The sequence below is a fragment of the Monodelphis domestica genome, chromosome 4, assembly GCF_027887165.1.
Source record: "Monodelphis domestica isolate mMonDom1 chromosome 4, mMonDom1.pri, whole genome shotgun sequence".
Lineage (NCBI taxonomy): Eukaryota > Metazoa > Chordata > Mammalia > Didelphimorphia > Didelphidae > Monodelphis > Monodelphis domestica.
In genome coordinates this window covers 384,156,460-384,207,422 of record NC_077230.1, presented here as the reverse complement: position 1 = coordinate 384,207,422, position 50,963 = coordinate 384,156,460, and the positions used below count along the sequence as shown (strand labels likewise).

Sequence of the window (50,963 nt, the reverse complement as noted above, 5' to 3'; positions counted from 1 at the left end):
TCAACTTTGCGGTAACTCCAAGTGCCCTGGACAAGTCACATCTATAAGCCTCAGTTTCCTCACCTGTACAATGTACAATCCTATCCAGGATTGCTGAGAAATGAGACTATTTGTAAAATGTTTCACAAGCTTTAAAGTGTTACAGGTGTTAGCTATTAGCATCCTTTTTTTTTTTCCTGATTGCAAGCTTAAAAAATAGGTCTCTCTACTACTTCCAAGTCATTGCTTCTAATCTGCCTTCTGGGACCAAAGGAAAAAAATTAATCTCTCATATGACGACTCATTCTAACAAGTTAAATAGCTTCAAAGACAAATACACACCTTGCCCCAGGGCCCTATCATACACCACCATGTACCATCACCATCATTCTCTTGTCCAGGATAAACATCTTCAGCTCCTTCTACCAAATTCCACATGATTGCCACCAATTCCCTTCTGGTACTGGGCTTTTCTGTGAACTGATCAATTCATTAATGAATGGCCTTTGTAAAATGGAGTTAATAAGGACTGTATCTAACATTTCAACTATGGTATGACCAAGGAAAAGGGCAGTGAGATGATCACCAGCACATTACTACTCCATTCTTATCCAAGTAAGGCTAGGTACACATGCCAATGCTATTAGAATCAAGAGATAATATGGGGGAAGTAGTTTGAGTGGAATCATGACTTGACAGAGGCCTCCTCGGAGCCAAAAATATGTGGGATCCTGTTCTGCCTCTGAAGCACACTGGGCTGGGGGGACACTGGCCATTTATTTAACTTCCTGCTTGGGTTCCTTAGCAGGTCTAAGCTACAAATCATGGAGGTTTCAACCTGCCTTGCTATACAAGTTTCTCATCTGGGAAGTCATATCAGATTGCTTACCACCTCAGGGAAGAGGGAGGGGTGGGAAGAAGGGAGATAATTTGGAACTCAAAATTTAAAAAAAGGAAAAAAATGCTAAAAAATTTTAAACATGTAATTGGAGAAAAATATTATTTTAAAAAAACAGATTATTTGGGAAGATTGCTCTACCATTAAATCACAGGTCCAATCCTTATCTCTATCCCTATTTTTTTCAGCATGAAACACCTCGTAAAGTTAAGCTGCTTCATTATGAAATATGAGGGCTTCTCTCCTTTCTTTCAGAAAAAGCTATCAATTACCTTTCCAGTTGGGAGATTTTAGAACTAAGACTACTGATAGTTATTTCTACACCTTATCTCACAAATAGAAGTTTATGTTGAAGAATATTAAATCATGCCAAGAACATTACCCTCAAGAACAATAAAATGTGAATTTGTGATTAAAATGAGACCGAATATAATTTGCTCTTATGGACAAGATGTCTCACAACTCATGCTGTGTAAAGTGGATATTTTAACTAGAAAAGGATGTTCTCTGGATTTGAATGACAATCAACAAGATTACTCTAAGAGTTTATGCTGGGAATGGATTTAGCTTTAAACCTCAAATCCCTTCCAGATCTACTGGTTCCTGGAAGGTGCTCAGCTATTGCAGTCTAAAGATGGAGAGAACTTCCATCTTCTCCTGAGGCTGTAGTCCCCCAAGTATCTGTCCAGAGATGAAGGGAATGCAAACACAACTTAAGGGAGAAAATGAGAGGCTGTCATTTTTATTCCTTGATCTCAGAAAATCTGACTTTCCTACTTGTTCTGTTCTCCAAAAAGGGAGCAAATGACACATACCAACTAAACCAAAGCAGTTCTCTTAGACCTTCTAAGGTCTAAGAAGTCATCACAACTACTCTGTGACAAATAAAGCCACGGGTGTTTAGAAAGCCTATGCTGGTTTTTCCAAGGACTACCTACCATTTCAGTTCTGGAAGCCAAAAGATCTTGTTCTTGATGAGCCCAAGGAATCCTTGATGTCCTCCTGAATAATCCCTCATAATCTCCATGGAAACTCACTCCACTTCTAACTTTGGGAATGAATAATAAATCAATGATGATGGAAATTCCTAACACTCTTTATGTAAAATCTTCAATCATTTTAAGGACTGAACTTGAGGGTTTTCAAAAGGAGGAAACAAGCATTTATTAAGCACCTCCTACATGCCAAGCATCATTCTAAGAGCTTTACAAATATCATCTCATTTAATCTACACAGTTGATGGAGAAATAATATACAGACCACCCTCTTAACAAAGAGGCCTTCAGCTCTGAAAAAGCAATAATGTCATTGATGTGGGTGCTAACTGGTACAGACTTCTCCAAAACTTAGTTATTAAAAGTTGCTAAGGCAAAATAACTAACAACCTGGTGACTGACCATTTCTGATAAGCCTCTCCACATGGAGCAAAGCCTAGTACAGAGATGATAGCGCAATGGACAGAGAGTCTACTGCTAGGCCAGAAATGAGCAAGTTTTCCATATTGTCCAAGTCAATTTGACCAATACCAGTTAAGCACTAAGCTAGGTGCCTGGGATGCACAGATGGGCTTCCCAGTGGGCATGACACAGAAACATCTAAGTAACACACAGAATAGTGTGTGCTGAGGGAAAGGAGAGATCCAGACGACACACTGAGGAACCCTAAAGGAAAGGTCAGTGTCCAGTGTGCAAAAGAATTGCAGTTAACATTTTGTGAAAAAGAAAGTAGCTTAGCTAGGCTCACTCCATATACAATGGATAGCCGAAGATAGAAAGAGTGCCAGGAGGAATTTAGGAGGCAGTCTGGGAAGAATCTTAAGTATGTGATGAGAGGCATAAATAAGGCTGGAAAAGCTTCTTCTTCAAACTATGGTGAGTCTTAGATGTGAAGCTAGGGAATTTGTATTTTATCCTACAGACAAGAGAGTCAGCTAATGTTTGTGAAAACAGCCATGGTAAGACTTAAGGACATTAAAAGAATAATTTGGGTATTTATGTTAGGAAGGAGCCTATCACTAAATATGCTCATTGGTATAATATCTGTGGCTCCACGTCACCTCTATAGTGCATTTATACCATGTGAGTTGGACTTGAGCATAAGCCTAAAAACTAATAAAAACTAGAAGTTACAAATGCATTTGTCTCTGTATCAGATCAACATGGCTATGCCACATACCATTAAAACTAATTTCAATGGGGCACAAGAGAATACTTCACAAAGGCTAAATTCAAACAAAGCAGTCTCTTTTCTGTCTTAGGCAAGATACTAGTCCTGATTCTCTTGGAGCCGACTTCTGAGTAAGGAGCCCCAAGCTAAAAAGGATCCATGTTCTCCCCACAGACTGTCTATAGGGTATATCCCGGGGGTCAACTCCCTGCTGTAAATATGGAATTTTAAAACTCAGTGGAGTGAAGTTAAGAGACATTTTTCCAAGTCCACTTCTGACACTAGTCAGGTGATGGGGAGCAATTCCCTCCAAGTCTATTTCCTCACCTAATTCACAAGTGTTCCTGCAATCTAAGTGCTTTTACTGTTGGCAAATACTACTAGCAGTAAGAATATAGTAAGTTTCCAAAGTGAATCCAGTCCAATATTATAGTACTGAATTATGCAAATTAACAATAGTATCCAGGAATATATATTTACAAGGTTATCTGAATACTGACCAAAATATTCTATTAGGTATCATGTTGGGGTCAACTATTTTCTGAGGCATCTATCTGGAAAATTAAACTTTAGGATTTTTTTTTCCCTACCTAGAAGATAGAACAGGCTTTTTTTTTGGACCCAAAATTCTTGCAAACGAATCAGGGAAGCCAAACATTTATTACTGAAAGCTATGCTTTCAAAGTGGCTGAAAAATCAAAGCACTAAATGGTAACAATTTAGTAAGAACCAAAGATCCCTGGACCAAGTGTTGAGAATACTTAAACTAAGATAGAAAGAAAAGAATATTTTTTTCTTCCAGGTAAAAAGCAATTGTATGGATTAAGAAAAATTCTCAAGGGCCCCGAAAGGCTCAAAATATCAATACTGGTTCAAAATCTCATTCATCTTGAGTTTTGTCCATGGAATAAAAATGAGTGTCAGTTGTAATGGCAAACATTTGCTGTATTTTTGGACATCTAGTGACCCAGAAAAATGAGTGAAGAGAAATCAATTCCTCAGTTTCTTCAGTAAAAGCTCATTACTACATATCTTATTACCAGTCAGACTGGATTATACCTAAGACAAAATTGTTTCCATTAAACATAACTAAAGATATTAAACACCTGATGTAACACACTGATAAAAACCTGTAAGCTGGCTGCAGGTTATATCCTAAAATGCATTAAGAGGGATCCACTATATTTATAAATTCCATTCTTGGCAAACTAATAATCATAGAATTTATAACGTTCCAAAAAATAGTTTCTCTGCCATTAAAATGTTTGCTGAAAGCAAAAGACATAATCCTTCTCCCTACATATGATACTAGAAATATGTATGAAAGGAACCAAAGACAGAACTGCATGTAAGCCTGTGATTCAAGTCAGAACAATGGATTTAAACTGCACCCTTACTATTTTCCTTATTCTTAACTTCTGTCTACCTTATTTTATGGAGCAAAATGAGCTAAGACCAGATCTGACCAACATCCTCTGATAGAAATGAAAGCTTAAATTGCACTGGTTCAAGATTTTATGAGATTCTTTATTAAGTTTATCTAAAATCAAGACTGACTCCTCATGCCACCAAGGCTTCAAGAAAGACAGCATACTATGGGGATTATTGGCAATTCTCTATTATGCCTGGATCAGGGACAAGATGATTAGAGACTCTAATGAGGTTACCTAGAGATAGAGGGTAAAGATTTAAGTTTTAAGTATTGTATTAGAGGGGGAACATCTGCCTTATCAGAAGGTGATATCTGTCAGGGCCCTGGATGTCTATCTGGAGAAGTTAAAAAAGGAAAAAACATCAGCTGCTCAAATCTCAGAGCATTGTACCTGGTAAGGGCCTTGAAGGACTCTCTGTCCTAATGTTCTCAGTTTACCCTGGAAACTGAGGTCTACGTAGTTGAATTAGATAATGTGTAAGGTCTCTTCTTTTCCAGCTCTGGATCAGTAAATCTGTGATCCAAGCTGACTTGCCCAGCTGTCATAAAAACAAATAGTTAACAAAGTTGGGGCAGAACCACGATATTCTCCACACCATGCTTTGAGAAGGAGTGTAAAGTTTATTAACTAACAAGGGTTAAGAGCACAGGCTTAGTTTGAGGACAGACCCCTATCTTCTGTGAGTTGGAGTAGAATGAAGATTTCCCTCATTCCCCTCTGAAGAATATTATTTTCTAATACAGGAGCATATTTACATTCCCCTGCTCTACTCCCTTCCTTCCCACTACCACCCTAACTCCAGGCTGTGTTCATATGCCCACACGTCCAGGAATTCCAAGAATTCTGTAAAAAAAAAAGACAAGTTAAAACATTCTCTGGGCATGCTTCAGAAACAGTTTTGTCATTGGTATAGTGTAAAAGACTAGAAAAATGTTAGTAAATATTCAGGTTAGGACAGAGATGTGGTTAATAACAGTTATCATCAGAATTAGGCAAAACTCAAATAGAAAAGCAAGAAGTTCAAGAGATAGTCCACATACATGGCAGTTTTCTATCACATTTTAGGTTTCATGTTCTTCTGTGGGGACTGCCTCCCTGGTGCCACCTCCAAGTTTCATGATGGCAACCTAGTCCTACAAAGCCAACACTCCTAGTCCCAGGCCCAACACCATTTACTAGAACTCAGATAATCGTATTTGTAATCTTGCACTCAATCTGGGAATTTTGTCTCATTCCGACTTTGCCATTATTGCCTTGATCTGAGTACGGTTTCCATCGGGGTTTATTTTTTCATTCTGTAACTTGACCTTGTTTGACAATTTCTTCCCTCAAACCATCTATCATCAAGGGCTTTTTAAATACTTAAGTATACATGATGTATTAGCTTGTATGCCACTTCCCCAATTTCCAAACATCTTCACACAGGTTAGTTACTGAATAAGAATAGTGGGACAACCCTCCCTCCACAAAAAAATAAAGGAAAAAAGGTAACACCAGTTAGCACAAGGGTAAAAAAGCAGCATTGTTCTCCATAATGAGCATCCCTGCTTCCTCATCCTTTCCCATCCACCCTACCCTACACTGACCACTCTGCCCTGATCAGCACCCTAGCCTCTACCCCTTCCACTCACACTACAGTAACATGATCAGCAGCAGGGTACAGCAGAAAAAGCTTTGGGCCTACCATGAGCAGTTCAAGCCAGACCTGTCTCCTTACCCACATTAAAGAGCTTTTCATTCCAAAAATGTGGAAGATATATTTACCTAGTTCACAGTGTTACCAGCAAAATGTGTGGTAAAACACATAATGCTATGTGGAATGGTGAGCTAGGGTTCTTAAGATCCCCTCCTTAAGTCTATTGCCCCATCCCAAAAGAAACAAGAGAAATACTGAGATCAGATACTAAGGGTGGAAACTCCCACCAAAGCTACCAGCCTGGGTACTACAAGTTAAGAAGCAGCCTTTACAAAGACAACAACAAAATAGCCCTCTGTCCCACCCCAAAACACCAGCACAAACACTTTGAACATGTAATGTTTTATTAAGAAAATTAAACATTGTACAGTTATTCCAATACAGTTTGTACAGATATATAAACTATAAAATTTTATTAAATTCCCTACCAAGTAGATAGAAACTAATGAATGGGAAGCCTACTCTATAGGCTTTCCAAAACATGGAAATGAATATGCATGCCAGCCTAGCTATGTTAGTACAAGCTTTGGGCCAGGGCCTAGCAGTGGTCTTATTAAGGAGAACTAGACAGTGCCACTAGATTCAAATATGATTCACTTCTTTTACTGTACAACTGCTTAACTGAGCAACGTTGTCCATTATAAGGCACTAAAAACATTGGTTTAAGAAAGATAATTTTCCTAGGGCAGTTTACACACAGTAAAAACCAGTACTATATCAACTAACTTAATCCCTTCTACAAAAACTCAAGAAAATATTATTAGTTAGGGCAGTTACCTCCATAGAACAGTTGTAATTTTCATCTCAGGCAAAATAGGCAAGCAGACTGCCTTAGGTTACCACAAAGTTTATTTATCCTGAATAAATGACTTTATTGCACAATGCCAATGGTGGAAGCCATATATCTGACTGTGCAAACATTTCCCCATGACCCACTCTTTCTGACTAATCACATTATCTTGGGTCAAACCCTTCCCCTCTCTAAGAGCATGTGTCTTCATCAGTAAGACAGAGCTACTTCCTGCACTGTGTACCTCAAGGAATCTCTTTAAAGAAGTCCTATGGAAGCTATCCAAGACAAATGTAGGTCATTTTTTCCTGCTTCCTGAACTGTGCAATGCTCCCTTCTGACATTATTATAAGTTCTATGCATTTCAACATGGCTTTCTAAGTTATTTCGACCGTCTGCTAAAAAACTATCCCCAATGGGCAAAAGACTCCTTATAAATTGCCTAGCATCTCACAATCTTTCCTAACATGACATACAGAGTTGTAAAGTGGACCAAGAAAAGAAGAGGATAGGTGCACAGCCAAAAGTCCCAAGAATGCACAGGAGAGTATCACAACACTGCCAAGACTCTCTCAGAACCATCTCAAGGGTTCCTATGCAAGGACTTTCCAAGACCTATTGAAATATGCCCTTGGAACTAATGCCCAGATTAGTAAAGAGGAAATGAAAGTCATCTCAGAGCTTTAAGGAAGCTAGGTAGGATAAGGAAATACATTATGGTTGCCTTACTTCAGTACTGAAAATATGGTTTTATTATTAGTTATCAATATCAAAATCACCTCCATTGAAGTCTTCCTTTGAAGCGACATAGTAGTGTGGAAGTGACCTGGGTTCTTGAAGGCAATGCCAGGCCAAGTGCAAGCTCCGGAAGGTCCTGCCGAGCTGCAAAGACTGAGCAGGGCTCAGTGGCGGACCTAGCTAAGTTCAGAGAGCCTCATTACCAGGTTAGCCGCAGGGTGGTGGTGAATACGCCAATTCATGAAGACCATCTACTGAAGCATAAACAAGGTGCAATGTGCATTGGTGGAGACAGTACCCATAGCTATAAAACCAGGGATCCTCCAAACAGAGTAGGTCCCACCCAGCCCCAATCATGCTTGAATCCAGCCCCCATTCCCACCTTCCACCCCACTCGGGATTTTCCTCCTTTTTCTGCAACACTACACTACCAAGGTTGTCCCCATGAGTGCAAAACAAAGGCTTTACTATCCAAGACCCCCACCTGAAGACATGGACAGGTTCCCCAAATCATAACAGGATCAAGGGCTGTCAGAATCACAACATAAAGGAGATGATAAGTAAAACCTTAGGAGTTACCCTGAAGGAACTGGCCAAACATGTGGCAGCAGAATATGACATTACAGTAAAATGTACTATCTATGTTATTGCTAATGACCTAAGTTGTAAGCCTGTTTACATTTTCAAATCTATTCAAAAACTGCACCCCTTCATCTTTACTTCTAATGCACTCCCCATAGTTATCCTGTCCTGGGAGTGTCCTAGAAAAGACAGGTTATATCATTTGTGATGCTGTAAAATTCCTTACAAATGCCAAGGCATTGTATGTCAGTTGTTATTAATATTAGCAATTATAATCCCACTAATTTACCACCCTGAATTCAACACTGTCTTCAGATATGGTATCAAATGTATATAGATGATTCCCACTACTTTCTCTAAATCCTAAATTTTAAGGGTCCTATCATTTCTGCTTCCAAACTTAAATGAAAAATCAATTTCTTTTTCCAGTTTTAAAATCAATAAAGAAATCTCCATACCAATGCTTCAGAATATCACTAACATAACTTGCTGATGTCCTATTTGTATGAAAGAGCAAGAAATGCAATGAAAAATAAAGAGGAGTCACAAGAAAAATGCTAATTTATAGTACCATTCCCATAGATCATTTGAGTAGGCAGATCATCTAGCCCAAACTATCACTCCCACCCACCCACCCATTCTCATTTTAGGGATGAAAGCACTGAGGCCCAACAAGTTGAAAAGGCTTGCCAATGTCAGTGGAAGAGCTGGGATTAGAACCCATTAGCTCCAGGCTTGAATTCCTATATCATGCTATCCCTCAGTTAAGCGGCTTAGATTGTAAATTCCCTAAAGCCTGAGCACCCTACTTGTTATTTTGCACAAGCTGGCAAATATTTCATTCACCATTATGCAAAGTGTGAATCCTCACTAAATTTTTGCAGACTGTTGACTGCAAACAGAAAAGTGAGTGTTAAAAGTCTTCTGTTCCTTTAAATTAATAGGATTACTTAAGATAATAGTACAGAAGTCTCTCTCTTTTTTTTTTTTACAAGACCCATGTAAATTACCCAATGTAAAGGGTTTGGGTATTCCCCCACCCTTTGTGTCCCTTTACTGATCAAAAAATTAGAAAGAAAGTGCTCTTACCAACAACTCCATTGGTATCGTCCCCAGCGAACCCCACCTAGCAAGTCGACATCATGACATGTCAGGTCAGGGCAGCCTCAACCACGCTTCCCTGATAGTCAGGTAATAAAAGGAAGGAGTTAAAACAGGAAAAGTACACTTGCAGATTTCTGGATAACATGTGAAAACGATTTTTTAAAATTACAAACAAAAACCACTTAGAGCTTCTGGTAACCTCCAAAATAAGAAAACCTTCTTTTAAAAAAATTAAAAGCTGTAACCTTTTCAAGTTAAATCCATTCCTTATCAGATGTTCAGCTATTGGCCAACACCAAACTCATTTTTTGCATTATTTTGAAAGTTTAGTGTTTTCATTTCTAAAATAAGAAAGGCAATCAACTTCAAGAGTCAAAGTAAATAAATATGTGCCTCATTTCATTCACACCTATGATTCTGGAAAGCTATAATCCAATTCACTAGGGCACATTAAAAATGACTTAAATTCCTAAGTTAACAGAAGCTCCCCCTTTTAGAGAACATGGAAACACTTCTAAAGCCAACTTCCTATAAGGCTTTTAGCTACTAACAAAAGAAGTTCTATTATTCAAGAACATCACATTCTTTCTACATTAACTGTTGGCATTTTTAAAGAATATTTAAAATACTTTCATCAAAGTTTCAAAAGGTCCTTTTTTATAGCCTTTTTAATAGCCTTATAGGAAGTATTTCTTAAAATGAGTTAAAAATATAATAAATGGACTTAGGCAGGTCATCCCAATGAGGAGGCAAAAGATGTAATGCACTTTGAGGAATACAATTATAAGACCACCATATGGCTATAGACTAAGAATGGAATTTTAGGACTCTATTCTTTTGGATCTAAATGTGGAATTTATTTTGAAATGTACTTTCTTAAACCCATTCAACTTTAAAAAGATGAGGGTTCATCTTTGAGGTCAATTTGTCTATTAAAGATTTCAACATTACATTAGATAAAAGTTGAATACAAACTACTGAAAGCAATGGGCTTTCATAATGCAGATTAACCCCAACAAATTAAGAAAACTAAAAACAATTATGCTGAAATACCTGCATAGCAATTTCATTAATAGGAAACTAACTCCAGTAACATGCTAAAATTCATCTTTTGATTGAGACAACTTTTAGGATTAACTAGAAATCTGACAGTCTAATGAATATTTTCTGCTTTTTAAAAAAAATCAGAATACCTTCATATAAATACATACATTGAAACAACTGCTATAAATGAGTGATCAAATAAAAATTAGCATCCTATTACTAGAGGGAGTCTATAGATCAATTTCAGGCTATACAACAAATCTGCCTCAGTATAAAGTAAAACCATTTACCAGATACACACTTTTTTCCCCTTGCAGTGGATTCATGGCTAAAACTTAATTGAGTTGAGGGAGAAAAAGGAAAAGGCAGCAAGGGACCAGGAAATTAAATTTTTTAGGATTCATCATACAATTTTGCAATTTAAAAAATATGCTAGTAATGAAAAGCTGAAATGACATCTTTCCTTCCAGTGTTCTATGATTACATTTTGATAAGATACTGTGGTATCTTTGTGAAAAGAAAGTAAATTTTCAAACTTTTAGATTTGTTATCTTATATATGGAATACTATTGCAGCATTAAGTGATAGAAACTTCCCAAAAAAGGGATGTCTCTAAGCAAAATAATAAATCTCCACATGATTACATTTTCCATTAAAGAAATACCCACATGAATTACAAAAACAATTATGTCAGACAGGCACCCCGACTTTAACCCAGGGAGGTAGTCAGAGTGGAAGAAAGATGGCTGCCTTTTAGTCTAACCACTGAAATAAGTTGCATTTTACAAGAGAATTTGAGAAACCACTTTTTTAGTTTTCTTCGCTTACCAAAAACAACTTTTTTTCTGAATTCTGAATTCTATTTCAAAATTTCCTTAGAGCATATTTAACTGATGTCTAATTCTAATTTGAGAACACAAACAAGACTGCACTTTATACAAGTTTTAAACCAAGCAATTTTGGAGGTCTCATCTCCCAAGGAGAAGCAGCAGGGCTTAATCAAACTCCAATTTAGAAGATTCATATTTCAACCATAAGTCTGTGTATATTCCAATTTTGAAATTAATATCTGAAGAGTAGTTTAGTGTCTTTTCACATATCAAAAACAGGTACATCTTAAAAAATTATCTACTAGAAGAAAACAGGTAAAGTTTAATGAGATACTCATATTAATCCAAAACTCTTACAAAATAAAAGTCAGGCCAGATAATGATTTTAAAATATTCAGTATTGCAAACATAAAAGGATATTAATATTAGGCCTGATAAAAGACTGATATTATCATTATAATCTTTTGAGAAGGAAATGAGAAATGCATTTTCAGCAACAAATATTAATTTTATTACTCCAAATCAAATTACAAGCCATGAAACCCAAAATATGATCTACCAAACTGACAAGAAAACAGTTTGGTTTTTATTTTGTTTCTGAAAGATTTGGTTTCCTATTATAATATTATTTTTAAAAGACACCAAACAGCAACAAAGAGCAAAAGGAAGGTGTATGTAGTCATTTAAATTATTTTCACACTTTGTCCACGTTTATAAACAAGTTTTAGAAACCTCTCATGTTTTAAGAGGGGTAAAGGCAGTAATTGTAATTTGAATAGAGGTCCAAATAACATTTTGTCTGTCGGGTTCTTGCAGTTTTAAAGCTTAGATCCTTCTGCTCCTCTCATGGTAAGCAAAATATTCTTCTGAAGACTAAAAGTCAATGGCTAAACAGGGAAAGAAGTGTCATGATAATAGTGGCCAAAATATTTTTTAAAAATAAAAGGCTGTCAATCAAAAGTTAAAAGTATGTCTAAGAGAGAGGTCCATAAGTTGGGGTTTTTTAAAAGCCTTTCTTAAAAGGCATTAAAATTCTGAGGCAATTTTACATATTGAAAGGAAATTTTATTTTCTCCCCCAAACAAATCTGATGGCTAAATTAAATGTTAAATAATCAATCACATTCATGAAAGCTGAAGTAGAACTTTGGTCAACAATTGACCCCATGGCACTTTTAGCAACTGTCATTTCTGTCATCCAGTAAATGAGCATTTCAACCACAAATTTATCTTTCAGAGCAAGAATGTGGGTCAGAAGGAATTGTAGGTCACTTCTCCAACTCCTTAATACTTGTTAGAACTGCAAATTAATCCATGCCTGTGAAAAATGTTCAAAAGCTACTTGAACCTGGTTTTTAAAACAAAAGATAAAATTTCAAAAGAAGTGATTGTGAGAATACCAATTAATTGAGTTCCATGTGGAATAATTCGTAATTTGATCTAATCCTCAGGCTAATGTCCACAATGCTACTGTGTTGCAATAGACAAGAAATTTTGCAAGAATTTGATCACTCACATAGGCAGTTATACTTTGAAAACAATATTCCTTGCAAGAATTACGAATGAAATAATGTTTTAGGACACAATTGAATTTGAAATAGGTAATGTTTTGAATAGATTTTTGAGTTTTATTGAAATCTTACATGAACAAGAAATTGGAAATACAATCACATCAAGGAACAAATTGCCACGGCTTTGACGTTGAAGCCAAACAAATTTTGTAGGGCAGATTTCAAAAAGGTGTGAAGTTATAACAATTTAAAAACACAGTTAACCTACTTCTAGGAATGCAAAACATACAATCATAGGTTATTTTCAATACAAGAAAACTGAAATTTGTTTGTTTTAATTTCTTAAAACTACTAAGACAAAGCACTAGCTTGTACTTTTATTTACAGCATACTCATACTCCTATGTAGTCTATCTCAAATCCAAAAAAGAAAAAGAAAAAAGAAAAAAAAGAAAAAAGGACTGTCCAAAAACAAGAGGTTCTGCAAAAATCATGATTTAACAGTAATGCTCAGACTGCTTTGAAACTGCTAAAATGAAGCCTAAAACGATAAAAGCATTGTAATCCCCAGAATAAGGGAACTCTGCAAGCCCAATAATGTCCAAGAGCATTTATGAAAAGAGAAAAAAACAAAAATAAAAAGACTTGAGTATATACAATAGTGATTCTTCAGCCCAATACAAATGGCAGCAAATTGCTACTGAAAGATGAAACAGTTAAGCCAAATTTTTTTTGAAGAATGTAGATCTATAGCCAATCAAATCTCGCCAATATCATTTTCAAGCCCTCACTGGTCTACTTCATTTCCACTGTTGCCCATAAGTATCCTGATAAAATTCCTGGTTGTCATTATTGTAGCCATAGTTACCAGAATAGTCGCCACCTTGCTGAAGCGGCTGCTGGGCGATGGGCTGGGAGCCCCAGTTCTGCTGGCTGTTGGTCTGACGGCGCTTGGAGTCGGGCTGGTTGTACCCATCGGCTTTTCTCTTGCCTCCTACGTTGCCCCCACGGTTACCCCGAGCTCCACGCGAACCACGGCCTCTCTGTGGCTGTGCAGGGCCCCCTCTCCCGCCCCGAGCTCCTCTTGGCGGTCCCAAAGGTGCCCCCCTCTGTGAATAGCCAGCTCTACCTCGTGGAGGTGGTGCTCCACGCCCCCGTGGTGGTGGCGGAGCACCGCGCCCACCCCTTCCTCCTCCTCTTCCTCTTACTGCATAGCCATCATCATAGCCATAGTATGGGTCTTCATAGCCTCCACGATAATCATGATAATCATAGCCATAGTAGTCATCATAATAATCTTCATAGCCATAGTAATCTGGAGGGTAACCATAGCCGCCTCTCCCCCCACCACGTCCTCGGCCTCTCAAAGGAGGTGGCATACGAGGTGGGGGATGGTAGTAATAATCTTCATACCTAATGAGAAGAGAGCACTCATTAATTTGTTGTGGAAAGACTTTTTGGGACTTTTTGTTCTACTAAATCACTATCCAAGGGCAAAAGAACAAGGTTCTAAAACATTAATTGGCAAAACCTGACCACAGGACATAGTAGGGCAGACTCACGCAGTGCTTCTGGAGGCCTGTCTTGCAGCCTGGCGTTCTTTCCTTTTCTTGTCAGGAGGCTTGGCTAAGACTATCTCAATTTCTTCCCCCTCTATTTCTTTCCCATTCATCTCATCCATGGCCTGCACAAAAATGGAAAAATACTGGTCAAATTTACTTTTAAAGAAATTTAAATACTAAAACTCAGCCAATCAAATGCTCAAGGATAAATATGATGTCTGTTTTACATGAGGTTAACCATTTTTTGTTTTCACATTAAAAAAAAAATCTTTTTCATTACAGATGAGTAGAAATAGAAAACAAACCTAGCTATCTTTGGTGATAAGTTCTCAAGAATGTAACTGCCTTCTGATCCCCCCTTTCTTTACACAAGTTTCCATTCAAATTCTTCTATACTTAAATGGATATACTCAACAGTTTTTCCTATAAAATTCATTCTATATACTAAAGCAAATGTTAAAAATGTTCAGAGTTTATTAAAGCCATTCCCTAAAGGTCTAACATTATGGTCTTCAAAGTATTTATTTCCTTTGTCTATATTACAGTCATGTCTACAATGTAATCTTAAAACCTAAACCACTTCCAAGTTATTTAATGACTTCTGTTAAAATTTAAAAGGTACTCATCTCACAATCACTGCCCCATGCAATAGGTAGTACAAGCATTTCTCTTCATTCCATTTTACAAATGAGAAATTCAGAAAGGGCTAAAGACCTGTCCAACAGTCACCATTCAAATATCACAAATGAAATTTGGGCCTAGATTTTCTGATCCAAGGCCCAAGGCTTTCTATTTACTTACCCTGCTTCTTGCTAACTGTTTAATAAAACAGAATCAAGGAATATCAAGAGCTTGGTGGAGTCATACAAAGATGTATGTTTCTAGTTCACTTTCATTTTTTAATACAAATGAATTAAAGTTACATCATTGTAATTCAATGGCCTACTGGCTCAAAGGTTCTTGATGAAATATAAGTATAAAATCTTCTCTTAATATAAACCTGGGATACATAGTCTGCTAGGGAACCTAAAAAACCATCTAAATAAATGTCCAGATTAATAAAAAGTGCCCAGAAAATGGAGTTGCTAATCACAGTAGCCCATTTGGTGCATTTTAAATGGGGTTTCTGTCTATAGTAAAGACACTCCCTTTTGGTGGCCAGAGCAAGGATTTTATGAAGATTCTTCTCACAGACAATCTATCAAATTTCTTTCACGACCTCACTTCTGGGAATGCTTAGGACTCAAGTCTAAATGAGTTTATAAAATTCACTCACAAATGTTCTGGGGATCGTGTTAACAAACTAACAGTGATCAGGAGGTAGATGAAGAGGCAAATCTTTGCTCAAGCTCCGCTTCTTCTAAAGACCCTCCCCCATCAGTTCTCATAGATGTCAATCTAAAAATAAAGCCAGTCTACTCAGTGCTGAATTAAACGTATGCAAATTACAAATTTGTGTGTGATGCACACACATGCACTTGCACATACACACACAAGTAAGTAGAACATGGCAATTTGGAAATTATAGTCTTCTTATTAGTTAGACCACAACCTCCAAGTAGCCCTTTTTTAATATAACAAATATCACAAGGATATAGTCTACAAATTAATAACTACAAATCTTACAGGGATGTAGGCTAGAAATAAAAAATTCCCAAAATTAAAGTTTGAAATACCCAACTGCTAGGTTCCCCTGGCAACAGGAAAAGCTAACTAGCTATCAGGAATAAAATGACAATAGATAGATAGATAGATAGATAGATAGATAGATAGATAGATAGATAGATAGATAGATAGACAGACAGACAGACAGACAGACACCCAGCATCTTAATCATACAAAGAATGATATCTTTGATACTGGCCTTATATGTGAGTATTCAAAGGAGAAGGATATGAAGTTAGCGATTCATGTTCATAAAGAAAGCTACAAACAGCTCAATTCTGCAATTAAAACAATTTCTGGGAATACTGCTTCTTTTTCTTATGTTATTAGTCATAGTCAAATTCCTTTCTTCTACCTATCACTGAGAAGTCTAATCTAGCTAAGTTACTCCCTAAGAATCAAGTAAACCCTACTTCTATATTACTTAACATCTGTGATAAAGGAGATTTAAAAAGAAAAAGAAAATCATCAGAGTAAAAAACAAGATGAAATGCTTTGAAGAACAATGAAAAGATAAACAGAGAATATTGACTGTGTTCACTGACAATATAACACAAATTATATAAACTGAAAATTCTACATTTCCATATAAAGTGAAGAACAAGGCACACCTACCTTAATTAACACCATTAAATGGTTCCATGAAAACATGATCTTACCATATTATAGGCTCTAGTCAGTTCCATAGGAATGATGTCAAAGCACATGCAATAGGTAGTATGGCAACATTAAAAAGCTGACATTTAGGGCAATTAATTCTATTGGGGCTCAAGCCCTAGTGTTTTCTGGTCATCAGCTGAATCATTAAGGCAGGTTTCCCAATGTTACAAAGGGAATGTTACAAATTATGATGTATTATAACCATAATATAAAATATCAGTCCAAGAAATAACATGTAGGGCATATAGCCAATAGAGTGCTTGCTTGCCTTTTTAGCCACAAAATGCTGACAGCACCAAACCACATGCTATTTGATACACTTAAAAGCAGTTGCTTAATTAGTACTCTTTATAGTACTCTGGGACCAATTTTAGAGATAGTGAAACAAGATTCCAAAAAGTGGCTTGTGTAAGATCACATAGCAAGTTACTAAGAGTTAAAGGGTGGAGCTTCCATAAGTTCTTTGACTTACATTTTGCAAAACACCAAGAAACTGAACATTCAAAGTTCAACAAGTAAACTGAAATGCCACTAATGCAATGGGGAAATGTCATTCCTTTAAAATGAAATTCCTCAACTTCAAATATCTTTTTCAAAACACATTAGGACACTAAAGCTCGCACTTCTACCTTAACTGCTGCTCCTCTGTCTTCAAAGTGAACAAATGCATAATCTTTTAGCTTCTTCACTCTTTCTAGCTTTCCAAATTCAGAAAAGGATTTCTCCAATATTTCCTCTGTCACTGTAGTGGCCAAGTTTCTCACAAACAGAACTTTCACCTATTGAAAGAAAAGTGTGCATTATTAGATACATGACACAAATATTTCACAAAACCTACTCTGAAAATGTTTAGGAATACAAAGGATGCTTTTTTCTTTGAAACACAAAGTTTAAAATTTTTGCAACATAATTATGGAAAGCCACAAAGAAAAGGGCAATGGCTCCACGTTCTGTTTTCTAGTATATAACTGACTTGTTCTCTTCTCCCTAGCTCCAATTCCTTATCCTTTATTTCAAGTATATGTTACAAATAAAGGCCAACAAGACAGTAGCCCAGCAGAAAAAATGCAAAAAGCAAGCTAGATTTTCCCTTTCCATAATGGAAAATGTCCAAGATTATCAGAGTGAAGGAAGATACCTGGGAAAGCATGGCTTATGGGTAAAAAATAAAAATAACTCTTCTTCACAACTAACCACAATCTATATTTGCTTCTTTTCATTTTAGTAATTATTTCTAATGTATAGGACTTGACTTTTTAATAGGCCAACAGTCACTGGAGGTCTGGTAAACTAACTAAAAAACTAAACAAAAAAAAGAGATTACAATTATTTTGTAAGTGCAGCTACGTAGTTCAGTAGGTAGTGCACCAGGAATAGAGTTGGGAGACCTAGGTTCCAATCTGACTTCAGAGATATCCTAGTTGTGTAACCCTGGGCAAGTCTAGCCTCACCACTCTTTTGTCTTGGAATCAATATTTACTACAGACTTTTTTTACTTTTTTTAAACAAATGATTCTTTAGTCCAAGGGGCAAGCATAGCATGGTGACTAGAAGGGATTCAAGAAATCTTCCTAAATCTGAATCCTACCTCAGTCTTTTGCTAGCTCTGCAACCCTGGACAAAATTGCCTAGTTTTCAAGTTTCTTTATCTGCAAAATGAAAGGTCTGGATTCAATGTTATTTCTAATTCTGTATCTTATGGTTGGCCCTCCTCCTCTTCCACTCAGTTTACAGAGGAAGAAACTGAGCCCCTCAGCCCCTAAGCAGTTCCATGACTTGCATATGACCACAGAGTAAAACCAGGGAAGTCTGCTTCCCCAATTCAGCACTCTTTAAGGAATTTTGTCCTTATACAAAGCCAAAATCCGCTTCAACTTGTACATGAATGTTTTTTAAATTATCATTAAGTTTCATAAAAGCTAATTCAAGGGGGCAGCTGGGTAGCTCAGTGGATTGAGAGCTAGGCCTAGAGACGGGAGGTCCTAGATTCAAATCTGGCCTCAGACACTTCCCAGCTGTGTGACCCTGGGCAAGTCACTTGACCCCCATTGCCTAGCCCTTACCACTCTTCTGCCTTGGAGCCAATACACAGTATTGACTCCAAGATGGAAGGTAAGGGTTTAATTAAAAAAAAAAAAAGCTAATTCAAAGCATACCTCTCTCCCTTTGTTTGAATAAAGTGGAGTAGAAACTCCCTTTTATGCTCAATGTGTGTTTAAAAAGCATCAGTCTTTCAAAGAAGGATTGATTCTTTGACTAGAAGTTTCAACAAGAAATCAAAGTTAGAAAAGGAATACCAGAAACTTGTACCAGGTAAGCTCTCTGGACAACCATGAGGAGGGAACATCTAGGGTTTATTAAGTCACAAGTTTAGTGTATGTGAAAAGAACTAGAGTTCCTTAGCAGAAGAAATCTGAATATACAAGCTGGGTTCAGAAAAGGGATTAACCAATGATAAATAATAGCTAAAGTTGACTAAAGAAGGAGCCAATAGTATATATAGATTTTTATATTTCTTTGAATCTTGCTCTTCCTAATACTACAGTCAAGTTAGCATATACCTTTACTTTTAAAAGGAAAAAGCAATGTGGCTCAAGTGCTCACTCACAATCTTCTCTTATGTTTGCTTAGCCTTAATGAATGTTCCAGGGCTTATTAATACCTCTCAACAAAGATGGGTACAGAAACATTCAATGATTTGCCTTGGAGGTACACAAAGTGAACTGGTGCCTAAGAATGAAGGTCTCCCGGCTCCTGGTTCAGAGTTCTTTCCCAGATACCAAGCCACCCCAGTAGAGCAAAGGAAAGGTCAGACCTGGCTGGTCATTGTTCCCAGGAACTCTCCCAGGTCTATGCTACATACCCAATGCACTCCTACCTCGGTCTCTACCCCATGTGCCCCTGGAGTAGAATTACTTGACTCAAGCAATTCCTCTGGAGAAGAAGCCAGCCAGCCCCACCAAATGCCACCCACAGGGCACGCAAGTCAGCCTAGCTGAAGCAGCAAGGCACTCTGAGGAAGAGATGGGAAGCAACATGTGTCAGGTAAGTCAAACCACCACCCCCTTGACTGTCATTTCCCCTTACACCCCAATGGAGACAACTCAGGACCCAGAAGCCTTGGAGATAGCAGTGTTTCCTGCTAGTGGTCAAAGCCACCATCCTAGGAAGCAAGCCCCATAGAGATGCAACTAGAGAGCTACTGAAGACCCAGAAAAGAAAGCTTTCGTGGCCACAATCCTTGGCACTGTCAGAGGAATCACCATAAGAAACTGAGAGTATTTTATCAGTGGAAATAACATTAAACAAAAGGCATTCCAACCTGCTTTGCTGCTGTACCATAGAATCTTCTGCAGCTAAAACTTTCTATGTGTTGTCTCCCACATTAGAACATGAGTTCTAGGAGAGCAGGGATTATCTTATTGGTTTATCTGTATCCCTGATGTTTTGTACTTAATAATTTTTTTTCATTCATTCAAAAAGAATTGTCCTTCAGGACCCAGGAGAGTGAGGCCAGAGACAAGGTTTCCAAAAAATACCAAGGGAGGACTCCTGCCTCTGGTAACTCAGAAGGAACTTATTCCCTGAGGAGATGAAGGCTCCCAAAGAGAAAAGGACCACCATCTCTTAAACCCTCAATAGTCTATTAAAATCATTCTTGTCCTGGCCTTAGTATATTCAAAGACTCACACTTGGAATGGCTTAATGCCAAGGCCTAGGGCACCACATGCGAGAATGCAATCATTTGCCTTGGTAAAAGCTGGTAGGGCTGCATGCATGGGAATTAGGAGAAAACAAGCAGCTTCTAGAGAGGTCTTGACTGGCAAATCCAACCTTACTGAATGGTACTGCTCTCCATCTTCGTCTTTTCTCAAGGTAGGTCACTGTCCTACAGAGCACAGGAATCAGAACTGGAAGAGACTTTAGAAGTCTTCTCAGGCCTCTCTTTTACAGATAAGGGGAGCTGATGTTAAAAATACTCAGGTGGGAAAGGCCTAATCTGAGGCCTGGGGAAGCATTCCCTCCCCTGATCCTTGATGACCCAGACCAACAGAACATGAGCTATAGCACACACTGCCAACTTGGTTCCTTCTTGGCTTCTTCAACCTTTCTGGGCAAGGTAGGCCCAGTCTCAGCTCTCCCTCTGCCAAGAGTCATTGGGATAGCCAAGCATGTGGCCTCCCAGGAAGTTCATTTAGAAATAAGACATTATTGTGGTGAGTAAGAACTAAACCCTCACTGGTATTCCTGGTACAACAATTTGGGCATTCTATGGTCTGTAGAATTCAATCAAATTAAGATAAATTTTTACGTTTACCTTGGCCATAACCTCCGGGTCTGGTTCTTCCACAGGGTCGGCCCACTCCACGGTCACAACATTGCCCCAGACTTTGACTTTCCCGCTCATAAGCCTGCGCCGGGCTTGTGCTGCCGACTTGTGGTCTTCATACTCAAGGAAGCAGAACCCCCGATTCTTCTTTTTATCATCGGGTTGATGATAGAGAATAACGTCCACCAAACCCTCTGTTAAACCAACATCCAGAGAGATGAGCCAAAAGCATCCACCACACAACTAGGGAGCAGACCTATGCTCTAAATCCACTTGCCTGTGACCAAAATAGAAGTCAGCCTGAAGTGTTCTGCTTATGACTGATTAAAGAAAGAAAGAGGAGGGAGAAAGGCATAATCCAAATGGTATTTCTCTTAACTCAAGGGATCCTGAAGTCATAGCCAATAGGTTCCACCAAAGGTAGGTCTGATTCTGTATCCAAAACATCATTTTACATTGTGATAGCTTCACACTTTGAAACAAAGTCACTTCTTGACATTCCAAACTAGAAATCTAGAAATAACACAGCTCTTCTCTGTTCTTTATTTTCTACACCATGGAATCAGCTAAATTCAACTTCTTCTTTCTACAGAAGTCTCCTTAGTCTGCACCTTTCTCTTTGCCTGCCAGTTCTCATTCTCTTTTTACCTCAGCTGTTTGCTAAACTAAACTCTGACTCCAGACCTGTACTCTCTTCCACCTACGCATACCACTACTGAACAAGCTGTTGTCTCTGCTATTTGTTGCTGCTCTTCAAAATCCTTTTTGGGGTCCCTTTTCCCCAGGAAATAATCCCCAGGTCACACCTAACCAACTAACAAAGAGAAATATGAGGAATCTCATAATGCAGCAATTCACTAAAGAATCTCAACAACACAAATACTGCTGCTAAAAACTGACAACACTTCATTGCCTCCACAATCATCTGTATACTAGTTATTAAAATCCCAAATTGTTCATTATAATATTTTAGGGCACAAACCTAAATCTTTAAAACTATTTAAAAATAAAAGTTCATTAACAGACAGTTTCCAACATAATTCATTCTGACCAATGACCAAAGGTCACAATAGAAACTTTTTAACACCACAAAATTGACATCATTATTTGGGTCAAATTTGCCTGTGCACCTAGAAAAGAAAAAGCTGTCAAAGCACAGGACACATCCCCACTCAAGAGAATCTCAAATAGCCCATTTACCTAATAAATCTTAGCACCTAAAAGTATCCAAGCATAAGCACCAAAGAAGCATAACCACTGGACCTCCCAGCACCAGTTACATTACCCTGAAGGGGCCCTTAGCCTTCTTTAGAGGGGAAAACTATGTCCTAGCTGACATTCAACAACTCTAAACCAAATTAAAGACTACAAGATAGAGCAAATCTGATTAACACAATGACCAACCACAATTCCAAAAAACTTATGAGGAAACGTGTTATCCATTTCTAGAAAGGTGATGGCATCAACATGCAGATGGAAGCATCTTTTTTCTTTCTTTTCAAAGAGGATGGGGTGGGGGGGAAGAGAGAAACATGATTAACAAAGGAATTTGGCTTTCTTGACTATCCATATTCTTAACAGGTTTTGTTTTCCTTGCCTTCTCACTAGATGGAAAGAAAGTAAGAATTTGGAACTAAAAATAAAACTGAATTTAAAAACAACCTTCTAAGCCACCTTTCCACACCAAGACCTAGAAAACTGAAAGGAAAAATGAAGTAACGGTGGTGATGTGGGCCTAAAAATGTATTGTTTCTAATGTGTTTAAAGTGCTGCTAATTTACCTAGAATAGTTATCAGAGCTCTCCAAAGTGTAGCTAGCTAGCTAGCTAGCTCTCCAAATTTCTACCACCAAATTCCTCTATAAGAACTCTAATACTTCCTATGAGATAAGAGAACACGCAGTAAAAATGATCCAAGCTCCAGAAAGATGCAGGCTATTTGCATGGACAAAGTACTAAGCAAACAACATCAATTTATTTGGTTAGGAAATGTTATTAAAGCAAGGGTGAGGTTCAAACAAACATTGCTCTAGATCTTGAAAACAAAAAAGCCAAATTACAATGATCAAGGTAGTTAATTTTGTGCATTTTCTAAAATTAAAAGGGGAAAAATAATTCACTCTTCTGTTGTCATTCCTTGAGAGTAAGGCCTGTTTCATTGTTGTCTTTAAATCCCCAGTGCAGCATCTGGCACACAATAGATACTTAATAAAAAAAACTTGTGGATAGAGTAAAAAGGGCTCCAAAAACGAAAAGAAAAATAAAATGAGAGTATCTAGGTTGTTTGTTCTTCTGAATGTATATAAAACACTTATTAGAGGTACCGTAGTGGCCTAAATGACCTTAACAATATTCAAATATATATAGTAACCCTCAGATGATAAATAGCTATTCTAATTCTGACTAAAAAACAAAAATGATTCATGTTCTTTCCTTCCCCTCCCCCCACTCCCCTCTTGTAGCTGACATGCAATTCCATTGGGTTTTACATGTGTCATTGATCAAGACCCATTTCCATATTATTGCTATTTGCACGGTGGTGAACGTTTAGAGTCTACGTCTCTAATCATAGGCTGAGTTTCTTTATCAGTAATATAGGGGAACCACTGAGAAAAATCTTCCAGCCTGGCCTATTACTAACAGGTTACCAAAGAAGAATATGCAATTTCCCTTCCTTAAAGATCCTTAATAATGGACTTCTCCATTAGAGACAATGCAATGTCCCTGAACAATCTGCAGGGATCTAGGAGAAAAACACTATCCACAAGCAGAGGACAAACTGTGAGAGTAAAAACACCGAAGAAAAGCAACTGCTTGACTACAGCAGTTGAGGGGCTATGACTGAGGAGAGACTCTAATGAACACTCTAATGCAAATACCAACAACACGGAAATGGGTTTGAGTCAAGAACATATGTGATACCCAGTGGAATCATGCACTGGCTATGGGAGAGGTGGGGGGGGGGGGGGGGGAGGAAAAGAAAATGATTTTTGTTTCCAATGAATAATGTTTGGAAATGACCAAATAAAGTAATGTTTAAAAAAAAAAAAAAGATCCTTAACCCTTAAAAGCCTGCCCTTTGACCCAGCCATACCACTGTTAGGTTTGTACCCCCAAAGAGATAATAAGGAAAAAGACTTGTACAAGAATATTCATAGCTGCACTCTTTGTGGTGGCAAAAAATTGGAAAATGAGGGGATGCCCTTCAATTGGGGAATGGCTGAACAAATTGTGGTATCTGTGGTGATGAAATATTATTGTGCTGAAAGGAATAATGAACTGGAGGAATTCCATGGGAACTGGAACAACCTCCAAGAATTGATGCAAAACAAAAGGAGCAAAACCAGGAGAACATTGTATACAGAGACTGACATACACTGTTGTACAATCAAATGGACTTCTCTACTAGCAGCAATGCAATGATCCAGGACAATTCTGAGGGACTTATGAGAAAGATGCTGTCCACATCCAGAGAAAGAACTGTGGGAGCAGAAACACAGAGGAAAAACAACTGCTTGATCACATGCTTCGATGGGGATATGATTAGGGATGTAGACTCTAAACGTTCACCGTAGTGCAAATATCAATAATATGGAAATGGGTCTTGATCAATGACACATGTAAAACCCAATGAAATTGTGCATCAGCTATGAGTGGGGGGAGGGAAAGAACATGAATCATGTAACCATGGAAAAACATTCTAAATTAATTAATTAAAATTTTCCAGATTAAAAAAAAAAGATCCTTAATATCTGCTAGAAATGATGATAGTAATCATCTTGGTAAGATGTAAGACATGGACCAGGTCACTTATTCATGTGTTTCTACAACTGAAAAATACAGCAAAGGCACATGGAATTTTGTGTTCATTGTACTTAAAATAGAAGTGGGGCAGGAAGGGCAGGGAGCTCTGACCTGGAAATCAGTACAATACTAACTACAATCTAGCTCCCTTGGCATAAGGTTCCATGCTCTACCCCACTCAGGGAAGAGGTCATCTCCTATCAGGTCAAAGAATACCTAACCACCAAGAACCTAATAGAAATTTGGCTTCTCCAGAGTCCGGTGTAACTTTAGTCCTTCTGAACTGAACTGTGGTAAACCCATCAGAGTACCAAAGCTGAGTTTACTAAATACTGTCTTCTCATCAGTGACTCACTAATGTGAACAAATTAGTACTACCAATGTTCATTAATATCAAACTGAACCTAAGTCTGTAGAAAGCTGAGCAGAAACAAAGGAATACTTTAAAAAGCAGAGGAAAGAGAAAGAAAACAAGATCACTTTAATAGAAACCTAACTTCAAAGACTAAGGCAAAGTCAAACTTCCAATGGCCTGAAACAGATTAAAATGCAATTGGCAAATGTTTAGCAAAATAAATAAAAATACAACAAAGATATTGTTAATTTGTGGTTTTCTAAGTCAACAAGCATTGCCTAAGTCTGACACCACTGGGAGTCAAAGATGTCCCTTTACACTAAGATAGTAATAACTCTGATTCCCTCAAACTCATTGATAAACACTGCTTTTTTTTACCTGTGACTTTGCTGAATTCTTCCAATATGTTTTCCTTGGTTTTGTTCTTTGGAATTGATCCAACAAACAGCCTGTTGTTTGCCACTGAGATGCAGACTCCAAGGTGTTTACCCGGACGGATTTCATAGCTGTCACACTGCAAAGAAGAAAAAACCCAAATACACCCCACAAGCACCCCACACTCAGGAGACTAGACCTTAATTTTAAAGTATTTAATAGCTATAAAAATCAGGCATTTCCTTACATCAGCAGTTCTCAAACTTTTTGGTCTCAGGATCCCTTTACACTCCTTAAATAGAGACCTCCCCAGAGCTTTTGTTTATATGGATTCATTTACCATGTTGGGAATTAAAACATCTTATTATTTTTATGAAAAGAGTTCTACCTCTCAGACTTCTGATAAGCCCAACCTAGACCACACTTGGAGAACTGCTGACTTCAGTTGTTAGAGCCAAGTTATTCCTTATATCCTGTAAATGCTTGTCATGCTATTATTACTTTTTTAAAAACTCAATGCTTTCAACCCCCAATTCCATTTGGTTTTGTGACTTCCCTCTTGTCTCCCAAATCAACTTACTCAAAATTGGGAGGGGAAGGCATGTTCCTCATCACTTTAGACAAGTCAACCAAGATGAAGTTTTCAAGATACTTAGGATAAAGCTAAGCACAGTTTGCCCCCAAATAAATTCAAAAATATTAAAGTATGCTGACAATATATAAGTTGGGAAAAAACTTCCTTAAAAATAATTCAATATTTCTACATCATTTTAATACTGCACCAAACACACTACAATTACTAACACAGTGGCATGATATACAATACTTGCACACCAATTTATGAAACTGAGTTTAACAAATCACAATACTAATAATTTTTTAAAATATGGAATGCTTCACAAATTTGCCTGTTGACCTTGTGCAGGAGCCATGCTAATTGTTCCAATTTTAATTTATATGCTTCCAAAGTGAGCACAATACTGATCATTTTTACAGGTTTTTAATGTCCAGATTTCAGTAAGATTACTTATCTATAACTAAATTTCTTGAAGTTATGGACAGCAGGGGGTGAAAGCGTGTAAGAGAGAGGGAAGCAGGAATGGGAAGAAAAGGGAATGACTCTGAGCTACCAACCTCTGGGAAGAAAGGGAGGCATTAACACTAAAGAAGGAAACTGGAGCCCTTCAATGAATCAGTTAACTGTAAGGGAGAAAAGGAGGAAAGTGGTGAAGACATCTATCTACAACTAATCCTGGAAGCCTGAGGCCTCTGACTCCATGTAGCATCATGATAAGAAAGTAGCAAGACATCATTTCCCAATTTTAGGATACAATAAACTCAAATGATTTTGCCACTGACAGGGTTACTGTTGTCTTTTAGAGAGAAGGTACCTAGTAGACAGACCAGAAATAGGATAAAACAAGAATGGCAGAGTACTTGAGACCCAAGACAAAAGATAACATGAAGAAACAAACAAGAATAGTCCTAAGGAAAGAGGAGTCAGTGAAGAAGTTGAAGTTATCTCCTGTTATAGGAACAGAACATGATAGATACAAGATTAGACATTCTTTAAAACAAAGAAAAGGCCTCATTTCCAAGAACACAGAAGAGCCAAGGACGACTTCTTGTTCAGTGCAAACAGGCAAAAAAAGCCAAAATGGAGATGAAAATCCTGAAACCATATGGTCAAGTATATTCCCTAACCCTAAAAAAGGTCACCCACTAGTTTTTGATCCAAAGCTAATAGGAATGAGAATTAAAAGGAAAATTATCTGATAATTAGAAGTGGAACATTTGAATTGTTTTCAAAGGATCTTTATATGTGAAGCTTAGTCACAACAGCTCCTTTACATACCAGCTTGACAGCTTCCTGTGCGGCATCCTTTCCACAGAAGGTGATGAATGCATACCCTCTGTTCTGACCAGACAGAGGATCCATCATAAGGCGTAAGTCCCAAATGGGACCAGCCTTTTCAAACAGTGGTACCAGCTCATCTTCATATAAATCTCTTGGTATCTTACCTACAAAAACCTGGAGGAATTTTTTTAATAGTTAATTAAAATCCAATTTAAATATTTGAATCCACAGCTATATTGTAAACAAAATCTTTTCTTTTGCTTAACTAAAACACAAACTTTTGTTTCAACTCTTAAGTAAAAATCTTTCTAAAGTTTATTAGTATATTACATATTTTTTTAAAGTAGTGTGCTAAATGTATTTTCTCCCCTTAATGATTACCTCAGGGAAGTAATAACTCAATCATAAACTATTTTGAAGGCCATAAATTGGTTCTGTGCAAGCATTAGTACCTCATCTTACAGATGAGAAAAAAAAAAGGCAAGTGACCTGCATACAATCAAATAGCTAATAAATGTCAGAACCAGAGCTCCAACCTAGGTCTTCTGATTCCAAGGATTTTTGGATTATGCCATCTTATCTTTATTATGCCACAATGAACTTCAGTTACTGTGTAGCACCCCAAAGTATAGGCAGTTCAGAAGACTGTCTTGAATTTATATTGACACAAGATCACCCCTAAAACTATTTTTAAATAAATCTAATAATTTTTTTCATTCACCTCTAAATAACTGCATCACTAGTTATGAAAATAAGACAGTCCTATGCAAAGTTAGATTTCTCTATTCAAAGGTTGCTTCATCCTTTAATGAGCACATTTTCAATATTACCTGTGCTCAGAATTCTGCTTAAAGAGAAACACAAAAGATATGAAAGAAAATTAATCTGACAATAATTTCATCTACTGTGATAAAATTTCATATTCTTAAAAATATACTGGCATAATATAATTTCCTTAAGTTTGATTCTACAATTCTAGAGCAACAGAATAGTGATGCTACCTACCATTAGGGAAACCTTTTAATCAACCTTCCTAAACTTGGTCTTTACAGCAAACCAGAAAAACTCAAATGGCTCAATTGTTGACCCTGGTCCCTTTGTTCCTAGACTATCCCAGAGTCTCATTCTTAGTAGATCTCATCTCCACCTTTACTAAAGTTGAAGTTACTGGTCCTTCTCTTTTTCTCATTACTTTAGCCCCACCAATATTCATTCTAGTTTCCTTCTCTCTCAATCTAGAGAGATTTCCTTTCAGAGGCTAAACCCTAAGCAAGAGGTAAAATTGGAAGCCTTCAGAAAACATTACTGACTTGACCATCTCTGAGATCTTCCTCAGAAAAAGTCTTACAAATAATTTTCCCCAGGTACCAGCTTCCCTTCTAATTTTTAACTATATTGATTTTGTTTGTGCAAAACTTTTTTTTAATTTTATATAATCAAAATTGTCTATTATCTTTTGTGATCCTCTCTATCCCTTATGCATGAACTCTTTTTTCCATGGATCTAAAAGGTAATTTCTCTCTTGCTTCACTAATTGGCTCATACTGTCACCCTTTATATCCAAGCCATATATCCATTTGGAGCTTCTCTTGGAATATATGGAATGAATATTTGTTCCACAGTTAATTTTGCTTAGTTTTCTCAGCAGCTAAAGTCTTTTGAGTTGTTTATTAAAGACCAGAATACTAGATTGATTTGTTCCTACATATTGAAAACTTAATATGTTCCAATGACTGACCTATTTTTTTTTTTAATCCTTACCTTTCGGCTTGGAATCAATACTGTGTATTGGTTCCAAGGCAGAAGAATGGTAAGGGCTAGGCAATGGGGGTTAAGTGACTTGCCCAGGGTCACACAGCTGGGAAGTATCTGAGGTCAGATTTGAACCTAAGACCTGTCTCTAGGCCTGGCTCTCAATCCACTGAGTTACCCAGCTGCCCCCAACTGACCTATTTTTAAGAGGCAAATAAATCATTTTGATGATGACATTAAGTTCAAGATAAAAATTTAAATTAATCTTAACAAAAGAAAATGTTGCTGACTGAGAGCTTTCAATAAAAAATTTTGATTCATTTACTATAAAGACCAGCTTTATAAATTATTTGTGGGTTGACAAATCAGGATAAGAGAACTTTTTCTGGGATTACAGGAGGGTCAAACTGACAGACATGCAGAATCCTCTTGCTGATCAGTGACAAAGTTTAATGATTAGGGACTTAAGCTAACGGATTAGGTAAGCTTCTCACAGAGACAATGATTAGTAATGATTTACAAGACAGAGACAATGGATTTTAGATTACCTCAGTGGTTCTAAACAGTTTTCTATAGGTGATAATTCAATATGTCAATGTGTAATTACCTGGCTAAGTTTCTAATAGAATTCCTGAACCAGTGATTTCTTAGAAGAACATATAGTATTTGTGAAGGGGGAAAGTTTGCTTTTCTCATGCTGAGGAGCCAACTACAAGTTTGGCAATCCCTATGCTATGGCTGTGATTTTACTGGGGTCTACTCTCACTACTGGGGGCTACAATTTACTCATTTGGTCAACAAACATTGAAGCTCCATTGTGTTGGACACTGAGGGACCTTCAAGGATAAAATGTAGTCCCAAACCTGCGGTAGCTCACATCCCTAATAATGAGTGATAAGATGTGTGGATAGAGTAAATAACTCAAATGAGATTTTTGGTGCCTAGAAAGACTATCAAGTGGTTATAACGCCACTAAAATGAGAAAAATCACTTAAGGGAAGCCTTTCAGGGTCTTTGAACTCAATATGTGACTCTAACTTCATCAGTTTTAAGTCAAAATCTTTCCATAACGGACCTGAGCAGTCTGTTCCATTCATCCTCCCCTCAACCCACCCTACAGGGATGCATTACTCCAAACTCAAACGTCCATGCTAGTTAGTCTCAGACCCAGATCTGCCTATCAGGTCCATACTTCCAACCATCCCAACTCAGAACCAGTTGCTCCATACAGCTATGGCTGGCCCAGTAAGATACAAAGGAAGGTGTTGATGGAGGGGGACCCATCTGTGATCAATGTGCTTAGACATCAAAGGGCCTTACTCACTCATGACTACCTGACTGGATAGGCAGGTAGGACAAAAGAATCTGGCCATTTATTTTAACTAAATTTGTGATTTCACTAGTATAGGTAACTCCTGATAAGTAAACTCCCTTTCCCAATGCTGGTCAGCACCTTTTCTGCTGCTCACATTCATTCCCAAAGAAACCAAATAACATGCCCAAGCATTAGTGGCTCCAAGGCTATCTTTCTATCTACAACACCAAGCTGCCTCTCAGAATTTGGCAATAAGATCAGTCATTGGCAGAATTACTAGATTTCACTGCTGATGGTAGTCTATTGCTTAGTTCACAAAACCCTTCTTCAGTATAAAGTCAATTGTTTTTCATCAGATTATAACCATCTTAATGTTCGGTTTAAGTTTATAATGAAAAAGAGATACAAATTGAGAACCACTTGTGAAAAGATGCCTTTAGTGAGCTCAATTGAGGATGTAAAGAGTAAAGAACCATTCAACAAACCTATCTTGGATTAATAAAGAATACTGGAGGTTTGGATACAGGGTCTTTTCCTCTACTTCTTCCAAAGTAATGATTTTCTCTTTTAGGATTTACACAATTCCTATGCTTCTCTTCCTTATATTCTCTAAGCTCAGAGGATATGAAGTTGAAAAAGACTGTGGAGATAATTCTGTCCACAGCTTTCTGCCTCCTCCCACTTAATATTTCAGATAAGCAAACCAACTCCTGTCTTATGATGTGCCTATTGTCACACAGCCAATCAACAGAAATAGGCATGACACCCAGGTTCTCGACTCCAAATCCAGTGTTCCTACTATAATGCATTGCCTCCCCTACTTTCCAAGAGCAAGTTTATAAACGCTGGCACAGATTACAAAGCAATTTTTCCATTTGCTTAATTCTGCAGCTTGCACAGTATATTTATGTTCGATGTCAATTCTTCTTCTTCACTTATTTTGCTAAATTCAGCACCTAAATCCTGACTTATTGGAACTAGAAGAGGAGATCATTTGATCCAACACTCTCACTAAATATGGGAAACTGGGGCACCAGAAGTAAAGTGATTTACCCAAGACTTACATAACCACTAATCCCAACAGACCCTGCCTCCAAAGCCCACATCATCTTCCATGGACCATACTGCTTCCCTAAGGAGCCATATACAATGACTGGGAAGCAGAGAAAGGCTACTCCTACATTCAGCCTCAGCAATGCATTGTTAGTGTCCTTCCAGGTATAAGGACATACTACAATCTAGACCTTAGTTTATAGCATGGGCTCTTGGGTCATAAGGCTTTTTGATTTATTCTAGTCCTACATACTTATATAATTCCAAAGAGCAAAATAAAAATTAATTTAAAAAATAAACTCAAAGTGATCTTTGCCAAAATATGAAACTAACTTCTCTTTATTACACAGCAGTTAAAAAAAGGTCTCAAACAGAAAGATTCCAAACAGAAAGGCAGCCAGCTCACCTCTGTCCCAATGCCAGGTTGCACACCAGAATATACACTGTCTGGAGGAGGTCCGCCATATTTCCTCTGTCCTGTGGTTACATCTAGTGTGTAACCAGTCCTCTCGAGCAAAGCCTAGAAAGATTGTACAGTTGAAAATTGAACGGTAATTACATAAAAAAAACTAATCATTCAGCATGTTGGTGTTCACCATTTCATGCCCTAGAACAGTTTTAAACAGACTTTTAAAGGGTCATATGAAATCTGGTTCCAACTAATCATGAAGCAGAGGCTAAAGGACTATCATTCAGGGATGGAACAAAGGAGATTTTCTGCTTAAGATGGAAGGTTGATCTAAATGCCTGCTAGGATACTATTTTTTCATTTTATTCTCTTATGGTTTTTTAAATGTGTCTTCTTCCACAACATGACCAATATATCAAATTGCTTATCAACCAGGGGTGGGGGAAAGAGAATTTGAAACTCATATTTTAGAAAACTAATGTTAACAGTTGTTTTTATATGTAACTCAGAAAAATAAAAAATACTGAAAGATAATAAGTTTTTTAATAAGTTCTAATGTTTGTTCTATGATACCAATAGCAGTCCCAATTTTTTACTATTCTTGAACAGGAAATCTCTTTTCCAAATGGACCTTAGTATCCCTTAGGCTTTCTTAGTATCTCCAAGGCTTTCTTCATTCCTACCTTTGTTCCTGCCCTTTCTAAAATGGTTCCTTTCCACCCTACCCTTCCAAAGATCCATTTCCTCCAAGAAGCTTTTTCCACCTTTAGTCTTCACTGATCTCATCCTTCATCTCCTCCTGCACTGCTGGTTAATACTACAATTGAGCCCTTAGCTATCTGGTATCATGGTCTATTTTTGCCTGACTTAAGCCAGGAATTCTGTAAGGGTAGGCACTAGACTTCCTTCATAGCCTTAAAAAAAAAAAAATCAACTGACCCTTCTGAGTTGACAGGAATTTGGGTCTGAGCATAGTCAGTCAGTCAGTCAGTCAGTCCTTTACTTCTACACAAAACTGAATGTCTCACAGTGGACTGTATTGAATCCAAAAACAAACCACTGACTCAGGAAATAGGAACACAGGCCTGTTCCCAGTTATTTAATCCCTGTGTCAACCTCTGTCTATGTTTCTTTATCTATAGTGATTCATTTCACTAGCTGTACCTCACAATGTTATCAACACTACCGTATCATTTTAAAACACTATCCAAAAACAAGTTTTTATTATTTTTTTTTTAAAACCCTTACCTTCCATTTTGGAATTAATGCCATATATTGGTTCTAAGGCAGAAGAGCAGTAAAAAGCCAGGCAATGGAAGTTAAGTGACTTGCCCAGGGTCACACAGCTAGGAAGTGTCTGAGGCCACATTTGAACCCAGGAACTCCCTCTGGGCCTGGCTCTCAATCTATTGAGCCACCCAGCTTCCCCTAAAACAAATTATTACTATTAAGATATACTTCCTGGCCTCATTCTAGTGTGTGAAACATTCTCATGTGAAACAATTACAAAATAATAGTAGCCAATGTATATAACATGCCATCAATATGAAATAAAATTAATTAGGAAAGGCTTCCTAGAAAATGGGAGCCTTAGAGTTATGCATAGTTTATACAATTCATTAAACAGATTCCGTTTTAGGTTCACAATATCCTCCAAACAGAAGGGACCGTGGAAAGCATCTACTACAACCCTTTGATTTTAAAGTGAAACCAAAGTCAGATATGGCTAAGACCACAGAGCTTGTGAGGCCTGGTCTTTTTCATCTAGCTGTTAGTAGTAAAGGCATCAATTCTAAATATATTCCTAAAATATGTTCTTTTGAGAGATACATGCAAAATAAAAACTCCAATCAGGTTGGAATTATGGCTTTTATTTAATGGGAGCTAAGAAAAGATGGTATGCTTTTAGCACAGGACCTGGTACAGAGGAAGTACTTTATATTGCGTGTAGACACAACATTGCTTATTGACTCACTTTTAGTTTTCAAATTCCTGACTGATCACCTAAGTCCTCTGCCTGACTTCTATCCTAACCACTCCCCCACTACCAACGCAGTTTAAAAAAAATAGGCCAGTGTCAAGTGTTCTTAATGAGGAAACAAATCTCTTGCTTAGGACAAATAATATAGGCCTGCCCACTGAAAGAGGCTAAAGAATTTGCTTTTATATATTTTTCATGATTTCACATTTTAATTGATATCATATTGCTTGCTGCCTTTTCAGTGGATAAGGGGAAGGAAATAGGGAGAAAAGTAAGAACTCAAATTAAAATAATTAACTTTGAAGATCATCAAGTCCAAAACCCTTCTTTCATAGGGTAGAACATTATGGTTCAGAAGTTAAATGACTTGTCCAAGACCAAAAGACAAATCTCAGAACCATGATTCCAGCCTGTCTTGAGTCTAAATTCTGTACTATTTTCACTACATTATACTTTAACCTAATAATCCTATAAAGAAAGGAAATGCATGATATTCTATTTCCCAGTGACAAGACTAAGGCACTGAGAAAAATTCTAAGACTTAAAAAAAGTTACTGATAATAAATTAAAACCCAAACTTCATAATTACTAAATCCAATGCTGTTCCTATTACACTACCAAATTCAATCTTCATAAACAAAGTATAATATGAGACATGCTTTTTTTCCAGGGCCTCTTTAAAATCTAGTCAATTCCATCAAGTCTTGCCCTCTGTTCCCTGTTTAAATTATAAGCTAAGTGGTCAATTAATAAAATTGGACTAATTTAAAAGCTAACTAGTAGCTAGGTCTACTCGCGCCATCAGTCCTCATCTCAACTTTCCCTTTCAGGATTTCTTTTTAACCATAAAAATACATGGAAAGTCAAAAGGATGAAGAACAACTAGAGAACTTCCTTAAAGAAGAAAACTACATAGAGAAAGTCCAAAGAAACAGAAATAAAAATTCTAAAAGCACTATACAAATTCAGGATAATGATAATGATGATGACATCTGACATTTGCAGAATGCAATCCAATTCCTGAGCATGTACACAGAAACTCATTTGTGCTCCATAACTCCCAGGAGGCCAACAGAGCAGACCTAATAGCAGCAATACAGCAAAGTGAATATAATGCTGGACTTGAACTCAAGACATTTCCTAGCTGTGTGACTCTGGGAAAAGTCACTCTAAATCTCAGTTTTCTTTCTTTGTCAAATGGGGATGATAACAACAGCAGTGTTATTTATCTCACAAGACTACTGGAAGAATGAAGTACTACTTGACTATGTAAATATCAGATTATCATTTATTAACTCTAACATTCTTCCTAATTTGCAGATGAGGACACAGTGGAGTTTAAGCCTAGGAACTTGTGTAGTGGGCTTTCCATCACACTATGCTAAAATACACCTGATCCATTATCTCATCTGTTCCTCACCATCCTGTAAAGTAGGTACCAGAAGCAATTTTGAAAATGAGCTAACTGAAGCTCAGAGACCACAACCTACAAAAATTATAAAGCAGGATCTATCCCTCTTGACTCCAAATCTAGGGCCCTTGTCAGCAATGAGGAGAGAAAGAATGGTTAAGCAGAAATCCTTACCTTTTATGAAAAATTTCCTTCATTTTAAAAAATGTTGCTAGGGGCATAAAAATGAGTATGAAAAACATGAAACTAATTAATCTCATTAAATCTAACAAGCTGAAGTTTGCTTTACCTTAATCTTTGCTTCATCAGGTCCCTTTGTTGATTCTTGTACCTTGCTCCCTTGTTTCTCCCTTTGCCTGTAGGTCTTCATAACTCCACATAAAAATGCACTTTTGTTCTACAAAAGAAAAATCATTTGGAGTTGCCAGAAGCACTTGTACTAACAAATGAATAAATGATTCCACATCCCCAGATAACTAAATACCAGGGAAAACAAAACAACAACAACAACATTAATTTCTTGGCCTTTAGCTTTTTTTTTGGACATTTTTATCATCTGCAGTTCTTAACCTGTCCCTCCTACCTTAACATTTTCCCTGAAAGTGATGCAGTCGACACCCCAATGTTACGGGCAGCCTATTTCCTGTATCACTGGTAGTATGTCCTGAGGTCATCAGGCAAGGAAAATGAATGGACCAACAAGCTTCTATTTTCAGAGTGGATTTGAGACTTCCTTTTAGTAGTATACCAAGTTCAGGCTCACAAAAGCCATGGAGTCCAGCATCTCACTGTTCCCAAAGGCCACCATCACAGAGCTCAGTCAGTAGAGCCCACTTCCATCCACTCAGTACCTCTTGTGATTCCCAGCCTTACCTGCACATGAGACAGGTCGCTTTCTTTAAATTGTTGAAGCACAGAGAGGGCGCCTTCTTCATTAAATTCTCTGAGAGCATCAATTGCTCTTTCATCAAGATCGACATAAGCTACCAGCCCTAAAAATTCAAATTGAAAAGGTGATGTTATTGTTCAAAAAGCAAGAGACACAACTTGATGAACCTGCCTAGTGATTTCCAATCACAGTTACATTCAATTCTATCACTAATAAATCACCTTCATCTTAACTACAAACAGCTATGCAAACACTGTATGAAAAACCATGAATACACAAACATTTAAAAATAAAATACTTTCATTATGAAATTGAATTTTTTTCTCCAAAGCTCCCTTAAAACCCACATAAACACAAACCCTAAACTCCAACCCACCCCCAAAAATAAATACTGGAGTTTCCAAAGACCTGAATAGGAGTTAAACCTGTGATACACACCGGTATAAGAGATTGAGGCTTGAAATCATCCATTCTGATGCTTAGTTCTAAGTAGTGTGTGAGCATGGCTATCTTCTCCAAGGATCTATCTGCTCCAAAATATGGACTGAGGGAGTTTTGCAATCTTCATTCAAGTGTAAAGAGTCACCGGACCAAGAGGGAGGAGAAAGGCCACCTATTACTGAGCAACTCCAACCCCAAAGAGTAGCAAAGGCTTGCCTTCTTAGGGTCAAAGAGAGACTGAAACCCATTTGTTGTTTGAGTGCATAGACTGTGCTACAGTCAGAACATAGAAAGATTATAAAATTCTTCTGTAATTCTTATAAAATTAACATTATGGGTGCAGCTTGGGAAAAAGTTCAGAAAGCCATATTTTAGCAGCTTTCTAATTTCTTCTTGAATGTGAGAAATGTTAAGATTTAAGGATGCTGTGGCAATCAGAACACTAAATGTCAACAGTGACATTTTCCAAAGGAACTAAAATTAAATATATGACAATGGAGCTAGTGGAAACTGAATTTAAAAATCTTCCCAATATTCTAAGCATAAACAGTATATAGAGCATCTACTAAGGAATAAAATACAGCTCTTTTAACTTAATCTGAATTTATTATAACAATTATTACATATGAGCCTGTAAAGTCAACTGTTAGGAAATAGAAACAGCATATTTTTTTAAAAGTGACTCCATGTTAGCAAAGTCCACCAAACAGAATTTCATTTTATATTGAAATAAAAAATTTAATATAGTGCCACTTGTAGTTACTGATATAAGAAAATTAAATGCAGTCATAATTTATTTAAAATGTCCTTAAAAATGAGCATGCCTAATAAGTTTGGAGTTCCTTCCATGAAAAATTCCACAGCAGCACCCAAACACCAGTCCCGGAGGTCCATCAGGCCTTTCCCTGGTCCAACCGTGCCTATGCCCAAACCATGAGCTTCACCGTCCTCACTAACCAAGACTCTCCAAGAGAGCATCTTTAAGCAGATCACTGCCTGTTCCCAATGGTATAAATGCACAAAAAGCTCCTTAGGACTGATTTCCAAATGGATACCTTACTCAGGAGACATTTAAGGAAATCATTCTGAATGTCTAACATATTTATCTCCTGTTTTCGGAAAGGACAAAAAGTTATTTTACAACTTACAGTACTTAAGAAAGATTTATAATACAATTCAGTCTCTCTCTCAGAAGCTGACTGCAGATCACCAAAAGCTATAAAGAGGAAGGTTTCCATCCATTTGTGTCATCAAAGGGGGAGGATATATTTATTTATGAACAAGATTCCCTAAGGGTAAACATTTCTCTCCCAGTTTAAAACCTAAAACCACTTACAACCAAAACCTTATTTAAGATATTCAGATTTTCCTAAGCACTTAACCCTGGGACTTCTGGATAAAAAACAGCTAACTATTGCAAACCAAACACTTCCATGATGCTGAGAGATGTGGATTACTGTCCAATGAAAACTAGACAGGCCACAAAACTCAAGTAATATGACATTTATTATAGTTTCAGGCAATTATACATCCTATTCTTCTCATTATGCCACCTAGTGCAGAGCTAGACTGATTTTAAGAGTCACATTAAGAAGCTAAAAAGTAGAAAAGTAAAAGCAAAATGATGGTTGATTTGGATTGAGAAAAAAATGTAAAATTTAGTATGCTGGAACATACATTTTTCTTTGATAATCTAAGACAAATTGATGTACTGGTCTGAAGCAACTAAGACCACATTCAACACTAAGAAGGCTTCAAAATCATGAAATAAGAATCAGTGTCAAGTCAAACCCAATTTGCCTTCAGTGACAGGAAAGTCACACCCATTCAGCTCTACACAGACAGATCAGAAACAGTAGTATTATTTAACCTTAAAAAGCTATACAATTCAAAGTGGTTCGCCCTCACTTTCATAACCGGTCAGAAACAAGAAATGCATATTATACCTGTCTGAAATATTTCATCAAGTCTCTCTGCCACCTTCTGTGGGAGGCCTGCCTCTATCAGTGTCTTGTAGTGCTCTGTGTGAGTTACACTGGAAGTGTCCATTGGTTCTTCCTCTTCTTTTAACTGTACCGCATTACCATTCACCTGATTAGCCATTTTATTATGCTGCTGGAAAAAATTCAGGAGCTATATTACATTAAGCCAGAAATAACTAGTTTGCAGGACAATGAATGACTTATCTAAACTAACTTGTAAACATGCTGCTAATACTCTATCAAAATAATATTTAATGCCTTTTTGTGAGGTAGCTGACCTAAATTTGTAATAAAACCATCCTGGAATATGATGGACAAATGTACATGGAAGCAATAAGGTGTTAAGATACTTCATGTACATCCTGGTGGTCAAAGATCTCAAACTTTCTGGGAAGGAAAGTATCTGATTAGCAAAGCAGCTGTTAGGTCCTGGTGATCATGTCATCAAAAACAAACATTTTGTTTGATGAACAAGTCACCACTCTAAAGGCCTAAAAAGCTCTGTAGCTCCCATTCTTACACAAATTTGATTATCTTATTTTTAAACAAACCCAAAAATCAAGGTTTGAGAATTTTCAAAGTTCCCTGGCTCTCTGCTATGTCATGCTTCCATTCCAAAACAGGTGTGACAGAAGTGTAGCCCTGTTCAACATGCTGGTGGTGTTTAGGGGTGGTTTTCCATCCTGCACTCACTAAGATCACATTAAGGTCACTAGCAAAAATTAATTTAGTTCTTCCCATCTTTAAATTTATGAGAAAAAAATTAATCCATATTTGAAATGAGCTATTTGTGGAAGTTACTTTTTAAAAGAGAAACCCAAGTCTACAATATATTGAATTTTCCATATCAATCAATTTGGCATGGCTGCAAAAATACATATTCAAGCTAGCTTCTTTCCAAGAGTTCCAATCAATGGTGCCTAGTTAAGGGTGAACTTAGGTCAGATGTCTCAATTAACCAGCCAATCATTCTGTATCTGAAGCACTGCTGAAATGGACCAACTACCTAGGGAAGAGAGATTAAATGGAGAGCTCTACAAGACCAGCATAGATGAAAAGGTACCTGCCTCACAAAGGCAGTAAAAGAGTTGAAGGTGCATTTGTTGGTAGTGAAATGACAACTTGATGAAGATAATATGCAGCAGAAGAAAGACATTGCAACATATACTGAAATAAAGGGTATGAAGGTGGTTTTCAAGAATAAGCCCAGTTTTTGATGAAAACTCAAGATAACTCAGCTATCAAGAAAATACAAGTCTCCCAAAAAGCTCTTAAAGTAGCCACACTACTAGAGATCCTACCAGACATTATGGGAAAGCACCAGGAGCAATTGTCCCACTTGAAACAACTTAATTTCTTCCAAAGACCACTGAAATTCAGTTGAAGATAATGTGAGAAGACAAAACAGACAGAAGTTGGGAGTTGGGGGAAAATGGGGAGAAAGGAGGAAATGAGGAAATTCAGCATAGATGGATTATTCTCAAAGAGCTAAAGCTGTCAGGATAGGTTATGGTCAAAGAACACTATTAAAGATTTGATTGTCTGGTGATATGTACAGGTTGTGTACAGACAGACGCAAACTTTGCTGTTGAACTCTTATTTACTTGGGTAAATGCTTCTCAAGTGCAGGCCTCAAAACACTATCTGATGAACTAAGTTAAAAGCTAACACACTCAAGTCTACACAGTACTGTGCTCAAACTTTTATCACAAAAAATGGGCATATGCACATTATTAAATCAAACCATAGTCCTACACAATGCTGCATCTTATAGCGTGACTACCCATTCTCCTGAATTTTCGTGCTTCCACCCACCCCCAAATCCAGCTATAGGAAATCCTCAAAATTCCAAAGTTATACACCACATTACAAGACCTTCGCAGCAAAGCAACATTTTGCAGTCACAGAATGGAAGCAAACTCTTAACAGATGTGAACATTTCTGTTAAGAAATATCGTTATCAAAGTATGGGTAAAGCATAAGACAGGTTGCCTATTAAGCACAAGATGGAAAAAAAAGTCATGAATACTATTAGTACCAGATGTACTCAGCATGCCTCAAATAAGCAGATACTGAAGGGGGGAGGGGAGGAAAGGGAGATAGGGTGTCTTACTTCAAAAAAGTTAAATAAAACTTCACAAAAATGCAGCTTTATAGAATAGATCTCGGGGAATCCAAAAGAAAAACTCCCTCTCCTTCAGCCCAAGGCTTGAGAAGTTTAAGTCTATTATGTCAATTGACAAACTACCCCTCCAGCCAAACCAAACTTCTGGATAGAGTAAACACACTAAAGTGGGGTTTTTGTTGGGGGGGGTGGGAATCTTGGAGGGTGTGTTTCCTTGGGGGAAGGAAGACCATTTAAATTTGGAAGATTATTAGTGGGGGGGCGGGATAAATTAGGGACCCCTTTTCCCCCGATAGTTCTTCAAGTTCACGTTAACGATGCAGGGCTGCAGCCGAGGGCCAGCAGAAGGAGGGGATCTGACCTGGGCACCACGTGGGGGGGAGCGTACTTACTCTCACTCCCCGGGCCACCACCAGCTCTCAGCCCACAGGGAATGGAGGGAGAGAGGGAAGGATGGCACCAGTCTCACAGGGCAAGGGGTGGGGGTGGGGGTTGGTCCCTTCTCCCTGAGGCCCAAGCGGCGAGGCCCGGCCCGGCCTCCGCCCCCCGCCTGCCGGCGCGCATGGTGAGGCCTGCCTCGGAGGCGGGAAAGGCGCGGCCCGCGGGCCCGAGCGCAGCACGCTGCGGGGGAGGGAGGCGCCCAGGCCGGGCGACCTAGGCCCAAAGCCGCGCGCCGGGCGCCGGCCCAGAACGCCACCCCACTCCCCCTTTGCCTCCTTCCCTCCCCCGCTCCTGCCCGCCCTCCCGCTCGCACCGGCCCGCCCGGCGGCCCCCGCCGGAACAGGGACGTGGCGCGGGGCCCGGGCCGAGCCGGATCGGGGCGGCCGGCCCCTCCCCCTACGGGCGGGCGCGAGACTCACCAGGGTAAAGCGGGCGCCGGCGATGGGGGCCCGAGAGAACGAGCGCGAGGCTCTTTGAAAACGACTAGAAATGGCGCGCGCGCCACCCCCTCTCTGTCTCCCCCCGCCCTTCCCCCCCCCAGGGCCGCCGCCTCCTCCGCCTCCTCCGCCTCCTCCTCCTCATGGAACGAGCGGCGAGATCCCGACAGCACGCGGGGTTTCCCGGAACTGCTTCCAGGGACTCGGCTCTCCAACACGGCCAATCAGCGTGAGGGGAGGCCCGAGCGGCGGTTGCGGAGACCTATAGTAAATATGGTTCTGTGCTGAGGCAGTGAGCCGGGACGAACGAAGAGCCAATTAACAGAGGCCTCCGCTAAACCAATGGGGAAGCTCAGCGGCTCCGGACTAGGAGACGGGGGCGGAGGGAGGCACACAAAGGGTGCACTGAGGCCGGCTTTGACTGTGTCTTTGGTCCCTGCTGGGGAGATCCTCTAGAGGGCCGCGATTACGCGGCCGCTCTCTCGCGAGCGAGCTAGAGCAATATGAACAGCAGTTCCAGGCCTGGCTTCACAGCAAGCTTGCCCCACACCTTCGTGACGCGTTCAACGCCCGGCACCGCCCCCTCCCCGGATGGTCCGACCTCTGGACAACTGGCCCCAGGACGGGCCCCGGGCGGAACCTGTGTCGGGGCTGCACCTACCTGGGACCCGGATCCGGACCCGGAACGCGAACTTGCAGTAGTCGTGACCGCCTCAACAAATGTTGACGAAAAGGGGGAGGGAAAGCCCATTCCTGGTCTCCTATCCAGAGTTTCCAATGGGAAAATGGGAACCCTTGGTCCTTGTGTACCTAAGTGGTGGAGGTGCAGAGATAGAACAGTCATATAGGCCTTCCCCTGGCACTTAGGAGAGTCACAAAGGAACCACAAGTATGCAATCAGTCAATAAGCATACATTGGGCACCTACTGTGTGCTAGGCACTTCTAAGCACTAAAATACAAGGCAAAATCATTTTTTCATGTTTTCTACTCTAGTATGAGCTCCTTGAGAGTGTTTTCAAGCTGGAAAAAACTTCATAAACAAGCTAGAGATGTGTAAATTGGAGATACTCAAGAAAGGGAAGGCCCTAGCATTAATTAAAGAGGATCAGATAAAAAAAAGTACAATCAGTGATTTAATAAGAACTGAGCATTAGATGAAAACGTAACACAGCCTCTACCCTTTAAGGACCTTGAAGTCTATTTTGAGGACACAATATACATCCTGGTGGAAATCAGTGTTTATCAATTGCCTACTATGTGTTGGGCCTTGTTCACTAGGCACTGGTTATGTAAAAGGTGAAAACACCTAGTATCTGGCTTCTTGGAAAAAAATGTGATGTGCAAAGAATAAGTCCCTATTGAAAGAACAATTATATACCAGGCCCTGGAGCTGGCCACAGGGTATCCAAAAATAGAAGATGAAAACTAGTAATGCCTTCAAGATGTGTATCAAAAATATGAAAATAAGAATTCATTCAAAAAACATGGAGTAATCACAGTGTTCAGAGCCCTAGGATGCCAAGTGTAGATAAGACAGTCTAGGCCAGTAATGGCAAATCTTTTGGAGACTACCCAAACTGCAACCCTCATGCTGCATGTGGGCCACCCCGCTTACCCCAGACAGGGGAAAGAGGAAGTGCTCCCATTGGACTGCTGGGTAGAGGGGTGGGTGATGTGACAAATGTCCTCAGGCCTGTGTGGAGAGAGGGAAGGGAACACTGCAGTATGCATGCCATAGATTTGCCAACATGGGTCTAGACTATCCTGGAGCTCATTAAAGTAGTTGAAGGTAAGACTCCAACATAAAATAACTATAAAGCACAGTCCATTGAGAGGTATCATGATGGAGTGAATGGTCTTAGAAGCAAGAATACTTGGATTCAAGTCTTTCCTCTTGAGACATACTAGCTGTGTGGAAGCCAATTTTCTTAGTACTCCCAGGAAAATCTCTAAGACTAGGTGATAAGTTATAGATTAGGCATTAGTGGACCTCTAGTTCCCTGTACACATGAAATGGCAGGTTCCATATAAAAAGGGGGGGATGGTAAAAAAAAGTACATAGTTATGTCAGATTTGAGGGAGAAGGAGGTTATCAAGAGGAAGTAAAGAAGGGTGAAGAGTATGATAAAAGGTAGATTATGGTAGGTGGAAATGGGATATCTAAGAAAATTTGAAGAAAGTAACCACTATCAGAATCTAGAATTAAAGAACCCTTTTAATAGACAGGAAAAGAAGAAAAACTTCCATTTACACAAAGTCTATTTTTTTCCATGTCTTGGTGGCATATAAGAATGTGAGCTCCTTGAGGCCAGTGCTTTGCACAATGTCTTATACTTAGTAGGCATTGAATAAACACTTGTTTAAAAACTGAATGCCATTATTTGCCAAAACCTGTTTCAGAACAGTTACACATTAAGTCTCTGACGTCAAGAATCCAGAGTCTGTTGAATCCTGGCCTCATTTCTTCTCCCTTCCACTTGTAATTCAATGCATGTAAGATGAAGAGTGTCCCTGATCAAGTCAGTCTTCCTTCCCAAACGTGAAAACATAACCAAAAAGTATTTAAGTATCTATTAATTATCATACTAACACCATACTAGCTAAATGGATCCATTCATTCAACAAATAATTATTGGCTGTTTAACCTGTGCAGAACCATGTGCTAGGTCTTTGGATGTATACATCAGCCATAAAAGAACACATTTCCTGGATGTCTCCTTTGCCCTAGTTACATCCTACTTTAGTTATAGTAATAATAATAGCTAGCATTTATATAATACCTTCTATGTGCCAGGCACTGTGCTAAATGCCTTACAAATATTATCTCATTTGGTCTCAGTGCTTTTATCCCCATTTTACACTAATGGAAACTGTGGCAAATCAAAGCTAAGTGACTTGCCCAAGGTCACACAGCTAATTAGTATTTGAGGAAGGATTTTAACTCAGATCTTTCTGACTCCAGTGCAACACTCTATCCACTAGTTGCCACAACTTTGTAAGAGAGGCATCTTGGCACAGTGACTAGAGTGCTGGACTTGGAATCAGGACACTTGGGTTCAGTTTTCACTCTGACACTAGCTATATCAAGCCATTTAATTCTTTTTAGCTAATTTAATGGGACAAGTCATTTAAGTTCTCTGAACCCTCAGGTTCCTCATTTATAACTTGAAAATAATAACAGCACCTATCTCAGAGAGGTGCTTTGAGGCTTAAATGGGATAATGAATATAATATGACATGAATAGGCATTACTGTGATATTAATTTGTGTGTACACATTTGATTATAAGTTTTGTCCCAGCACCTAGCTCCCGGTGCCTATATACAACATGGAATGACAAGAGGCCATATACCAGACATGGAGAAACAGGAAATGGGATACAAAGTCTAGGGAACATCTAGTTGTTCAATTAGCAAAAAAAATAGAATGTATGAAGAAGAGGGATATAAAATAAAGTCAGTAAGGCAGTTTGGAGCCAGATTCTGGAGGTTCTTAAAATGCAGGCTAAGAATTCTGGAGACAACTGGAAGTCTTGGAAGATTTTTTAAAAATAAGTTTTTATTGATGTCTTTTTTTTTTACAGTGTCATAGTAGTTCCCAAAATCCTTTGCCAACCCAGAGTCATCCCATAAGACAAATAGTATTTTGGAAGACAAAAGAAACAGAGGCATAAAAAATGAGCATAACTTACCAATACATGAAAAGAGTCTAGAAATATATGCAATACTTGTGCCACCTTAATGAAGAGGTAGGCTGCAGGCATCATGAAGATTTTTTAGTAGAAGCATGACATGATCAAATCTATGACTTTATATTTGCCTCCATAGAGCTAAATGCAATATTTCAAAATTAAAAAGCATCTATACAAATGCAAAACTCAGTGAATCTAAATATGAATGTTAACTGGAACTGCCATCTTTCCCATCCTGGCAAATGAGGACAGCTTTGAAAAGTAAAGAAATTGTGTGATCATTGTTAAAGAGAACATTACTACTAACTGTCTTAAATTAAACTTTTGTTGTTGTTAAAGATTGCCTACCCTTCCAATGACCTAAAAATCGGAGTTCTCCTTGAATCTTCTTGCTATAATCTATAGATCATAAATCTAATTTCTTATCCTTTCTTCATTAATCTTTACAACTGTTATTTTCTTCAGAAATATCTCAATTTTTGCCTTCATCCTGAAGCTGTACTATAAGGAGTGTCATTATCTTATGTTCTACATCTTGGAATTATACTTCCCTTTAAAAATAAAGAAATACATGTCTGACATACCTTTAATTTATAGTCTCTGACCCTGGGTCTTATTGAATTCTTCATTTGACAGCATGGTTGTTCCTATCAACTTTCATTTTGTTTCTCCAGAGTGTCCAAGTCTTTTTAAAACTAAAATGGATTGTGCTGGAAGTGGAATTCTAAACTGGAATTAAATATATTACTCATTCATTTTTAGAAGTAACAATTATTCATACATTGGTAAGTAGATTTGATTTTGGAAAAATTTAAGTCAAAATTCTGAGTCAAATCTGATGAATGATGTATTTTGAGAAAATTTTAGGGGCAAAAACAAGGTGTTATGATCAATGAGTTGGCTAATTCTACTGAACTTTTTTTTCTGTTTTATAATCTTTGTTACAAATTGCAGATTAGCACCTTCTCTGAAATTTGTAGTTTTAAAGAGTTAGATGAAGTGACTTGCCAATATGTGTCAGAGGCAAGACTTAAACCTAGGATGACCTGGTTTAGAGACCAGGTTTTTTTCTCTACTAATATGGATTTAAAAGCAAAGTCAATAATAATGAGTTTTTTAAATTTTAATTTAAAATCTACTTTTAATATTTATCTTTTCTGTTTTGAGTTCCAGATTCTCTTCCATTCTCTAGCCCCTCCTCTACCCATTGGGAAGGCAAGCAATATGATACCCATTATATATGTGAAGTCTTGCAAAATATATTTCTATATTAGTCATATTGAAAAAAAAGAAAAAAGTAAAAAACAATATGCTTCCATCTATATTCCAAGTTCATCAGTTCTTCCTCTGAATATAGACAGAATTTTTCATCCTGGGTTCTTTGGAATTGTGTTAGATCATTCTATTGATCAGATTATCATATAATATTGCTGTGACTGTGTATAATGCTCTCCTGTTTCTGCTTAATCCACTTTGTACCAGTTCATATAAGTCTTTCCAGCTTTTTCTGAAATGATTGTCAACTTGAAATCTAAAAACCCTCAAATTTAGTTAGCTTGAAAACTGAAGACCTCAAATTTGACCTTGCCACGTGAGAATTTCTCCCAGAAGGAAATCCCAGCTTCACAAGTTTTAGACTAACAATAGACCTTGAAGTACTTTAAGTGGAGCTAGCAGACTCAATCAGCTGTTAAACACCCCTTTTCCCTAGTAGATTCACCCACTGTGTCAAAGCCCTTTCTCAGACATCCCAGCCTTTGGGCTGGATCTTTCCCTTTTGTGTCCATTGAAAAGCATCCGCCTCTCCCTGATAATCCTACCTAGAACCCCTCATTTCTTTGTAGTCATTGTAAATCTAATCAACCATCCTCTCCAGTACTCCATTCCCCAAGAGATAGTTCCCCAGACTTTGTGATTTCTTGGAGCTATCCTCTCTAGCAGTGATTTCTCCCAGGGATACTATCTCAGAGTCCCAGAGTGTAGACCCTGTAAAGGTTTTGTGCTCAGCTATAGATACAGTCAAATATTGGACTTATCCCTCTCCTGATTAAAGACTTGGTCTTTCTAACTACTTTAGCAGTTATGTGTTTTTTCCAGTTTAATACCATCTTGTTTGTCATTTCTTCTAGCCCAATATTATACCACAACTTGTACGGCCATTCCCCAGTTGATGAAACTTAATTTCCAATTATTTGTCACCGTAAAAAGACATGCAATAAATATTTGTGTACCTGTAGGTCCTTTTCCCTTTTCTTTGATATTTCTGGAATACAGACCTACAGACCTACTAGTGGTATTGCTGGGCCAAAAAGTATGCACAGTTTTAAAGCCCTGTGGGCATAGTTTCAAATTGTTCCAGAATGGTTGGACCAATTTACAACTCCACCAACAGTGTATTAGTGTCTCTACTTTTCCCAATCCCCTCCACCATTTGTCATTTTCCTTTTGTCATGTTAGACAATCTGATGGCAAGTCAGAGTTGTTTTAATTTCTATTTCTCTAATCTATAGTGATTTGGGGCATTTTTATGAGTATTGATCATTTTGATTTATTTGTCTGAAAACTGTTCATATTCTTTTACCATTTGTCATTTTGGAGATGGCTCTTAAAATAACATAAAAAATTAAAATGTTACTACACATCTTACACTGGAATGATGAAAGGTATAATAGAGTCCCAGGAAAAGCAATTTATTGAGGGTACAAGGATCATAATTAAGAGGAGCCTTTTTTTCCATCCTCCTCATTTGACAGATGAAGGAATTAAGGATCAGAGAGGTTCTAATTTGTCCAAGGTTACACAGGGTAGTAAACGTCAGAGCTAGAATTTTAACCTAGAACCTATGGCTTGAAATCCAGTGGCTGGGCTTAAATCTTGTTCTGCCTGCTTCTCTCATCTACACACCTGTACATTTAAATACAAGGCTTAAGACTTCACAAACAACTTTTCTCACTGTAACTCTATGAGATAGGTAGCTCGTATAGGTATCATTGTTTTACAGGCTAGGAAACCAAAACTCAGAGAGGTAAAATATCCCACTAAAGCCCTAGAAATTGAACTGAGGGTTCAGAGCCCAGAGTTTTATCACTGTGCCACTTTGGCCATTTTATGAGTTGGGATGGTAAAGGCCACAACATAAGCCCATGTAATTATGCAGCCATAGATTAGGGAGCAGATGCTTTTAAAAATACTTTTCACCTTAATGTGGGTGCCTTCCTTATTGGTTCCATCGATTTTCCTGAGTTTCTCCCTGAAGTTGGGGAGAAAATAGAATGTCCTCCATTGCTAGTCACCACTGCCACCCACCACTAGACACAAGAAAGCAGGAGCTAATTCCAAATTGTACTGAACCCTTATCAGGAAAAACAAAACAAAACAACAAGCCATCTCAGAGTCAGGCTAGCATACTCAAAAGAGCCCCCGACTTGGAGTCAAGAGACCTAGGCTTTAGTTTGACTCTGGTGCAACTTCACTCTATGCATGACAACAGGCAAACGATCTAGGTCTTCAGGCACCATCCCTGTAAAAAGTCTTTTTTTTTTAACCCTTACCTTCCATCTTAGAATCAATACTGTGTATTGGCTCTAAGGCAGAAGAGTGGTAAGGGCTAGGCAATGGGGGTCAAGTGACTTGCCCAGGGTCACACAGCTGGGAAGTGTCTGAGGCTAGATTTGAACCCAGGACCTCCCATCTCTAGACCTGGCCCACAATCCACCCAGATGCCCCACTATGCATTCCTAATTAAATAACTATCCCACTCACCACAGCCCATTTCCAAACTTTATCATCTCTTCTCAAGCCTCCCACATCCACTTATATCTACCTATCCAGCCCTAACTTTTCTCCTAATCCCCAGATTCAAATCTCCAACTACCTAATCCATTTTTCAAACTGGATGTTCTAAGGACATCTCATCATATCCAAAACTGAACTTAATACTTTTCTCCAAAAATGTTCCCTGCTTCCAAACTTCCCTGTTATTTTCAGTGCACCCTTTCCCCCAGCTCCTAATCTAGGCATCATCCTTGACTCTTTATTTTCTCTCACGTCCTACATCATCTCATATCAAATCTATGGACAGGATCTGCGCATCTTACCTTAATAGTTTTTCTTTCATATTCTCCCTTCTTTCTTCTGACATCAACATCATCCTGATACAGACCTTTATTCCTGGATTATAGCAAATAGCCCGCGGATTGGTTTCTCTGCCACAAGTCCTTCTTCATTGCAGTCCGTCCTCCACTCATCTGTTAAATTAATCTTCCTAAGACATAGATCTGATCATATCACCCCACTATATATGAACTCCAGTGGCTCCCTAGCACCCCCAGGATCAAAAATCTTGTTCGGTACACAAGCTCTTTTCTACCTTTCCATGCTTTAAAAAACTATTTTTTTCCAATTGCATGTGAAAACATGTTAAACATTTGTTTTTTAAATTTTTGAGTTCTAAGTTCTCATCCTCTTTCTACTCTCTCCTCCTTGAGAAGGAAAGCAACTTGATCATCAGTTATACTTATGCAATCATGCAAAACATATTTCTAGATTAGTCATGTGGTGGAAGAAAATACAGATAAAAAAAAACAAGAAAAATAAAGTTTAAAAAATATGTTTTGAGCTGCATTCAGACTCCATCAGTTCTTTCTCTAGGGATGGAGAGCATCTTTTAGCCCAAGTCCTTTAAAATTGTCTTGGATTTTTGTCCTGAGAAGAGCCAAGTCATCCGACTCTCAAGCCACTATTGCAATGACCCTTTTGTGGTCTGCCTACCTCAAATCTCTCCTCACTCCAGATCATCTTCCACTCAACTGTCAAAATGGTCTTCTTAAAGTACAAGTTTGATCATGTTGCCCTCCTATTTGATCATCTCCAGTGATTCCCTACAGATTCCAAGATCAAATACAAAATCCTCTGACTTTTTTTTTTTAATCCTCTGACTCTTAAAGCTCTTCTGTGAAAGGAAATTCTTTATCTTCTTTTCTTCTTTGTCTGTTTGGGTTAATACTTTGTTAGCTATCAAGTAAGAGAATTCACAATTCTCTTTTCCCTTTCACACGTCATACCTTCAGTCTTCTTATGCCCTATTGGCCTCCACTTGTTATGGATGGATAAATTTCTCCTGAATTCCGATCTTACATCATTACCTCCTGTTGGACATTATCTGGATATCGTCATAGGCATCTCAAATTCAATATATCCAAAACAGAACTCATTGTATTTTCCCTCCAACCTACCCTTCCTTTCCTATTTTTGTTGTGGGCATCATCATTTTTCTAGGGCCACCATGCCTTGCATGGGAGGGATCTTAACCTGGGCTCAGTAGACAGATTTTGGAGAATCTATGAGTAGCTAAGTGCTGCAATGCATAGCGTGTTGGACCTGGACTCAGAAAGATCTGATTCCAAATCCTGATGCAGACACTGACTAGCTATGTGATACTAGACAAGTCATTAATCACTTTCTGTCTCAGTTTCCTCATCTTTAAAAGGGGGAATAATAGTACCTTCTTGACAGGGTTATGAAGATTAAATGAGATATTTCTAATACTACAAAACTGAAAGTTCTATATAAATGCAAGCAATTAATATTTTAATAATTATATTTCAGTATTATTAGTTTTCCTTATAAGTCTATACCTTTTATTTTATGAATTAAATT

General features: G+C 38.2%; 1 protein-coding gene and 1 pseudogene across 5 annotated transcripts; both read right to left on the bottom strand.

The window, feature by feature from the left end:
* Positions 1-12,864: 12,864 nt before the first annotated feature.
* Positions 12,865-41,736, bottom strand: HNRNPR (heterogeneous nuclear ribonucleoprotein R). 5 transcript variants are annotated; one of them, XM_056795595.1, is made up of 11 exons: positions 41,596-41,736; positions 38,575-38,743; positions 36,172-36,290; positions 35,588-35,695; positions 31,904-32,017; positions 27,375-27,551; positions 25,523-25,658; positions 20,975-21,180; positions 17,286-17,435; positions 14,332-14,453; positions 12,865-14,182 (listed from the first exon to the last, which is right to left on the bottom strand). In XM_056795595.1, the coding sequence occupies exons 2-11, from the start codon at positions 38,729-38,731 to the stop codon at positions 13,570-13,572; spliced, it is 1,902 nt and encodes a 633-aa protein (XP_056651573.1). In that variant the 5' UTR covers positions 38,732-38,743; positions 41,596-41,736; the 3' UTR covers positions 12,865-13,569. The 5 variants fall into 5 exon arrangements, with proteins under 5 accessions (XP_056651573.1, XP_001366091.1, XP_056651574.1 ...); XM_001366054.5 differs by having other exon boundaries at positions 38,575-38,740; XM_056795596.1 differs by lacking the exon at positions 41,596-41,736 and adding an exon at positions 41,128-41,446.
* LOC130454156 (U6 spliceosomal RNA) lies at positions 26,400-26,495 on the bottom strand (annotated as a pseudogene).
* Positions 41,737-50,963: the final 9,227 nt, after the last annotated feature.

Bases quoted from the DNA above. Each gene is read 5' to 3' on its own strand.
- HNRNPR (XM_056795595.1), bottom strand. From the start codon at position 38,731: ATGGCTAATCAGGTGAATGGTAATGCGGTACAGTTAAAAGAAGAGGAA. The intron at 36,291-38,574 runs GTATAATATGCA...TTGAATTTTTAG, and splicing joins TGATGAAATATTTCAGACAG to GGCTGGTAGCTTATGTCGAT. The intron at 17,436-20,974 runs GTAAACGTAAAA...TTCTTTCAATAG, and splicing joins ACCCGGAGGTTATGGCCAAG to GTGAAAGTTCTGTTTGTGAG.